Genomic DNA, 72089 nt, shown 5'->3' on the forward strand with positions numbered 1-72089 from the left:
ATGAACCAGGTCGCGATAATAGGGGTTTGGTGCGATGGTGTTAGACTAGTTCCCCACAACACTAGTTGTGGTAGTGGCAAAGGCTGAGAAAGCGCGACAGTGAGTGAGTGATGAGTATGGTTCGGTCGCGATGGTATAAAGGGTGACGACAACAAATGAAGGGAGAGGAGATGAGAGAAGAGAAGGGATGATGAGGGGCGACAATAGGAGTGGGGCTAGGTGGTGGTGGTGGTGGTGGTAGTAGTGTTGGTGGCAGTTAGGGATGGTAGAGTGAAGGAGAGACAGAGGGAAAGTAGGGTTACCGGTAGGGGTGGAGGTTACCGGAATGAAGGTCGCCACGGTGAAGGGTTGTCGGCAGTGGAAAAGGTTTCCAAAAGAAGAACAATTGGGGGTCCAAAGAATAAAGGTATAGTTGGTATTAGGTGGGGGTCCAAAGAGAAGTAAGGCTGCAAATGAGTTGAGCTGGGCCGAGCTCGAGCTCGACTCATTTGCTTGTTGAGTTCGTTTATTGAGCTCGAGCTCGACTTGATAACTAACTAGGCTCGAGCTCGACTCAACTCAACTTGGCTTGTTAATATTAATGAAACTCGAACTGAACTTGGCTCGGCTCGGCTCGATAAGATTTTTTTTTAATATTATTTAAATAAAAAATATTATTTATATATTATTTAATATGTAAATAATATATTTATTATATAATTTAAATAAAGATAAACGGGTCGAATTTGACAAGCCGAACTTATTCAAACTCGAGCTCAGTTCATTTACTAAACGAACCGAGATGAGCCCTTAACGAGCCAAGCCTAGTCTATTCGTGAACAGTTCGATTCATTTGCAACCCTAAATGAGAGGGTTTCAATTATGTAAGTGGGGGTTCAAAGTAAATAGGTAGAGGCATTTAGTTGCACTCATTAACAAAATTAAGATTTAATTATTTAATTAATAAATTTTAATTTGAGATGAAAATTTATTAATTAAATATTTAAATTTAATTTTTGCTAATATATTGGGGGTCTAATTGAATTTTGAGGTACGGTTTGAAAGGTAGCTAAGAGCATCAATATTAAACTAGTTAAAATTTTGTTATATTTTAACTTAAAAGTTACTTTTTTTTATTTTGGTTTTTCATCTTTTTAAATATATTCTGCAACAAACTATATATTATTTAAGTATTATTTTATTCATTTTAATTTGAAATTATGTTTTATAAACTCAACACGATTAGTTCCAAAATATAAAAAGTAATATTATTTTAATGTTTGGCTATGGTAAACTACTAGTTACATTTGTTGAGTCAAAACTATCAAAACTAAAATGGTTAACTTGATAACTAATTTGATAGATGCGAAATTTAGTGATGAGTTGCGTTACATCCCCTAATATATCACCCTATTTTGACCTCTAATGAAATGGAAGAGAGAGAGAATAGAAAGAGATAAAGAGAAGAAGGATGAAAAATGAGTCAGATCCATTCCACATCATTAGGGATGGATTAAGAGTGCTAAAAAATAAAATAAACATAGTGGTGTTTGATAAAAAATAAAAATAAAAATAACTAGTTTGATATTGATACTGTTTATAAATTTCAAAAGACCAATAGTATACATAGTGGTGTTTTGAAAAGTTGGTAAAAAATTGACTTTTTGACTTTTTTAGTCTATTTTGTCTTTTAGTGAGTAAAAAATGTGAGAAGTAATGTGACTTAAAATAGGTAAAAAGTCAAAAGCTGGCTTCTTACCTTCTTGCCAAAGCACATCTCATTTTTTACCTTATTTTCTCATTCCTAGTAGGGGTGTTCGCGGATCGGTTTTGTGCGGTTTGCGGTTCGGTTTTGACCCGCCCGCATCTATGCGGTTTGGGAAAAAGTCAACCCGCAACCGCCCACAGTGCGGTTTGCGGTTTGTGCGGATAGGGTTTGCAAATGTGCGGGCGGTTGCGGGCGGTTTGCGGTTTACACTTTTTTTCTTTAAAAATTAATTTTCGAGTTTTTTTTTCCCAGCGAATTTAGGCATCAAATTCATTTTATATATTTGTGATAACAATTTTTTGATGAGTTTACAAATAAAAGTTGAATATCAATGCATTAAATGAAAGTACCCAAAACAAAGAGACCCTACACTAGCATTTTTGCCATGAAAAAAATGTATATCAATGCATTAAAGGTTGTACTCAATTAGAATTGCCAGTTCAGTACTCAATAATCAAACTATAAGTTCCATCGACCATTAGAAGGAAAATTTTATTAGGAAAAAGTGGATGAATCACCAATGAAAATCATATAAGAAACCAAGTTTAGGACTTGATAATTCTACGGCATTAAGAAAGTTGAGAAATACTTAAAAATAAGGATCCTATAGTGTCATAGATAATATAATGGTACTCCTGTAAAAGTTACAAAGTTGGTATATAAAAAGTAAAAATAATAATAATAATAATAATAATAATAATAATTAAAGTGCGGGCGGTTTTTGCGGGTTACGGGTTTAAACCGCGACCCGCCCGCAACCCGCAAATTTGTCATATTTCAAACCGCATCCGCCCGCATCATGTTTGCGAAACCGCCCATTTATATGCGGGTTGGGCGGATTGGGCGGTTTGAGCGGTTCGGATAAACCGTTGCCCACCCCTAATTCCTAGATACAAAGTAATGTATTCATAAATGTATATGAGACTCACTCACTTATAGTTTGGAATGAGAAAATGAGATAAAAATAGATATATATGTAACATTTTTCATTCCAAAATAAAAACTACCTTGTTTTTTTTTTTTTTTTTTTTTTTAAATTTTATAATTTCACCTTAATTTTTCTACTTAGCTTTAACCAGTACTCGCCTAATAATTAAGATTTAATTTTATCTAAATCTAATAGTTGGTATTTTTTTAAAGTATCATACATGAAATCCCACTCGTCTACCATAGATAGATATTTCCTAGTCATTGTAACAAGAAAAGAACAAGAAGCAAGACGAAAGAAAGATAGAGAAAAGTGGACGGAAAAAAAATGAATTAATATTTTTTAAAATAATAATAACTTTATATGAAAGCAATAGATTGATTATATATATAGATCTTAAAGTAATCGACTTATGTTTGCTTTTCCTCGAATTAAGATGGTGCGTGCGTAGACCCTAATACCCGGTGGTTAGGTTTGTAATGTGACATATCAACTTCAACAAAATACTAATCAATCATCAAAGACTGGTCAGTCATCCATTAAGGGGACAAAAAATAATAAAAAAATAAAAATAAAAAAAATAAAAAAGAAAGAAGAAAACATCAACAGACTAGACAAGCATATAGTGGTTAGTGATAATGAAGAGGAATGTTTGGATTGGGATGTTTTGAAAATTTGATTATTTTAATTAATTTTAAATTTTTTTTAATGAAAATATATACAAAAAATATAAGAGAAAGTCTGTTAACTCAGACTTACCCACCTAGAATTTTTTGGGTGGGTGATTGTATAGTGAAGATTAATTTGTATAGTGTACGGTTCATGTGGAGTCCATATGAGGTGTGGTGAAAATTAATTTTTAGCTAATTTCTAGATTGATAAGGATGGATTTTTAGTATTACTCAAAAAATAAATAGAAGAGTTGGCTTTTTTATATTGATTTTTTGATTTTTTTTTACTAAAATAGCTAATTGTCAAAACAAGTTTGTGTATGAATAAAAAGAACCAGGAAGAAAAGAATTAAATTACATTAAGAGTTTATTTGGAAATAAACTTTTAATAATTTTTTTTTAGCTTTTTAGTTAAAATATAACATCGGAAAAATTATAGTGTTTGGAAATAATTTTGACTATTTATGAAAAAAATATACAAAAAATAGAGAGAATGAAGATATATTTGAATTCTTTTTCATAACTTTTTTGGCCTTTTCAATAATTTTTTTGACTATTTTAATTACTTGCCAAATGGATCCTAACTTTCTTTAAATTTAGTAGAATACATTAAGCTCCATAAATTTATTATAATTATATTAACTCCTCTTAAAGTTTTAATTTACATAATATTTAGTCTTTTTTATTAGTAATTATTAATTAACGCTTAGATTTATTTTCATTAGTAATTCATTATATGCATATGTTTGGATAAAAAAAATTATTGCTTTAATTAGTTTAACACTATATTTTACTTTATTTATCCTTATATTTGCATACCATCTATATCAATTTCAATCGTTTCAATCTTAATAAAAAAAAAGTCGATACAATTATGTCAAACTTATAAAAGTTATTATATTTTTCTATACCTCAATGAAGGTCAATATGACCTACCCAAAATGATGGTGCTAAGCGGATCTATAACCACAATATATTCACAAATTTTTTAAGTTAATATGATAATTATAATATTTTCATTTTATCGAGTTTATTTCAAAAGAAATAGATAGTTTATTTTCAAAAATTTACTTGTTGTTCATTTTTTTCAAAGATAAATGTAAAAATGTTATAATTATCAAATCAATCTAATTTTTTCTATGAATTATATATGTTGTCAGTCCTACAAAATAAATAATTTAAATCATTAGGGACAAACTCGCGGTGAACCTTACGAAACCCTCAATTAAGCCCAACCCAAATGATATTAGTATAGTTTTACACTAAACTATATAATTTATCTTGTTTGTTTCTTTTGTCTTCTCACCATCTGCCCTAATTTCAATTGTTTTACCCTCATTGAAAAAGGGTTTGATGTAATTATAGTTTGCTTATGGAGGTTCACTGTATTTATTCTAAAGAAAATGCTGAACACCGACCCTTAGCTGCATTTGGTTGGATGATTTGGTGTGAGAAATGAAAAGAAAAAAAAGAAGTATAATCCTATTTTTATTTGGTTATAACAGAAAATTAAGGGAAAAGAAAGTGAGAAAAAAAATGCAATCTCACTTTTTGTCTTTTAAGTTTATTTATGCTCATTTTTTTCTTCTCCATTTTCCAATTCAACCAAATATAGCTTGGAACTCGAATCCGATCAATTATTTCTCATTTTGTCTCTATTTCCCTTTTCTTTTCTATTTTTTTCATCAAATTTTTCAACCAAACATAACCTTAGAATTAAATAATAATAACAATAATGATTATTTTTTTTAAACTAATTTAATCACAAGTCTTATTCTATGAATCCATTAAGTCATAACGAAGATTTTTTGGACTTTCAAGTCTCATTAAATTTTTAATAGTTGAAAGTGTTATTCAAACAATAATTGTTCATCATTTATGATTATTTATAAAGGAACATGATGATTTGACATTTATTTTGATTTTCAAGACTTTAAAATATCAACTTTCAAATTAAAAAACCTAAAAAAAAAAAATATGTGAAAAAAAAACTATGTATTTTTTTTAAAATTGAATTATATTTTTTTGTACAAAATTGAAAATTGTGTCTATAAAAGAACATGATGATGGAACATTGATATACAAAACCAAAAAAAAAAAAAAAAAAAATTTAAAAATGAAAAAACTGATAATGTTCTTAGTTTTAAAACTGAAAAAAATTGATAATATTCTCAGTTTTATTAGATAGTTGAATCAAGGGGTATTTTTTTTCAGGTCCCTGGTATTATGATTTTATAGCATAAAGGACACCAAATATTTTCATAATGTCTAAGGTCCATCAACAATATTTTCATAATGTCTAAGGTCCCTCAACCTTGATCCAGAGAAATTTCAGTCTAGAGAAATTTCAGTCCAGAGAAATTTCAGTCCAGAGAAAATTGGTTAGAGAAATTCTGGCCCAAAGAAATTTCTCTGGATGAATTTCTCTACTTTTCTTCTCATTTCCCCGATACTGTAGTGATGATCAAAGGTAGGCCAAGCAAGCATACAATAATAATTTAATGATAGCAAAACTAATAACATCTTAATAACAAAACTCAGAAGCACATTTAATCAAAACTAACTAGGAAAGTTTGGATAACTTCAGTTGCAAGTGAATGGATTCATGCCTGTGTTTTACAAGATGACGACGGACACTAGAGAATTTCTCTGGATTTAAAATCAGAGAAATTTTCTGCATCACCAAAAAAAAAAAAAAAAAAAAAAAAAAAAACAGCAACAATAACCCAGAGAAATTGTTGCATCTTCAGGCATACTTTGGCAGCAGAGTGACTGTATCACCGTATTTCAACTCAGCTATTGCATCTGGTCATGCCCAGAGAAATTTTGTGGGTTGAGAGAATTTCTCTGGTTAGGAATTTTCTCTGGATTGTGGAGTCCAGAGAAATTCTTTGGGTGGGAGAATCTCTGAAAATGTTTGTCTGAGAATTTCTTTGGGTTTGGGGAGTCCAGAGAAATTTCGACAGTGGTCAGAGATCGTCGCCTCGAAGCCGTGAGAGAAACCACTTCAGAAGCAATCAATTCCCAAGGTAAAGGTAGACAACCAGTGACATTCTTGGTTCGAACTAACCATACCAGAGAAAAACCAAACCCACCATCATATATATATATTGATTTGATTTGATTTGTAAGAAGTATTATCTGAGACCGAACTATCCACCAAAAAAAAAAGAGACCGAACTGCAGAGCAAAAACACAGAAAGTTGGATTCATCAAATTAGAAGTAGAAGTAAGACAAACGATCAATATCAATATTCAATATATAGGTTAATATAATGCACTTACCTCAAAAAAAAGTATGAAGTGCTGTTTGTATATAGATGTATAAATGTCTATATGTATGTATGTATAGATTGAAGGAAACACTTGGGTCTTCTTTCCTGGAAACAATAATAGTCTCCTCCAAAGAAAACAAGAGTAGATTGAGAGAGAGTAAAGATAGAGTGTTGATTCCAAGGCAGTGTGATTTTCTTGGACCCTAAACAGACAGAGAAAAAAGAACAATGCTATCCAGAGAAATTTACTCCCTGGCCTTTCATGCAAACTCCCACCTCTTCACAACAACCTACACAATGAACCCCAAACCAGCGGCACGCGCAAGAATAGGACCCCGGAAAAATGCCATTGGCGCCGCATTTTGAGAAGCGACGCCATAGCCAAGCTTCCATGCACCACCGAAGCACTAAGCATTGCGTAATACCTTCACAGGTAGTGCACTACCAACACACCACCAGTGAAATAGCTCCATCCACCGAATACATCATCGGCTGGACCAATAATCGCTGACAAAAAGATCGCTCTGATTTTTGAAACAGATAATTAAAAAATAAAAAGAAGAAATAATAATATAGAATAGAGCAGACTAAAACAGACCCGATTCAACAAACACAGGACCAGGCAAGATCTCCGATGGTGGGTTTGGTGATTAGAAGATGAGATGAGAGGGAGAGAGAGAGAGAGAGAAATCATGAACAGTGAAGAGAGAGAAAGAAAGAGAGAGAGACTCTCATATTTGTTAAGGGACCTTAGACATCAAAAATTAATTTTGTGGATGTCTTCCATTACGAAAAGTGGGAGAGGGACCCTAGACCGATTTTCTCTTGAATCAAACCAAAAAGTAAAAAGGCAAAAAACGTTTAATCTCATATTTTGTTTTTTTATCAGTTAATGAAACAATTATCTGGAACATTACTATGTAAAATTAATAATATTCTTAATTTTAAAAATTAAGAAAAACTGATAATATTATCAATTTTACTAAATAAATGCCTATTTTGGGACTTCCTCTCTCACAAAAAAGCTGCTTATGGGTTATTTTGAGAAGTTGGTAAAAAGTTGGCTTTTGGCTTTTTACCAAGTTTTTTGGCTTTTTTGGAAGTGATTTGGGAAGTTCATAAAAAGCTGGCTTTTTGCTTTTTAGTTTAATATTTATTTATGGTGTCAAATCAAATTAAAATGACCAAAATACCCTTACCCAACATAAGAGATTTATTTTTTTATTTTTTTTTCATAGGCTCTAATTTGTAATTTTAGGGTTGCGTTTTTGGCACTTCCCAAAGAGATTTTGTTGCGTTTTTGGCAGCTAACGTGGCTTTTTACTATGTTCTCAAAATGGCACTATAAGCTCCTTATATGGAGCTTTTCACAAAAAAAACTGATTATAACCATCTTTCCAAAATAGCTTAATTTAAATTTTTTTGAATAAAATCTAACCTATCATAATATTTATATAAATTTTTTAAGTAATTAACTTTGCAATCCAAAACAAAGCCTGACCAAACATCTATTTAAAAGCTTTTTTTCCTACATCAGCCAAATACCAATCTGCTCTGCATTATTACACGTGTCCAAGTACATCACGCCAAATGTGCGAGTACACAAACAAGAACCTACAGTTATTTTTCATGGACGAAATTAAAATGACAGTTTCAAAAGATGGAAAATAGTTTTTCTACTTTCGAATCTGTTGAATATCCTCCTGTGGTCGTGGCCTCGGCGGCGCTACTGGTTCCGGTGCGGCGGCGCTAGTGGCTTCGACGGCGGTTCGACGGCGGCATTGAAGCTGACCACCACTACCACCACTGTTTCGGAATCAACAAAACAGACAATTTTCTAGTTTTTGCCTTTCTCTCTGATCTAGAAACCCTTTTTGTTTTCTCCGAGACATTGGAAGTGGCTAAAAAAATTAAGAATTGTTTAATTCCGATTCGGATTTCAAATTTTTCGTAGTTTTTTCTTCGGCTACTTCGCCATTCAACAATTGGTGCTTCAATCTTCTCGCATTTTGATTTTTGATTGCTTTGTTTTGTTCTGTTCTGTTCTGTTCTTCGGAGACAGTGGAACGTGCGAGGTTTCGTTTCACTGTCACGCATTGGATCTGAAAATCCTTGAAGATTTCTGGCAAATTTCTTGACATTTTCTTCTGATCTCCGACGAATCGTCTGACCACCGGTATACCAATTTCTCTGTGTTTTTTTAGCATTATTCGTGTTTTTATTTTTTTGAGATATACTCGAAAAATATATGAACTTTTGTTTTAGATTCAAAGATTCTCACTAAAATTCAAAATTTATGATGATTCATTTTCTTTTTTTGAATGATGAAATAGACGAAAAGGCAATCATGAGTTCTATATGGATGTTGATTGTTATTTATTTTTATGCATTTTTTATCGCATCCATAATCGATTCAAAGTTAATTTCTATTATAACATCTTCACAAGATGTTCTTCGCATTTTGTGCATTTTGGTAACATGTTTGTTCTTTTTTCTAAATGATAAATGGTAGTATTAGTCAAAATATTCCATAATTGATAGAACTGCTTTAAATTTTCAGCAATAATTGAGGAAGTCAACATATCGATTGAGCGGTCCTTTTTCTTTTGTAGACATAAAGCCTTAATCTATAAGGTAAGAGCAGGCAAAGAATTAGCCACTGTTACGTTGCGAATTCATTCAATAATTTAAATGTGTGTTCAAATTTCTCTGCAATTAGATCTGTCATATTATGTGTTGATTCAATTCAAATTACGATGTGTTTAGCTGAAATACATTGAGGGGAAAAACGATTTTTCAATGATAATGCCATTTAAACGCATGTTTCGGGAGCTAAGGGAGATGCGAGAGGGTTCTAAGAATAAGTTGAGAAGGACATCTGAGAAGAAGTGTTTGCATGGTCATGGAAGATCACATGTAGCCCCTGAAATTTCATCATCTCCACTTGAATTGGTTGAAAGGAACAGTTGGGAGAATTTTCCTTCTGAGTTGCTCCTTGATATAATTCAGCGGCTAGAAGCTACCCAGACCTTGTGGCCCGCCAGGAGAGATGTGGTTGCTTGTGCTTCAGTTTGCAGGTCTTGGAGGGAGACAACAAAAGAGGTTGTAAGAACTCTGGAGCAATGTGGGTTGATTACTTTCCCCGTCTCACTGAAGCAGGTTGAAAAAAAAAAAAACTCTCACCTTTCTTTTTCAGTTCTACTTCGTGTCTGCTCTGTATATACTGAATTTGTGTCCTTTGTTGCTTTGTTGCTTCAATCCTTGGTAATCTATCAGCCAGGACCAAGAGATTCTCTAATCCAATGCTTTATAAAAAGGGATAGGGTCACATCAACGTATAGTTTGTACCTCGGCTTGAGTCCAGGTAAATAATGCTATGCTCCTTGTTTGGTTGTCAACTACTTAAATGTGCACAAAGAATTTTATGAGAGTGATGATTAAATATTGGGAATATGTTTGAAAACTTTGAAGTTAACATCTTGAATAAGTGTGACTTCCCTACTTTGTTTCATGTTGTTCTTCTTTTTTACTGATCACTGATTTTTAGATCTCTATTATTGTTAGAGACGCTTGTTTAGTTGTCAAACTTTCTGAACTCATGCTCAAATTAGCAGCTGGATAGAAAGTTTTGAGATATTTTACTTGTATGATCATATCTGTCTTCTATCTAATTTTTTCTCTTACAACTTTAGATAATAATTAAATACATATATAATACATATTGATGACTTTTACTTAATTACAGCACTATCAGAGGATGTCAGCAAACTGTTGTTGGCAGCAAAAAAGATCAGAAAGGCAACAAGTACAGATTTTCGGATATCCCTGGCAACAAATGATTTCTCTCAATCTAATCATGCATATATTGGGAAATTGAGGTTGCTTCCCAAATCTATTTTTCTGATCTTCGCATCATTTGAATCATTTTTCATTTAATTAATGGGAAAATTCTTTTTATTTTTATATTTATTTTTTAATAGGTCGAACTTTCTTGGTTCCAAGTTCTCTATTTATGATAGCCAGCGTCCGTGTGACCATGCAATCCGATCCAATGGTCAGTCACATCGAAAACGCAATTACAACGTGGCTACCATATCTTATGAGCTCAATGTTCTTCGAACCAAAGGACCAAGGAAAATGTTGTGCACCATGAACTCAATCCCCACCTCTGCAGTTCAGGGAGGGGGCATTGCCCCAACTGTAGCAACATTTGGGAATTTCCTTAATGAGCAATGCTCTCCTTTATCAGTTTCTAAAGGGAAAAACCTTGTTAAATTTGGCTCAAATAGTCTTACTGAACCACTTGAGCCAGTTCATGACACAAGAGATCCGCTGATTTTGAAAAATAAAGCTCCTAGATGGCATGAGCAGTTGCAGTGTTGGTGCCTTAATTTCAAAGGACGTGTCACAGTCGCCTCTGTTAAGAACTTTCAACTGGTGGCAGCTATTGAGCCATGCCAAAATGTTCCAGCCGCTGAACAAGAGAAAGTAATGCTACAGTTTGGAAAGATAGGAAAAGACATTTTTACCATGGATTATCGTTACCCTCTCTCTGCCTTCCAAGCCTTTGCAATCTGTTTAAGCAGCTTTGACACCAAACCGGTTTGTGAATAGCCTTATTATCAAATTCCGATTGTGTGCCATGCTCATGCTTTACTTTTGTATAAGATGGTTCTATATATTTTCTTCAAAGGTGCTCGTTTTAGTTTGTATCCTTTTCTATCAGTGCCTTTTAAGTGCAGGCATCAGTTTATGTCATGGCAGTGAGCCATATAATGTATTTTAATTTGCAAATCTGTTTAATTTGCAGAATGACAATTATGCAACATTTCTCTAGAGTTTGTAACTGCGACACTTTTTTCACGTGCAATTTTGAAGGAATTCAATTTTTTAGTCACAAAGGGATTTTGCGCTAGTATATTTGATATTGACTAAAATGGAAGTTCTATAGAACCGGTATTAGACTGGCGATGTTGTATGGGTCGGAGGGCAACTGAGAAACAACATGTAGATAAGATAAGTGTTGCTGAGATGAGAATGCTAAATAGATGTGTGGTAAGACTAGAAAAGATACAATTAAGAATGAGTATATTTGAGAATGGGTAGAAGTAGTACTGATAGAAGATAAGTTGAGAGAGAATAGATTGAGATGATTTGGTCATATACAACGAAGTCCAACAGAGGCAGTAGTGAAGATATGTGATATAGTGACGGTAGATGGAAGTGTTAGGAGAAGGAGCAGACCTAAATTGATGTGAGCTAGTTTAGTAAATAGAGATATGAATCTCCTTAATTTGACTAATGAAATAGTTTTGGATAGAGTCGAGTAGAGAAGAAGGATTCATGTAGCCGACTCTATTTGATGAGACTTAAGGTTTGGTTTGGTTTGATTTGGTTTATATTTGATATTGACTGTTGTGGATGCACTATTCCACATCGCTCTATAAGAGATCACAGCTCCACTACATAAGTGGACTAACACCCTTACACCAGTATGAGGCTTTTTAAAGCCGTGAGGGGTGAGCTGCTGGTTTTCGCCTAACTCCAAAGAGGACAATATCGTGCTAGTCTGGGAGGGTTAGCCGCTTCATTTGGCGCCGTCTGTGAGAACTCCCTGTTCAGGCAGCTAGTCCACTTGGAAGTTATGTGGGTGAACTATCCCACATCGCTCTTTGAGAGATCACATCTCTACTACATAAGTGGACTAACTCTCTTAGACTATTATGAGGTCTTTTAAAGCCGTGAGGGGTTAACTGTTGGTTTTCGCCTAACTTCAAAGCGGACAATATCGTGCTAGTCGGGGAGGGTTGGCTGCTTCAAATGCAAATTGTATTACAGTGTATGTCTTTATTCACAAATGTCAAATGATTTGCAGCAGTAGGATACCGTAAAATCATAATTTTTTGATGAGATATATGTAGCATCCGTACTATGAATTAATTGTACAATTGTTCTTGTTATTTACACAAATATTTAATAGCTGTTGGCATACTAGTGTCATGTATTACAATACTCATCTTACTAACTTTACTTTTCTCCTTGCAGACGTAGTGGCAACAATGACATTGAGTCTTTGCAGGGTTATCTGGGCTCGAGTCTCATGGTTCTATAAAAGGCCTCTCAAGCATCTTCTTCTGAACGTGGGCTTGTAAGTAAGCTTCTGTGCAGGTGTAACACTGAATTCAGCCTTGTGGGTATTCTTTTAGTTGCCTAGACAGGTTTTGTCAGGTTGCGAGAGAAAACATGATGTACATAAGGATTCCTTTCAGTAATGGTTCTGTTTAACAGAATACAGTTACGGATACCTTGTATATTTCCATTTGTATATGCATTTAACCTTCTTCCCAAGCTTCCCCATCCATCAGTGCTGACTTCAGTGTTCCTGACTGGATTGACCAGGATTCTTTTCGGTAATGGAACTGTGTAACAGGATAGAGTTATTGATACCCTGTACATTTCCATTTATATATGCTTTTTCTGCCTGATCTTCTTCAGTGCTTGAATCTTCTGAACCTTCTTCTCCATCAGAGGTAACTTCAGTGTTCTCATATGGTTTGATCATATATCCCACGTGGATGTGGATTGCCCCTTCTTTTTCTGTGGACTCAGCACCTAGTTGCATGGATGCTCCTCTATTTTCACCAGCTAGGGTTATGACAGTAACTGGTTTCTTTTCCATTGGAAACTTTGGGTGTTGAGTAGCTATCTTATGAACAAACTTTGAAATGTCACCCCTAATCTCTTTGAGCAGGGGGCCTCGTTTTCCATTGGATATGGTGGGTTCATTGCAAGATTCACCAATCTCTTCTGATTTTGCATCTGATTCTTGGAGGGTTTTAGGTTCAGGACTAACAGGAGAAGAATCTGATTTCTGGGTTGGGCCCATTGTCTCCAGAGTTGCTGTAGAAGTTGGTGCTGCTACTGCTGGAGTGAATGATGCTTCTGAAGACTGTTTTGGCATCTCATTAGGCTGAATGATCATTTGACTTGATGCATGGTTCTGGGAGTTCAGAACATTCTCAGATGTCCTTTCTTCCTTTGGTTGTGATTCTTGTGACTCTGGTTGATACTTTGTGGGCTTTTGTTCTTCTTCTCCATCTCTCAAAGCTGCAGGGATTGATGCTTCTGAAGGCTGTTTTGGCATCCCATTGGGATGAATGATTGTTTGACCTGGTGCATGGTTCTGAGAGTTCAAAACATTACCAGAAGTCCTTTCTTCCTTTGGATGCAACTCTTGTAACTCTGGTTGAGACTTTGCAGGCTTTTGTTCTTCTTCTGCATCTCTCGCAGCAGTGGGGACTGATGCTTCCGAAGGCACTTTTGGCATGGGATAAATGGTTGTTTGAACATTATCAGATTTCCTTTCTTCCTTTGGATGCAACTCTCGTGACTCTGGCTGAGACTTTGCGGCCTTTTGTTCTTCTTCTCCATCTCTCGCAACTAAGGGAACTGATGCTGCTGAAGGTTTTGGCATCCCATTAGGTTGAATGGTTGTTGGACTTGGTTCTTGGTTCTGTGAGTTTAGAACATTATCAGATGTCCTTTCTTCCTTTGGATGCAACTCTTGTGACTCTGGCTGAGACCTTGCTGAATTTTGTTCTTCTTTTCCATCTCTCACAACTGTAGGGGCTGATGCTTCTGAAGGCTGTTTTGGCATCCCATTGGGATCAGTGTTTGTTTGATTTGGTGCGTAGTTTTGGGAGTTGAAAACATTATCAGGTGTCCTTTCTTCATTTGCCCGTGACTCTGGTTCAGACCTTGCTAGATTTTGTTCTTCTTCTCCATCTCTCACAGCTACAAGGGGTGATGCATCTGAAGGCTGTTTTGGCATTTGTGTTTGACCTGGTGCGTGGTTTTGGGAGTTCAGAACATTATCAGATGTCTGTCCTTCCTTTGTATGCAACTCTTGTGACTCTGGCTGAGACCTTGCTGGCTTTTGTTCTTCTTCATCATCTATCACAGCTGCAGGGACTAATGCTTTGGGATGAAAGGTTGTTTGATTTGGTGTGTGGTTGTGGGAGATCAGAACATTCTCAGATGTCATTTCTTCCTTTGGATGCAACTCTTGTGACTCTATTTGAGACCTTGCCGGCTTTTGTTCTTCCTCTTGATAGAGAGGCAGCAGAGGCTCAGTGGAACTGGAAGGAGGTTGAGAGTCCTTTTGAATTGTGTGTTGTAATTTTTCTGGTGAAAGTGGTGGTTGTGTCACTGCTCCTTCTATTAATTGTGCTTGAGTGGATGTGAGAGATGGCAAAGAAGGCAGTGAGGATGTCTGAACTGCAGGCTGAGGCAGCAATGTGGGTAGGGATTTAGGCTGTGCTGCTTGTAATGATGGTTGAGTCTCAGAAGCCATATGAGACAGTGATGAGGGCTGAGGGGTAGCCCGAGGTTGAGGGGTTACACGAGATGGTGACAGGGGTTGAGTGGAAGCTCGGAATTCTGTTGCTGCATGTGCTGGTGATGGGGGTTGAGAGGCATGCTCAGATTGTGTTGCTGCATGAGATGGTGATTCTGGTTGAGAAGTGACTTGGGATTGAGTTGTTGCACTTGATGGTAAAGGCGATTGAGACTCGGTTCTTGATGATGCTTGAGCTTGTCTGGCCTGTGTTGGGCTTAACCCTGGAACCATAGAAGGTGGACTATGAGTAGGTTTTGTGGTAGCGGTCTGGATTTGGATTTCAGTTTCAGCAGTAGGGAGTTGTGGTGGGCGAGGGCCTGGTGTTGCTGGTAGCCAAGGGATTGGAATGCCAAAGATCTTCTTCTTTTTGGCCATAGAGAATACAGAAAATGATGACTGGATGTGCTTTGATAATGATATCCAACATTTGACAAGAAGTGCATATAAATAGGTTTTGTTTGATACCTTGGAATGTTTTCAGGACACTTATATTGTTTGTCTTCTTATATTCACTGGTTGATTCTTTGCCTCCCTGGGACTTCTGCCAGTTTTGAGACGTGGGATTCTATATTACTCCAACTTTCCCTCACTGACAGGTCTAGCATCTTGTTTCAATCCGCTTTGCATTTCTACTTTCTGCTTTTGCATTCCAATTCTTGAACGTTGATGTCTAGCTGTGTATTGAACTTGGTAACAATGAGGAATCTGTATGTACTTTTCTACTCCAATAGGCATTCCAAGCATATGTTAATGTGAATTTAGCTTTGTTTAAGAACAGGTTCCCCTCCCTTTGCCCATTGCTTTCCAAATTATACATGAAACTCTTGAAGCAACTTGTGGGTGATTAAAGCTATTTTACACATCATGTCCACCTAAAGAAGCAACATACCGGGAATGAAAAGAACACCCTAAAATGCATTTTGACAAGCAAGCAATGGAGGCAAGAATCAAGATATTCTTTTCAGCTGTGTTTGGTTGAGAGATTTAGGGAGGGATCTAGAAATGGAAAGAGAAAAAGGTGTGTGAAACTTATGTTACCTAGAATGTGGATCGTTCAAATATGAGAAACGGGAACAGGAATATGGTGCGCCATACGCTCTAAAATGTGATACGATAGGGGTGGACTTGTATATATAATATACTTGCGAATTTAAGGCACTTTTAGAGTAATTTTCTTTTAACTATTAGGCATCTAATAAAATTTAGTTTTTCTTCTTCATGTAGCAAAACATTTCTATGGGTATTATGACCCATTTTTTATGTTTTGTCTTGTCAAAACTTAACTTAGTTTAGATTTTAATTCATTATATTTGATTTTTTTCCTCCTAAGGAAACATTTAAGGAAATTTATTGGAAAAACTTTTGGGATCATTTCAGATCGCTAAATTTACTATTTTGGAACGGAAGTGTACCATATTTTGGATCCTGCGTACCAACACGTAATTCGTTAGGGTATTAGCGTTTTTTGGTAACATAGTGTGAAATTAGGTAAAATGTAAGTATATTTGATTCACATTTCACTTTTTTTTTTTTTCCTTTTCCCTTTCTAAATTCCTTGCCGAATCTCCCAACGAAACACATCATTAGTCTCCTTTGGATTGCCACCAGTGGAAGCAGGACATATCTTCAGCTTCAAGAGAGCTTCCATTCAGCTCCAAGCTCAACCTCTAATCTAATTACAAGGTATGTTTGTTGTAGTACTATTTTTGTTGCATTATATATATTTTTTCTTTTCTTTTCTTGATTTGCTAACTAGTGCCCTTAAGGCACAAAACATAAAAAATAAAAACAGTAGACTTTTTTCACAAATTTAGACATTCTTTTTATTGATTTCAAACTGATTATAATATTTTTCATCTATTCCAATAAACTTTTCACAAATTTCAACACTTTTTTCACCCCAATTACCCTTTCATTAACCCTTTCTTTTTTTTTGCCCTTTTAAATTGTCATCTTTGTTTTTAACTTTACCCTCGTATCTTTATGCACATATTGCTTTCTTCCTATGGAGTTGGCAGACTCAGAAAATCTGTGCTTTTGTACACTAGTGTTCTAATATAAAGATTCTGAAGTCATTTCCCAAAAACCAAAACAAGAGATCAATTCATATTCATTGCTTAAATCTAATAGAAAACTCTTATGAATGGTGAGAGTTGTTTATAGCATTCTTTTGTTTCAGTTGACAGGGTAAAAATGCAAGGATTTGTCCGGGCAGTACGGTCTTGCCAAGAAACACTCAAGCTTGCAACTCTAAAACATTCACTTGTAAGGGATACAACTGAGATGAAGAAAATATTCTCATGATGTAGGCATGTCACCTCCTCTCCTGTTATGCATCAGAAGGGTTTGCAGAACACGACAGTGGCAGATGTGTTGATTAATTTTGATCAAAATTCATAGGGATTCATTGAACGAATTTGTCATACTCCAATACATAAAAATCGTTAAAATGTGGAAATTTTAATTCAAATGACCTCAAAATATATACTACAATTAAACTTCGCATGTTCACCTTCATTTCATCAATACAGGGAAAACCGGAATAAGTAATGCAAATGTACACTACGAGCAACTCTCATATACCAGCTAACACAAGTGAAGTGCTTTCGTAGTACTCACTACATATAAACCTTGAAGGTCAGCCTTTGATTGTTTGTTTGTCTGTTCTTTTTATTTATTTATTTATATTTATTTTTGGCCCGTATAAAACGAGTATAAATGATTGAGACAAAAAGCTTAGTTTGGTTTATAAAACGAGTATATGATAAGAAATTTGAAATATGCTTACGTAAAAGTAGGAAAATTTTATGATACACATTCTCAAAAGGTATATCACATGCATCTTATTATGTATTTTTATGATTCATATTACGCATTTTTGTGGTAATCCTTACATAGTTTTTGAGAAAATTATGATATTTTATGGTTGAAAATTAAAGTCAAGTATTTTTATGGTAATGTTACATACATATTTTTGTGCCAATATTAAACATTTTGTGCTTAGAAAATGTTTGAATAAAAAATATATGTAACATTACCATAAAACTATAAATTCTCGTAATTCTACTAAAATATTCCATAATATATACTATAAAAATACAAAATAAGAGTGTATATGCGTATTAGGTTGAGGGATGTGTAGGGCATACCCCTAAAAACAATACCTGGTGGACGGCATGGCTCGAGAAGTTTTGCAATTTCTTCAGCAATCCAGTGAGAAGCCTCAGCCATTGGACTTATGTGTCCATAAGATACTAAAACATAAACTAAAACGAAATGAAAATTTAGTTACGTAGATAATCCCATCAATTAAAAATATAGGGTAAATTACATCGATAATTCTTAAATTTTGTTTCTCTTTTAATTAATTTAATTTTAATTTTAAATTTTAAATTTTATATTAATTTGGTCTAAATTAATAATGCATTTTGAAAGAAAATGATCACTTAACACGCCATTTATGTATGCATTTTCTATCAAAAAACATGAATAATTGTCATCAATTGAATCAAATTGAGACAAAATTATAAATTCATTGTCAAAGTTGAACCAATTAAAATTATAGATATCAAAATGACTCAAGAATCAAAATATAAAGATTATTGGCATAATTTGTCTAAAAATATAATATTCGAACTACAATACCTAAAAAGGATTTAAAGGACCTTTCCAACAATATGGAAGGTTTTTTAAAACAACCAAAAATAAACACTTTTATTTTGAAAATTTCCAAAAATATGTGTAACCCTTGTTTGTCAGTAGGCATGCAATTTGGGTGGGTTCAATCCGAACCCAATTTGAATATTTTAGGATTTGGGCAAAATATTTTTGAAGTTGATGTGGTTTGGACAAAAATTCAAAAGTTCGAATTAAATTTAGACAAGTTTGAGGAAAGACGTCAAACAACTCAAAACTCAAGTTATATATATAAATAAAAAAAAAATAAATAAAATGCATGTAAATTAGAGAAAATTGATGAAAATTCTGATTTAAAGAGGGTATTAGGCATTAGATCCAAAGTATGGTGATAAGGATATGCTGAAGGAAAATGCTATGGATCTCAAATAATTGTGAGGATCTCATACCAATGTGAGAGGTTTGGTAAAAAATTTAATAGATTATTTGGGATCCCATAACTCTATGCCGAAAAAGGCACCGATACAAAAGATAAGTAGTTTGGTGAATTTCAACAAATAAGAAATAGGTAGTTTGGAGAAATGTGTGATATTCAATAGATAAATTATTGAATGAGTGACATATGTCACATTTTAACAGATAGGTAGTTTGGTGAATTTCAACAAATAGAAAATAGGCTTGGCGAATTTTGACAGATAGACAAGTTGGGTGATTTTAAGAGATAGACAGACAGAATAATTTCAACAAATAGTTGTCATTTAGACAAATTGTTTCCTTTGGCTCAAAGATATTAGAGCTTGGGCCTAATAACTCCAAAGATTAAGAAATGAACTTATGGCCTCAGTGCCTATAAATTATTAGTTATTGAATGATATTAAAATAATTTAGATAGTTAGATCCTATTAAATATGTTATATACATAAGGAATACAACATAAAAGTCTTATCTATTTCTTTTCACTCAAAAATTGTAAAGACCGTGGTACATTGATTTTTTCAATTCTTATCTCTCATATTATATAAATTATTTATTTTGATATTAATAATGATTATATATATAGAGACAGAGTTTAATTTTAACAAATTAATTAACTTAGTTGCACTAAAAAAATAAAAATAAAATAAAATGACCTCAAATTTATGTTCAATTCGGGTAATTTGAGCCTAACTCGGGTCATATTTGGATAGATAATCTCAAGCTACAATTTGAATTTGGGTGAGCCTGGACAGCTTTTAACATAACTCGGGTTAGATTTAGACAATCTCTCAACTAGTCTGATCCTGCCTGAATTCAAATCTATCATTAACCCTAGTTAATGATTTGCACTAAGGAGCATATACAAATAATTTAGCAACACTTGGTTTACAGAGAACACAATTATAAATAAATTGGCAATTTCTGTGAAACCACAAGAAACTAGAAGAGAGGAGGAAACATGTCAAGAAAATGTATTATTCTCACATGTTTGGGTCATCAGGAAACACAATGGTAATTGCATTCCAAACAATGAAATTCAATGATATAGATAAGGAAAGCTATAGGCTTGTAATTGTCGATGTTGAAATCATCCTAAAAATTATATTACAAATTTACAATACAAACAAATTGAAAAACAACCAATGAGTTTGCTTCTGAAACTAACCTATTTCAAAATGTTGTAAAATAGATAGAATGCAAGTCGTTAGCATATGAATATAATCATTACGATATTTTGAGGTTTTAAAAATAAAAATTTAGGAACAAATCACTTTTTATGGGTCGAATATTTTTGTTGTTAAAAGTGTTATTATTATATTTTTAACTACAAGTTTGACATTTAATGATAAATTACTATTTTTTTTGGATCAAATTTTTTGTCTCAATAAATAGACCTTGGGATCAAATTATTTTATCCCGTGCATTTATTAGTGACATTTTAAAATTTTATCTCTAAAAGTCTTTATTTTATTTTTCAAGACGATTTTTTAGGAACTCCTCGCGATGGTAGGAATTCATCCTTAAATATTTGTTCAACAAAATTTTTACTTTTGGGGATAAAAAAAATTAGTTCTTAAAACTCTTATTTGTTGTAATGAATTATTGATATTGACTAATTTACCATTCGAACCAAAAGCAAAAAGGCATAATCAAAAACATATTGGCATTTTTTAGTTGGCCACCAATGAAATATGGGAATTTCGACAACTATGTCATATTTGTATAGAATAATTACCCAGTATTAGCATTTTGCATAGTACTTTTACCTCCGTATCAAGTACATAACACGTACCTATATTTTTTTTCTTGATTTTTGTCATACCTTTAAGGTACCTATATTACAGATTCAAATCGTACCTCAGTTACAATAGTATTTATTTATTTATTTATACAGAGGTGACTTTAATTTTATTGGACTTTTTTATGCTTTGCATTATTTTAAAACTAAGTTTTGGATTATAAGTTATTTTAATATAATGACATTTATTATTGGTTTATACCTTACTTTTAGCATTATATTTAAATTGTAGGTTGGATATTAACTAAGTAAACCATTTAACTATATTTGCATAGTCTAAATTAAATAAATAAATAAATAAATAAATAAATAAGTATTTTTTTACAAACATACTCTACGATACATTTTTTTTTTTTAAACTTTTTTAAAGATTTTACTATATCAACATACTCATATCATATTAGTACCAATAATTGTAGCAGTATGGGTGGCTCATAGCTAGCCACCTATCCTGTGATTTTGCTGTCACTAGAAAGGCTCATCATCCAACGACAAATGTAATGGTTTTTTTTAATTTAAAATAATTATAAATTTACATTTCTATTTTATAATCATTAGATATGTAATGGAAACGCTGCATTACAAACATGTAATAGAGAGGACCAAAGTCACTTTTTTCGCGTAATTCAAATTTTAGGGTAAATTATACTTTACTCCCTTTATATTCGGATACTTTCTCACTTTGGTCCTTGAGGTTTATTTTTTCCCACTTTGACCTTTTATATTTCAAGTTTTTCTCACTTGACCCTAAAGTTATTTTTGTTAAAAACTAGACAGAAAATGACACATTAATGGTGACGTGATATAAAAATATTTTATCATATATAACTCACATCTCTTACATAAACTTAAATCCCAATATAATAATATATTTTTTATGTTATGTGACAGTTATTATGGCATTTTCTATCTAATTTCAAACATAAATTAGCTTTAGAAGTAAACTAAGAAATACTTGAAACAAAAAGGGCTAAAGTGGAAAAAAATAAAATTTAAGGGCTAAAGTAGAAAAGTAGCCAAATATAAAGGGGGTAAAGGGTAATTTACCCTAAAGTTTATTCTAGGCAAAGAACAAAGGGGCATACACCCTAACACCCTCAAGACTATCTAAACCAGAAACCTAAAAAAAAGTTCTAAGATGGGGTAACTCCACAATCCATACAACTCTACCAGTTAAGAAAAGTTCTTTTAATATTCTCGAAAGAGCAAATTCTAGCTCTGATCTCAAATGGAAGTAACAAGGGTGACCTCTGGATGATTAGCTGCTTGCCTAAAAATTCTGTTATTTCTTTCAATCCAAATGTGTTAAACTAAAAGACAGATTATGAGCCATACTTAAAAAGATTTGCCTGAACAATGCACCTTACACCATTAAATTTCCTCACTCCAATTCAAAACACCTCTGTTAGTTTGATTATTCTTAACATATTATCCCATATATACTGGCTAAAACTACATTCAAAGAACAGATGCGTATGGCTTTCTTGAACTTTATTGCATAGCAACATGCGTATGGCTTTCTTGAACTACATTCAACCTGCATTCTCCATTCCAACATAAATTTCTATCCTTAGTAGTTAGCCTCTGCTAACAAAGCAACCATAGAATAAAGGACCATTTAGGAACTAGTCCTCTAAACCAAACAACATCATGCCAGATAACTTCAGATCTCCTTGGTCTAATGGCCTCCTAGGATGACTTAATAGTACAGGAACCATTAGGAGTAGGAACACAAATAACTGCATCTTCCTTGGTAATATCAGGCACTAAAGATGCAGAGGTGAGAGCTATAACCTGCTGAACTGTCCTATTCCTTTGTTTATGCCAATGCCATCCATGCTCTGTCACAAGGGGTGTCAATTATCGAACCACAGAAAAGTGTTCAATCCATTGCTAATTTGATATTGAATTAAAGGCTGCCCATCTGTGTTAGCTTAAATATCTTCTTCACAGACCAAGAAGAATCTTTAGGAAGCTTCGTAGCCCCAAAACACTGGTCCCTTATTATATAAAAATGAATCTATCTTACCCATAAAAAATCAGCTTTTTAAACTAAGAGACCACAAAAGTCTTAAAATGCTTGCTTTATTCCAATTGCTCACATCTCTAATACCCAAACCCCCATCTTCCTTAAGAACACAGACACCAGCCCATTTGACCTTAGCCCGTCCTTTTCACAGTCCCTGTCCAAACGAAGGATCGTAACATACTTTCAATTAGTGGTGATCACGGATCAGGTTGGGTCAGGTGACATCCCATCCACCATTCATCCAAGGGGTGATCATGGATTTGCGCAACCCACCTCACCCGCCCAACCGGACCCAATTAGACTAATTTTTGGCGTACACCGATGAAATATTTCAAAATCAGTGGCTATAGTTTAAATGGCAAATCAACTATCCCGCACCCACATGAACCTAATCTGCCTGTAGATGAAGTTAAAAAAAAGATAAAAAGTACTGCTAACAAGTAACAATATAGAGTAGGAATAATAAAATATATCTTTTTGTAAAAATAGAAAACAATACCTTAAAAATATGCATACGTGGTGCCATGGTCTATTATAGACAAATAATACATATTTTTTCAGATTTCTAGTTATTGGAGATTGTAAAAGTAATGAATTGTAATTCGAAAAAATGTCCAAAATTTGTACAGTCTCCAAATAGCCAAACCGATTGCATTCATCCCCCAACTTGCACAACCCGCTCAATTCACATATGCCAAACGGGTGGATAGATGTGAATTGATTTTTTCCAATCATGACCAATTGTGATATTAGTTATAATTTGATTATAATTTATTGTGACGTTAGTTATAATTCATTGTAATGTTGATTATGACATTATTTTGATTATGATTCAAAAGGTCAACGGTTATACCTTATGTGGTATTTGATTATGATTCAATTATTTTATTTTATTTTAATTATGGCTGAAAATGATCTAATATGTTTATCGGTATCCGCAGATTTTTTTTTTAAGAAGTTATTCATAACCATACATACAATAAATATAGTAAACGATTAAACATGAAACTCCTCTGCCCATTGCTTTCCAAATTATACATGAAACTCCTGATACAACTTTTGGGTGAATATAGCTACTTTGCACATCATGCCCACCTAGAGAAGCTACTTACATAGAAAGAAAAGAACACCACAAAACACATTTTGACAAGGAAGCAATGGAGGCAAATCAAGACATTCTTATAGTGTCCTTTGGATTGCCAACAATGGAAGCAGGGCATACCTTCAGTTTCAGGAGAGCTTCCATTCAGCTCCAAGCTCAACCTCTAATCTAATTAATTACAAGGTACGTGTGCTGTAATACTATTTTTGTCACTTTTTTATATATTTCTTTGGGTTTTGCCAACTAGTGCCTCTAAGGCACAAAAAAAGAAAAAAAATAATAGACATGTTTCACAAATTTAGATCCACTTTTTATTGATTTCAAACTGATTATAACATTTTTACTTATTCCAATACACTTTTCACAAATTCCAATACAGTTTTCATAATCTTTGAATTTTTTTTTTTTTTTAGTATATTTGTCTTTAACTTTACCCTCCCATCTTTATGCACATATTGATTTCTTCCTATGGAGTTGGCAGTCTCTAAAAATCTGTGCTTTTGTACACAAGTAGCGCTCTAATATAAAGATTCTGAACTCATTTCCCTAAAACCAAAACAAGGGATCAATTCATATTCATTGCTTAAATCTGATAGAAATCTTGTATAAATGTTGAGAGCTGTTTATAGCATTCTTTTGTTTCAATTAACAGGGCAAAAATGCAAGGTTTTGTCCGAGCAGTACGGTCTTGCCATGAAACACTTAAGCTTGCAATTATACAGCATTCACTTGTGAGGGATACAACTGAGATGAACAAAGTATTCTCGCGATGTGGGCGTGTCACCTCCTCTCCTCCTGCTGCTATGCATCAGAAGGGTTTAGAGAACACGACAGTGGCAGATGTGTTGATGACAAAGGGAGGCGAAAAAGTTGAGTCTTGGCTATGGTGCAGCACTGATGACACCGTCCATGATGCAGTGAAGCAAGTATGTTTTTTACAACACTTGAACATAAATTAATAAATTTTCTTGTTGATCTCAATTTGATGAGTTTTGATTTGCTAAAGTTAAAATATCTCAACTTCACCATGAAGTTGATCCATTATCTAACTACTTTGAACTCACTTCTGTAATCTAACTCATTCATCTTATACAACTAATTGAGAAAATTATTCATGTTAAAAATTAAGTTAATTCGATATCGATTGTCATATTATTAAATAATTTTTATCTATATAACCTACATATTTTTAAGAATAGAATCATCCATGTATTATAATATATATATATATATATATATGTATGTATGTATATGTGATTTGATCATGTGATTATTTATGTTTGATCAATCCAATGTTTTGCTTGCATGTTCTCATATTGTCATATGAGATGAACAATTAGTCCCAAAATGCACAAACTTCACCCATGAAATTAAAATCTTCAATTTTAGCAAATTTGAACTCCAATTTAATCATGTTATCTTTTATCACAATGGTGCAAAATTGTAGATGGCACAAAATAATGTTGGATCTTTAGTGGTTCTAAAACCAGGAGAACAACAAATGATTGCAGGAATCATCACAGAAAGAGGTAGTTTCATCAGCAAAACTAAAATAAAATTGGAGTATGTTTGGTAATGTTTGTGTTTATAGTTCTTTTGTTTATAATAATAATAATAATAATAATAATAATTGAAAATTGCAAATAAAAATTCATTTGATATTTATTTTTATTTGGACAAATTATACCGGTAATTCCTATACTTTTGCATTTGTGTCATTCAAGTCCCTATCATTTCAATTGACTCGATTTTGATCTTGAATTTATAATTTTGCCTTAATTTGGTTTAATTAATTACAATTATTAATGTTTTTTTTTTTTTTTTATTTCTGAAAAATGTGTACATCAACGACATTTGTCATACTTTTATAAGCAAAATTATAAATGTGTTCAACTTAATAAGTTAATTTCAATCAATTTAGTGACAATTTTTTTGCAAAATCCTTAATCAGTAGTATCAATTGGACCAAATTACCACAATTTCAAATTAAGGGTTAATTACACTTTTTGTCCTTATAGTTTGACCCAAATTTCACTTTATTCTTCATGATTTCAATTTATACAATTTGGTCCTACAATTCAAGTCTAGTTTCAATTGGTTTATTTTGTCTAACTTGAAATTGAAATCAACAATTTATGAACACTTGTCAATCTTTTAAGGTTTCAATTTGGTCCTTTCGGTTAAATTGAAGGTTAAAATTAATAATTTTGAGATACTTGTCAATTTTCTAAAATAAACATGTAGACAAAATTAACAAAAATTTAGACGGAATGACTAAATTAAAACTTGACTTAAAGTTTAGGGACCAAATTGTTCAAATTGAAATTATAGAGACTAAAATAAAATTCGAATCAAATTATAAGGGTGACAAGTGTAATTAATCCTAAAATTAATGATCAAAATCGGGCTAATTGAAATGATAAAAACCAAAATGACACAGAGAGAATGCAGGGACTATCAATATAATTTTCTTTTTTTCAAAAACCTGTGAACAGTTTACAAAATTTACTAAATTTTTGTAATCACAAAAAAATTGATTTCACTTGTGGCCACCACCTACCACCGCTCATCACAACCACCGGCCATCATCGCCTGTGACCTCCACCAATCACCTTTAGCCACCAACTCTTACCGGAAACCCACTTTGTTCGTCACCTCACTACCTCTGGTGGCTAACCACCACTTTTAGTTGTTGGTAACCACCTTCAATCACTGCCAACCACCTCCAACAACCACTTTTGACCACCATCTACAACTATCGACAAACAACCCATTATGCTTGTTTTGAAAATTAGTTTTTGAAATACATGTGTACTAAACCTGTTTTTTGTTTTTGTTTTTGTTTTTACCAAAAATAAACAATAAATTGTAAGCTTGCCAAATGGACCCTTCGGTGGAGGTTTCTCTTGTCAACAAGACCATTTTCAAACAGTAGTAGAGAATTATAAATGCAGCTAACATGTTAATTGTCGATGGTGGAATCAAATGACAAAACACAGACTATCTGCGGAAGGTAATAGCGAAGGACAGGCCTTCTAAATACACAAAAGTCAGGGAAATCATGACTGATCAGGTTTTCCCAGTTACCGAATACTATCTATTTTCTCAGGAAAAAGAAAAAATTACTCTCTCGTCTTACCCAGCTTTTCATTCTTGTATATATTCATCAATCAGCATAAGTTGATAACAGTGACATCCAATACCAACATTCTTCATGCAATGCAGCTTATGACAGGTAACATAAACATCTTGCTGATTTTTTGAGTCTGACAATTGACATAATTTAAATTGTGGCAAGCAAAATTAATTTTGACATGATTTGATGTTGACAGAGAATCACATTCGGCATGTTCCTGTAATAGATGAAAACATTGTTGGGATGATTTCAGTTGTTGATGTTGTGCGAGCGGTGGTAGAGCAGCAGAGCGGGGAAGTGAAGAGGCTGAATGAGTTCATTAAGGGAGGATATTCTAAAAATCTTTGACAACATTCTGTTTCGACAATCACTTCACGCCATCAGCCTTTCAATTCTAATTTATAGCACAAAACATATGTATTATGCACACATGAAAACATTAATGACAATCAAGAAAAGTTGAAGTACTTATTTGATGTCATGGTGCCTCAGTCTTGATAGTTGAACGTAACTGTGAAAAATTACAAGCAGGAAACCAAAAATACTATGTTCATGGTGTTCTATCTCCTCATATGAAGTAACAACATTTGATGCTTAATTTAACCACCAGGTCCTTGTAGATATGAATAATAGAAACTGCAGAAACAATGCAGAATTAACAAACATGTTTGGATTTAAACAAAACAGAACAAAAGCAAAAAACCAAACACATGGAATCTATTTTCTTAGAAAATCAAACTGCCAGTGAAATATATAGCTCTTGGAATCCCAAATCACCGCACTATTGATAATTGTACACATCAAATCTTGATTTAATTACTCAATTCTTATTAAAAAAAACAGATAAAACGAATAGGACTGTAAAACTAGTTTAAGACTGCAATTTACACAACTACCACAGCTGAAAGTATAAGATATAATCAAGCGATACAAAAAATGACCTTCTGCAAACTAAGACAAAGCTCTGTTTGAAAGTAGATAACTTTATTAAACTCTGTTCAGAAGTAGACAACTTTAAACTCAGTTCATACAGGCAACCAATGCATGGTGATTTTCAAAATGGAAGCGATGTATAATAATTTTACGGGCACAAGAAGCCTTGACAACATTCTGTTTCCACAATCTCTTCACCCATCAAGCCTTTCGATTCAATTTATAGCACAAAACATACGTGATGCACAAAAGAGAAAACATGGATAACAATCAATGAAAGTCAAAAGTACTTATTTATTGTCATGGTGCCTCAGTCTAACACTGGCACATATAAGCAACAATATGGGCTCATGGTGTTCAATCTCCTCACAGGAAGAAACAATGCAAAATTAACAAAGATATTTGCACTCATGGACTTCAAACAAAGCAGAACAAAGCAAATCCAAACACCCAGGATCTCCCTTTTTAAGAAAATCAGACTGCCAGTGAGCTATAGCTATTGGTATCAGATCTGTAAAATGAGAACCCTGAATTTCAACATCCAAGGGCAGTGGTTTCTCATATCGCTGCACTAGTGATTATGATATCAAAAGCTTGATATTAATAATTCTTATTAACAAAAAGATCAAACAATTTGGACAGTAATCTCAATTGGAAATTATGACAAAGCTCTGTTCCAAAGTAGACAACTTACTAATCTCAGTTCATACAGGCAACCAATGCATGGTGATTTTCAAAATGGACAAGATGTATAACAATTTTATAAGCACAAGAACTGTGCCAACAGCCACTAAGAGAGGTTTGGATAATAATGTTCTGAGGAGCTCAATTCACTCCCAGTCAGTTGCATCCCGCTACCATGCAGTGTTTTGAAGTGTATTCCTCAATGATTAAAAAGACTACCTACCTCATTGTTGGTCTGTTGTGCCGCAAGGCTTGGGATGCCATCAAGGCCACCCTTAGATTCTCTGAAGCAGAAAAGCCCCGAGCCTCCATCCACCCAAGCATCCTTCGAGCATCCTGGACAAACCTTCCGTCTAAAAGCCCGCGAATAATCCTCTCATACTCCTCCGGCCCCAACTGATCCTTTTTAGCCTCCACAAGCCCTAGGGCTTGAAGAGCTTTTTTCTCTACCCCAGCCTTCGAGTACATTTCACAAAGGCTTATATGAACCTTAAATGGAGGATTCTCACCCTGCTCAGCAATCTTGCCCAACAGTTGCTCAGCTTCATCAAGCAGCTGCAATTTAGCCAACCAATCCACAAGCACACTGTAAGTGGCAACACCCAGTTCAAAACCATCCTTCTCAAGCTCCAATAGAAGATTCAATGCCTTATCCAATAAATTACATTTCTCATAAGCCGCAATCATACTAGCGGTGCACCTATCATCGGGCCTGTGTCCAAGTTTAATCATGTAGTCGAAATTCTCCCTCGCCTGATCCGGGTCTTTCGCTTGCCCAAATGCCTCAACAAGCAATGTACAAGACTCCAAACTGGGTTGGAACCCAGCAAACTGCATCGTGGTAGCGATTCTTTGAGCTCCACCAACATCGCCACGCTGGGCAAATGAACCGAGCAATGCCATGTAAATCTCTTTTGTGGGTTTCATGTCCCTTGCTTCCATCTCTCTCATCAGTGACTCGCCCAACTTCGGTTGTGCGGCCTTCACATATGCCATGATCATTGAGTTGTAAATCCTCATGTCCGGTTGAAAGCCTTGGCTTCTCAAGTTTTCAAACGCCTCTTTCGCACGGCCAAGATTACCTGCCTTGCTGTACATGTGAACCAATACTGTAAATGTGAGAATGTCGGGCAGGATGCCTTTTTCATTCATGTTCTTAAGAATCCTCTCTGCATCTTCTAAACGGTTCTCTTTAGCATGGGCCTCAATGAGCTTTGAATAGTCATGACTGTTAGTTTGAAATGATTCTTCTCTGAGAACAAGTTCTGCAACCTAGACATAGATCAATTAACAGGAAATTTAAGATCGAAACTCAAAAGCAATAATTACAGGAAATTTTAAAAGAACACAGGTTTATTGTCCATACTATGCCTACATTTGCAAATCTGCAGCATGTAAGCTTATCTAAATGTTTATGACAACTTTATGATAAAGAAAAAAATTAACAAAAAATTTAACAAAAAGAAAAAGGGAAGCACATGCAAAACAAAAAGTATGCCAAAAGATAATCTCTTAAGTTCAGTCAAAGAATACCTAGTAAATGGTTTGCACTAAAGAGCAGATACAAATCTCATAGCAAACCACGGTTTAGACATAAGACAATTATACAAATAAATTGGCAATTTCTGTGAAACCATAAGAAAACTATAAGAGAGGCGGCACATGTCAAGAAAATGAAATAAATGTATTATTCTCACATGTAGGGGCCAAACTCCATTTCTGGGTCATCAGGAAACATAATAGTGAATGCATGCTGACCAATCAAATTCAATGATATATATAAGAAAAGCTATGGGCTTGCAACGGCATATGTTAAAAACAAGCTTAAAATTATACAAATTTACAATACAAATAAAAAGAAAAACCACCAATGAGTTAGCTTCTGAAACTAACCTACAGAAAAATGTTTTAAAATAGGTATAGAATGCAATTTGTTGAGCACCCAACTAAAAGTATGTGAATATAGATACCAATATAGACAGTTTGTTTTAGATAAATTAACCTTCACACCAGAACCAAAAAGCCATAATTGGAAACATATTTATAATTTTTTTACTGGCCACGTATCCTGTGATTATGCCATCTAATTTAAACTTTGACAGAATATTCCAAGATGGTGGAAATTTAAGAAGTCACTCCACCCTCTACAATGTTTTAGTCGTTCTAAAAGTGCAGTGGTGGCACTATAATATTATACATGGCAGCAAAATTAAGCAACACAAACTTCTCTTCCTAATCAAGCATGAGCCATGTAAGGAACAAAATTGGAGTCAATGGACCAAGATTACGATTTTTACTACACAGTAAAATATGGTTGGGACCATGATTGAAAAATAAAATTTAAAAAAAAAATGAATGAACACCTAAATTTTATGATCATATATCCATATTATAGACAACAATTCATGTAAGTTCAAAACCAAATCACAAACAGTTCTTATTATAACTGCATAGTACTATGTGTTTGCTTTTGCAGGAAAGAGGAACCGATGGGGGTTGAAGGAAGGAGAGAAGGAGGAACCGATGGTGAAGGCTGGAAACCAGTGATCTATAGGTGAAGAAAAGGAGCTAAGAGAATATCAGAGAACCTGGTGACTATCTTCGTGGATAATCTTCCTCAGGAGATGAAGTCTAAAGAGCTATTTGATATGTTTACAAGTTTTGGAGTTGTTCATAATGTATTCATTTTGTATAAGAGGAGTAAAGCATGGACAAGATTTGGTTTTGTTAAGTATGATTGCAAGGTTGCGGCAGGAGTCACGATTCAGAAAACGGATGGTATCTGGTGCAATGACAAGGTACTAAAGGTGAAGATCGCTGATTATGACAAAGAAAAAGGAAGGGTGCACCATGGACAAGAGAAGATGGTTAACTGGTGGCAAGCCAAGCAGGAGAGAGAGCTTATTACTGAAGCAAATGGGAGTTCAAGGAGGTGGAAAATGGCCAGGTTCTTTAAACAAGTCTTATGCTGAAGTTCTGAAAAGTGGTGGATGCAAATAAAATAGTGTTTTAGCCATTGACGCATTGGATGAAGGGAGTGAATGGCTGCACAGAAGCATTACAGTCCGATTGAAGGACATGAGTTTGCTAAGGGATTTACAGAAGATATTATTACAGGCCAATGTTCAAGGAATACAAGTGAGGATAGGAGGGGGCAATCTAATTGTACTCACTTTACAATCAATAGAAGGTGTGATTCAGAATTTCAGTAAGATAGCAGTGATGATTCAAGAGATGTGTGATGAGATTAGAACTTGGAATGAAGATGTGAACCCAGAACCATCACGTCTTGTTTGGCTGAACTTCTATGGAATTCCTCTCAATGTTTGGAATGAATCAACATTTACCAGAATTGGATCCACATGGGGAGAGATCATTCAGTTGGACGATGATACGGAAGAACTATGTCCTTTGATTGTGGAAAAGTGTTGATAAGCACAAAGGTGATGGAAAGTACAAATGAAGTAGTGGAAGTTGTTTGTAAAGGGAAATAAACCTATGTAAGGGTGACAGAAAATCATATTCAGTGTTCAATGAATAATATATTAAGAGAACAGTGGGGCTGAGGATGCTATGGCTATGGAGTCGGAGAGATCAGTTGCAGAGATAGCAAGAACGTCAGAGAAGAACAGAGTACAGGTGGCAGTTGAGGTGGATCATGAGGAGGAGGTGGACCAATGCATTGTTGGGAATCGACAAAGAGCACAGAGAGATGGACAAATCAGCTTGCTGGGAATCGACATCAATAGTGGAGGAATCATCATTAGATGATCTTGGAAATGCAAAGAGGGACCAGGCACGTCTGGAGGAAGGTGAAGAGGTGGAGAGGGGAAGGTGAATGGTCACATAAAAATATTACAAATGCATTAAATTCAATGGGAAATGGGTTTATGAAAAGTATAAGTGGGTCATTGGGCTCTTTTCCAGGTATAAATCTGGAAGTAGACTTGGGCCCAGCTAATTTCAAATTTGGGCCTTTACCTATTAATCCGTGTGTTATAGAGGAATTGGAGGATAATGGGCTGGGCCATTTCAATGAGATATGTGACCGTGGGTGTACTACTGAGAAGGGGGAGTTAAATGAGACGGGTCAAATAGTCCAAGAAAGGGCGAATGGACCGGATGATGTAAGTCAAGAGGATGAGATATCTAACAGCTCAAATGAGGAGAGAGCTAATAAACTCAGATCTAGTGGAGGGATACAAAGAAAAATGGGATTTCTGGACGAAGGGTCAAGAAGGAAGAAAGCTTTGCCAATGGAGGAAGTTTCAGGGGTTGTAAAAAATTTAGGGGAAAGAGGAAGGGTTCAAAGGAAAAAGAAGCAGAAAGGACCTACTTTAAGAGCAGCAGCAGCAGCTATGTCTCTGGTGGCTTCAATTGAATCAGGGTCAAGTAGTGGTCAAATACTTTCGAATGAAGCTCAAGCAACAATTCAGATGGGGAAATTATTAGGGGTGGATTTTGAGGACCAAGAGAATGAGGTTTTTAGCAAGATTATGGAGCTCAAGAACAAAGATATTGAACTGCTTCATTAAAGGAAGCAAGCTGGAGGTAAGTAATCTAGCTCTGGTTATTTACTTATTGAAGAGTTGTGTGGAATTAATTGTTGTTATTATGAAGATAATTTTGTCGAATATTAGAGGGTTGGGGAGAGAATTTAAAAGAAGAAAAATTAAGAAAGTGCTAAAAGAGAAAAAGGTGGATGTGCTGTTATTGCAAGAAACAAAGAGAGCAATGGTAACAAAGGATTTGGTACAATCTACATGGGTGGGGAATAATTTTGATTATGTAGAAGTTGGAGCTGATGGTAGTGCACAAGGTGTACTATGTGTTTGGAACACTGAAATGTTTAGCATGGAGGAGTGCTGCTGTGGTAGGAATTTCATTGTCATGGTAGGAAAAGTAAACAAGCAGTTTGATTGTGTATTAACAAATGTGTATGCACCAACTGAGGTAGCTAGGAGGAATTCATTGTAGGAAAAACTTCCAAGAATTAAAGCATGTTTCAGTAAACCATGGTGCATGGAAGGGGATTTTAATGAAATCAGACATTTAGGGGAAAGAAAGGGATGTTCTAGAAGGGCAGTAGGAACTTGTGACTTCAATAACTTTATTGATCGATTTGAAGGTTCTGAATTACCAATGAAAGGGAGGAAGTTCACATAGAGTGATTCAAGAGAGGAGCAAAGATGGAGCAGACTTGTTAGGTTCATTCTGGAGGATGAATGGTTGATCAAGTTCAACTTTAAATGTTGGGGCCTGCCTAGTTTAATCTCAGATCATTGTACTATTCTTATGATGGAGGATGATAGAGATTGGGGTCCAAGATCTTTCAGATTTTTAACTCTTGGACCCTGCACCCAGGTTTCAAATCTTTTGCAGAAAAAGTATGGAAAGAGGCACACTTTACTGGAAGGGCTGGGTTGGAATGTTTGAAAAGGGCCTTGAAAGAATGGAATGTGCGCACATTTGGGAACATTAACAGCCAGCTGACAGTAAAAGAGGAAGAGCTGCATGGACTGGGCTTGATAGCAGACTAGGTCATTGTTGGAAGATGAAAGAGATAGGAGAGTCAAGCTTAAAGGTGAGGTCTGCTGAGTGGCTATGGCTCAGAAATCAAGACAGGATTGGACCTTGAGAGTAGATAGAACTACAAAGTTTTCCATTTGATGGCAAAAAATAGGCAAAACGTGAATCTCATTAACTCAATAACAGTTGATGGGGTGGTGAAGGAGGAACCATCTGAAATAAGAAATGGGGTGTGGTCTTGTTTTAAGAAACCTTTTTCAGAAACATGGAAGAGGAGGCAAAGATTAGGGGGGGATTTTCTGTTAATTTCTAGTTCACAGTGTGAAGCTGAATTGGAGAAGGTATTCACTGAGAATGGAATTATAAGAAGCATTGAAGAATTGTGAAGGAAATAAGGCCCTTGGGCCTGATGGTTTTAATATGTTGGGAACAAAAAAGTGCTTGAAATTTATGAAAGAAGATTTTATGGAGTTTTTCAAAGAGTTTTATCAACATGGCAGATTGGGAGGGGGTATCAACTCAACCTTAATAGCTCTGATTCCAAAGAATGAGAATCCTACATGTTTAGCAGATTATAGACCTATGGGCCCATTTCTTTCAAAGGTAGGTTGGGTGGGATTGTTAGTGAAGGGATTATTAGTGAGGAGACTATTAGTGAGAGAATTAAGAAAAATTGTGTTTGTTTGATAACCAATGGACCAACAATAATTCCTGTTTCTTTTGAGAGATATGAGTGAGATCAACCATATAAAATTCCACAAATACCCTTGTTGCATTACTATCAAATTTGGGTTTTATACCAACTAATAAATGCATTATATATTTTAATATTAAAAAGATATTTTATAAATATTAAAATTATATTTCATAAATACATATTTTTTTGGTACTATTTTATTTTTTTAACATAATTTTTTTGGTATAAATATTATTATAATATTATATTTTTACATTAAAAATTATTTTTATATTAAATTATTTTGATATAGAGAATGGTGGAGTAAAAAATGATGGAATAGTAAAAAAAATGATAGAGAAAAGACCGTATTAATCAAGTAGAGTAAATAAATTAAGTAGGATAATAGAGGGCAAAATAGTAAATCCCCCTGTAATTCCAAGGAATTGTTTTTCTAATACCATATCCCATGGGAGACCACTAATCTCATCCATGGAGACCTATCATAGTCCTAAGGTATTGTGAATCGCCTACCCCATTTTGCAAACAAACACAACATTAGTGGACCCTACATCCATTCGAATCCAATCACATCCCCTATAACCCAAAACAAACGGACCCTATAAATCTTATTGGTTCTATATACAAGCTTCTAGCTAAGGAACTCTCCTTTAGACTCAAAAAAGTACTTCCTTCAATTATTAGTGAGACACAATTTGCTTTTTTGGGAGGGCGAAATATCATGGATGGCAGTCTAATTGCCAACGAGGTTGTGGATTGGTGGAAAGCCAACAACAAAAAAGGTGTTGCAATTAAATTGGATTTTGAAAAGGGGTACTTACGTATATGTTCTAATAAGTGGACTTATTGTCTAATAGGTCCTATAGAAAAATTTGTCATAAAAAAATGTCACTAATTGTAAGTTTTAGCGACAATTTATAAAAATTATGACAAAAAAAAAAAGACACTAATTATAAATTTTTAGCGACGTATGTAAAAAATTGTCACAAAAATTATTTTTAGCGACAATTTTACCAAGATTTATTTTCAATAGGACTTTATGGGAATTAAGTCCAACTAGACCTATTGGTAGTTTACCCTTTTGAAAAAGCATAAGATAGTGTTAATTGGGGCTTTTTGTACAATCTGCTGGAAAGTTTTGGGTGTGGCCACAGATGGCAAGTGTGGATGAAAGCATGTGTTTCTACTGTTAAAACCTCTATTTTAGTTAATGGGAGTCCATCTGATCAATTTAAAGCTGAGAGGGTATTAAGACAAGGGGACCCATTATCCCCTTTTCTGTTTAATATGGTGGTCGAAGGACTAAACATCCTTATCATGAGAGCTAGAGATATGGGACTGTTAAAAGGAGCTGTGGTAGGCAAAGGAAATGTTTGTGCACCCCATCTACAATTTGCAGATGACACAGTACTATTCTGCGAAGCAGATTGGGAAGATGTGTTGTGTTTTAAAAGAATACTTAGGTGCTTTGAAATAGTTTCTGGGATGAAGATAAATTATTTCAAAAGCATGGTGATAGGAGTGGCGGTGGAGGATGATTTGTTATTGAAGATGGCTGATGCACTACACTGTAATAGTCAGAAATTGCCATGCAAGTTTCTTGGGAAACCACTTGGAGCAAGTCCTAGGATGAAGTCTACATGGCAGCCTGTAGTGAAGAAGTTCAAACTGAAGTTAGCTAGTTGAAAAGGAAATTTTTGTCATTTGGGGGTAGGTTGACCTTCATAAAGTCAGTGCTCTCAAACTTACCTGTGTGCTACTTATCAATATTTAGAATGGAGTAGCAAAAGAGTTGAATAAGATTCAAGCTTCTGTTTCATGGGGCAGTACAGACTTAAAGAGAAAAGTACACATGGTCAAATGGGAGAAAATAACAAAGAGTATGGAGTTGGGGGGGCATTGGTATTAGAAGGTTAAGAGAGGTAAATTTGTGCCTTCTTGCTAAGTGGTTGTAGAGATTTGGGGAAGTGAAAAAGGCTTTATGGAAAGACATCTTGTGCAGCAAATACCAGATTAATAGCAGTCAATGGAGCCGAAGTCTGGATTGCCAAACAAGGAGATCAAGAATTTGGATGGATATTTTAGCAGTGGTTAATGAACAATTCAAGGGTGTTTCATTATATCCAATCTAATATAAGCATAAAGGTAGGCAATGGTAAAAGATGTCTTTTTTGGTTTGACAAATGGTATGGGGACTATTGTTTAAAAGACATTTTCCCTAGGCTGTTTCTGCTTTCAGTATCCAAAACGGCTTTTGTGTTAGATGTATGCATCACAGGGGAAAGGTCTAGAGTGTGAAATTTACAGTTTAGAAGAGGTTTGTTCAACTGGGAAGAAGATGAGCTCAAAAGATTGATGGAAATGCTTGATAATGCACCACCATTGATCATGGACAATGAAGATAGGTTGGTATGGGAAGCAGACCCTTCAGGTACATTTAATGTGAATTCTGTTTACAAATGGACTGAATCAAATTTACTAAATTTGAGATTGCAAATTTGGTTTGGAAGAACATTGCACCTCTAAAAGTTCAATTTTTTGGTTGGCTGGCTTGGAAAGGAAGAATTAAAACAGCAGGGATGCTAAGAAAGATGGGGGTGTTGGGTGCTAATACCAATGTGTTGTGTGTGTTCTGTAATGAGGCTGAAGAAACAGGGGAGCATATACTTATACATTGTTCTTAGATATGGTCTGAATTAATTAATTGGTGGCATGTAAAGTGGGTATCACCAGAATCTATCAATGGACTCTTACAGTGGTGGAGAGGTTCCAGTTTTAGTTTCAGATTCAATAAGTTGGAAAGAAAAATGTGGGAAGTACTTCCTTTTGCTACTATGTGGTCAATTTGGAAAATTAGGAATGATTGCAAGTTTAATGGGGCCCACGTAAAGTGGGATTCTATTAATGAGCTAATCAAAGTTAGGGTGGCTTTATGGGTGAAATACAATATGAAGTGAGTTATTCTGTTCATGAACTGATTTTCAAGCTGGATTCCATTAGAAGTAGAAGTCATCAGTAAGAGATCAGGAGCAGTTTGGCAGCACAGAGCAATGAACAGTTGAGCATTCTTTAACTGCTGGTTGTAATGTATGCATGGTTCAAATGGGTGACTGTTATTAATTAGTCTTTTGTTGTTTTAGTGCTGGTTGATTAGTGGCTTGTGTATGTCATAATGGTTGACTTCTCTTCAACCATGGATTGAGATTGATGCTGCAAATGATTGATCAGGTTCTATTGTATTTGTACCAACTTAGTTGGGATGATAGGACTATGCTTTGATGCTTATAGCACTATCTTCTTGTTTGGAGAACTGTACATTATTGATGTATGATGTAAGGTTATCCTTGATTTTTATCAATAAAGTTTATTTTGCTAATCAAAAAATAAAAATAAACAACAATTCATGTGCATCAGTCAGTTACTGACACTATACGCAGTTGAAAAAACGTGTTCCCTTCAAATAACATGCACCCCACGTCATTCTTGGCCTTCTTCATTTTCTATGAAAAACAAATCAAATCTTGATCTCCGTAAGCATTTTCCCGTGTATTTCAACATAATTACTGACAACCATGTCTTAGTATTAATAGACATATTAGACAAGGTTTCATCCCTATGATGTTGCTCAATGTAACTGAAACCAAGTTCAAATGATTTCTGCTCTCAACTAGGAAAGATAACTTCAAAACCTACCTTTTCTGAAACAGGTAAATTGAACTGTGTTGCTGTAGTGGAAGCACGTAGGACAATTCTCTCTTCTAGATTTCAAAGGTCTAATGTTAATAATTTTCTTCGAAAAGAATTGATGGATTTGCCATATGTTAGCAGATATGTATGTATTCTATAGATTTAACTTGCAATCATCATGTATCAGACCCATATGTGTACTTCAGAAGTGGATCAACAATGAAAAAGCACAGCTGAGTTCAAGAAGAATTAAAACTACTTAATAGTACTAAAAAGCAAGTATATAGATATAGACCAAGATCCCAAATTTTGCCTTTTGAAATCAGAGAGTTCATCAAAAAAGCTTTCAGATCTAAGCAGAACCAAGACCACGGTAGAAGCACTGACATGATTTACAGATTTAGGGTTGGTTTGGGATGTTCTAAAAAAGTGTACTTTTTGACTTATTGGCTTATATGGGTTGGGTTTGGATTGGGTTTGATATGATGTGTTAGAGAGATGATGTGATTTAAATAAGATGATGTGACTTAAATAGGATAGTGACTTTTTGACTTTTTGTATTATTTAGAACATGCCAAACCAAGCCTTAGTCCATTTGAGAGTGTCAAGCATAATAAAATTGTAGAATCTCATCAGACATGGTTATGCTTCTCTCAAACTATGATAAACAAAATAAACGGACACTTCTTTTCTGATAGGTTTTAAGCAGATTTCATAGAAGACCAATGTTAATTGTTAATTGAATAAATTTCCATAATTATAATTTGAAAGAGTAAATATGTATGGGCAATTATTCCCCAGATGTTATAAAATCTCAATTCAATGAAACTCAATCCCAGTCAAACTTTTTATATTCTCAATTGAAATGCAAATCACCAGTTTTAGCCATGTTCTACGAACTCATTTCTACTTCCCACCCACAACTCCTAAATCATAGCAACACCTTCAAAATCAAAATGCAGTTTTCACAAAGCCAAACACATGAGCCCCTTAATCTGGTGAGAACTTCACACCAAATTATATGAATACCAGGCCCATGCTTGAAGGGTTTGATGTCCATTCCACCAAACAGATCCAAAAGCACCATCCAAAAGATTATCCAAGGTACCCACCTCTCCATAATGTTATATACCAAACTCATGAAGCTCTCGTCTTCTCTGAATCGTAAATTTGGTGTACCAATCTTTTAATTTTCCAAGTATACCCTACAACTACAGATTTGACAGAACTGGCTTCATAAAATCCAGACCAAGAATTGCCTTTGTCTTAATTGACAACAAAATTCATCAATCACTCATTTAGGATATCCTAGCTTCCATTTTCTGAAAAATTCTTAAAGTTATATGATACAGAGATCCTACAGACAGACAGCCAGCCAAACCCAGTAACCCAAAAATCCAATCCAGAAAGTGTTGGAATACAAATAGGAAGCCTTATGTACAACTAAATTAAACAATTAAGAGCAAGATAACATTCCATTGATGGTTGCATTGCACCTAAAATAAAAATAAAAACTGCATATTTCCTTGTCCAGGTATCCAACATAAGATATTATTACTTACCAGAATGTAGAATAACATACCATAAAGCCATAGAAAGACGGACACAAAATTTTCAAAAGCATCCATCCACATAAAATAATCCATTATTTAATAAACATAGATCCTAATCATGAGTATAACCATAATCAACATGACAATATGCCAATGTCATTGCATGATAGCAGTCAACAAATTGGGGGAAATGGGATAAAAGAGCTGAAGTCAAGTGCATAGTGCATACGAAGAAAATGTCAATGAATAAATCAAAAGCAGATACGCTTAACTACCCGATATCATGTGACTTTACTAATTAACGAACGAAAAAGAATGAGCAGTGTATGTACCTTGAAGTATAAAAGACTATTCTTTTCTTTCAATCTATCAAGCAAAGTAATCCAGTCAATCCTGTTAGGCTGAAGAAGCTCTACCCATTCAGCCAACAATGGAGAAGGGTCCTCCTCCTCTTTCAATGAAAGGATTCTTTCATCAACCAATTTGCATTTCCCAGAAATTGATTTAGGCTCCTGTGGCCAAATTACCTCCCCCGTCTCATGTATTTTATCGGCCACTTCAGCCCACTTGGGATCAGATAAATCAAGACCATAAATCTTGTATCTTATCTTCCCATGTCTCTTTGGAAGAGAAATAACCTTAGGTCTCTCTTCATCCATAGCAAACTCATTCCCAACAGCCTCTTCAGCCATGATTTCAAATTTATTATCAACGGTTTCGCCCTCTTTGGCTTCTTCCTTGCGGAGGCTCTCCAAATTGGCATAAAACTCACTCTCCTCCATTTTCTCACGAGCCCATTTGTACCTAAGCTCTCTAAGCATTTCCCCACGAATACCCACTTCACCTGCAAATCTACTCATTTCCTTAACTTCCTCAGATTGAAGAAACCCTTTCATTTTCTCCTTCTTCCTAGCCTTGTTCATGTCATCCAATACCTCATTGCTAATCTCCCAAACTGTTTTCCAAAGATCCTCACTGAAATCATCATGTGATGGGGTTGCCACAGCTGATCCAAGCATTTGTTCAAGCAAACCCTTTTCCATTTCTGATACAACCTTCCCAACAATGATTAAAAGCATTCCATCAATTGTCTTCTTGTCACAGTCAGTGTAGACTTCAGAGAGTTTACCACGCATTATCCACACGAATCGGGACAAGAACTCATTCATGGTTCCATCTTCCTCTGATTCTTCTTCTGCGTCACTGATTGGGTGATTAGAATGGGCGTATCTGTTGCAGGACAATTGAATTGGGTTTGGGAAATTAGGGTTTTTGATGAGATTAGAGTCATGATTGGTTGGTGACTGAGTGAAGGAAGAGATTGAGGTGGTAATGGTGGAGATGGTTTTGTAAATATAGGCGTGTGGAGATGAAATTCTTGCATTGAGCCTTGAAATGCTGTTGATTGTCTGTCTTGAAAAGAAGTGCTTCAGATTCATGTCTTGGAGAGAACAGAGAGAGTCCACAGAGAAGAGAGGACTTTCAGAAGAAGTGAAGAGCAGTCTAAGAAGGAGAGAGTGCCGACTCACCAGTGGTGGTGGTGGTGGTGGCAGCGGCGGCGCAGTGCCGGTGCAAACTGGAGAGAGAGAGAGAGAGAGGAGGAAAAGACGCTAGGGCGTAAAAATTCATCGGGGAAGAAGGAAATGGAACTCATCGATGAAAACGACGTCGGCTTGATAAAAATAAGTAGGGTAAATTTCCAATGCACCCCTGAGATTTGGAGTTTTCTTAAGTGTGCAAGTGCACACCATGTGCCACTTACACAAAAAGTGTAAGTGTAAGGTGTAAGTATAAGTATAAGGTGTAAGTGTAAGGTGTAAGTGTAATATGTAAGGTGGAAGTGGGTTGCACATGGTGTGCAACCTCAAAAAAGGTGTAAGTGTAAGGTTTAATTTTTTACAAAAGGTGTAAGTGTAAGGTGTAAGTGTAAGGTATAAGGTGTAAGGTGTAAGTTGCACACCATAACCAAACCCCTGAGATTTTGATTAAAACACACATTACTTTATCTAGTTTGAAAAATTAAAAATATTATATTGTTAGAATTTTTTATTTAATATAATTAATTGAAAAAAATAAAATTTATAACTGTTTTTTCATACAATAATAAAATTATCTAAATTATTAATTGAAATGAATTTCTAACATCATTAAAAATTATTACTTGACTTGATGATTTATCAATAAAATATATTAATTATTATAAAATTAAAAATTTTAAAAATGGGATGTAATTTTTAAAATTATAAATAATAATTCATATTTTAAATATATTTTAAATAATATATTTTAAAACAACCATAAATGACCATATGGCCAAAACGACTAAAATTGCCAAATTTGATAAAAGTAATTTTCTTCTTAATTTTGGACATCGTAAACATTATTTTGTAATTTTAATACGGAAGTGGGGATGCTACTGCGTGGACTGCGTAGTAGTAGCTGTTGTGCGGTGAAATGAGCCTATTTCGGAGTCCATTTTGATTATTCAAACCGTTCACATTTTAAAATATATCAAATAGAATATGCCTACAAATCGTTTACCAATTCATCCACTTGCATTTGTATTCATTTTAATACTTTAAATTACAATTATTATTTATTTTTGTAAATACAAATGTGAGTGGATGAATGGGTAATCGATATCCGATTAATTTGATTTTTTGTAAGCATGTTCTACTTGATGTATTTTAAAATATGAACGGGTCAGATTATTAAAATGAACTCCGAAATGTGCCAATTTCACCGTATAGCGATCGTTGATGCGCAGTCTGCGCAGTAGCGTCTCGTTACAAATAAATACAAATACTGAATTATTATTATTATTAAAGAAAATGGGATTTTTAATCCCGAAGCATTGTGCGAGTTCCAATCTCTCAATCTTAATTTTCTAAATTTTTTATTTAAAAAAAAATCTCAGCATTTATTGATTTGGTCAAAATTCTTTGATCAGTATTTATTAACTTTTTCCAATCCACGTGTCTTTTCACATGCCTGCATTTATTGATTTGGTCAAAATCTCTTATCAGCATTTAAAATCTCCTCATACAAATAATTATAGATACAGCCTGTGCATAGTTACTGCAGTAACCTTTTTAATTTCTCCTATATACTATGGTTAGTGATAAAATTGTTAAATTATTTTTATAAAAAATCTTAAAAAACATAATTTATATATTAAAAAAAATTTAAAACAAATATAAATATCTATAATTATCCTGTGCATAGCAGAGGTGATAGGTTAGTATATAAAATGATGATGAATATTAGAGAATATAAAACTTCAATTTTGCAAAAATAAAATAAAATATTTATTCAAATTCATAATACAAAACTCACAAATTAATGGTAATCATAATTCACAAATCAACATGCAAAAATGATCAAACTAGAAAAATATATATATGACAAAATAGAGGGATCTGTGTGGAAATTGATAGTTACTATGCGAGGGCACATCAACTATTATTGTGCGGCCACATAGGCCAATTTCAGATTCATTTTAATAGTTTAAACCGTTTATTTTTTAAAATATATTAAATAGAATATACTTGCAAAAAAATCAAATTAATTGTGCATCATTAATCATTTTATCAAATTACATTTATGTCAACAAAAATAAATAACAATGTGATTTGAAATATAAACTGAATAGAAATTAGGCCCAATAACCACACACAAGTGGCTACTTTGCGAGGGCACAATAGCCACTCCATCTCCAGTGAGCGTGGTCGAATTAATTGATACCGGATTTAGGAAGATATTATTTGTAACAAGATTAATGTAATTTTCTTATTTTATTTATTTATTTATTTGATTTATATATATACACATATGGGTCGGTTAGTTAATTTACAAGTAATTTGACAAATTATAAACTACAAACTAATCAAGTTACTATTTTTGATCATCTACCCCGTCCAATCCAATCTTCTCACTTTCTTCAATTGGTGCATAAATTATATTTTATCCCCTTCAACTATGGCTTTATCAGGCTTTATCAGTTTATTCACATCAACTAAAAATTGTAACAACTAATCTCATCAGGGTCTGTTTGGTAATCATTTCGTTTTCAGTTTTCAGTTTATATTTACAAAAATTTTAAAACTGTCATAAAAACTTGTTTGATAATTTTTTTGATTTATAAATAGTTGTCTCAGTTTATAAATTTAAGAAAAAAACATAAATGCAAAAAGTGAGTTTACGCTGATTTTTAAATAGAAACTTAAAAATTTGACCAACAAATTTATTTCTTTTCAATTAATTTTTTTTTTTATTTTTTTCAATTAATTTTTTTTCCAATTAATTTTTTTTTTTAATTATAATGTGTATGATCCCATTGTCATAAATAATAAAAAATAAATATAAATATTTTAGGCCTGAACAAACATATTTTGTAATTTATGTTTTTAAAATTTTTCAAATATTTTGTTCGAACCAAACGCATTTGTAGTAACCAGTTAATAAAATTTTAGTAAACACAAACAAAAAATGTAAATGTTACCAAACGCTATCTAATTATTTTCAATTTGGACCTTTATAACTAAAATATCCTTTCATCAATTGGACAAATTACATCACTACAAGAAAAAGCAATTTTAGCGACTAAAAATATAAATTTCGTCGCTGAATGTAGGACAATTGGCGACTAAAATTGAATTAGTCGCCAAATGTGTAGTTATTGGCGACTAAAATTCAGTTTAGCCGCCGATTATATGGGTTTTAGCGACTAAAACAATTTTAGTAGCCAAAAGTGAAGGTTTTTGGCGACTAAAAAAATTTAGTAGCCAAAAGTATAGGTTTTGGCGACTAAAAAATAGTTTGGTCGCCGATTATAGGTGTTTTACCGACAAAAAATTTAGTCGCCAAAAGTGGCTTTCTTTTTTTTTTAATAAATAATTTATTTTTTACATAAATTATATTGAATAAAAATAATTATGTTTATATAAATAATTTTATATTAATACGGGTTAATATACTATATAAATAATATATTTTACATATATATTCATGTGGTATTATTGTGGCATAGTGGAGAGAGTGTGTTGCTAAAGGTTTAGAGTATGAGAGGTTGGTGATTCAAAACTTGGGAAGAGTAGAGGGTAAATTTATTTATTTATTTATTTCTGAAACAAGCTTTTGGCGACTAAAATGGGTAGTCGCCAAAAACTTCAGTATTGGCGACGAAAAAAATAATCGGCAAATGTATAAATAAAAAAAAAATAATTCACTATTGGCAACTAAATGTATAATTTAAAAAATATAAATGAGTTTTGGCGACGAAAATTTTAATCGCTACAGACTTGGTTTTTGGCGACTTAAAGTTTTTTAGTCGCCAATACCTTCCGTGACCATGTATTCGCGACAAAACCGGCGACTAAAATATTTAGTCGGGGAAAGGGAAAAGTCAACTTTTGGCGACTAAAAAAGGACTTTTGGCGACTAAAAATTTAGTCGCCAAAGATGCTTTTTCTTGTAGTGCATTTTACCCCCCTCGAACTATCACACCATATCACTTTATCCCTCGAACTATCACCTACCTAATATCACTTTCAATTTGGACTTTCTTTTTTTTTTTTTCTTTTTTTTTTTCATTTCATCAGTGCATTAATGTTTAGTTGGTTAAAAAAAAATTAAAATAAAAAAAGAATTCACAACCAAACAACAAAAACAATTATGAAAAAATCTAAAAAAAATTGTTCACTAAGTACATGAAATATAAAATGTACTAGTTATATAATATAAACAAAAATGTTTTTGATTCACAGAGTCTCAAAATTTTTACTCTATTTTTATAAATTTTTGAATTAAAAAAATTATAAAAATACACATGACACATTGGTTCTTCTATTTTAATATTTTACTTTAATCCTTTATTAATATGATTTTTTTTTAAAATTTATTAATTTATGAACTATTTATGGTATTTATTATCATTACTATCTATATCTATATTCTATATCTATAATTTTAAATTTCAAAATTACTTATATGGAAAGTAAAAAAATGAATTTTAGCCGTATCTTGTATCAAAATCTGAGTCAAATCTAATTTGAAATTAAAAATTTTTAAGATAATATAAGTAAAAACATTGTTGGTTCATTGAGTCTCAAAGTTCTAACTCTATTTTCATAAATTTTTGAATTAAAACATTATAAAAAGACACATGAAACAATACCATTAGTTCTTCTATTTTAATATTTTAATTAAATACTTGATTAATACGGAAAATCTTTTAAATTTATTAATTTATAAACTATTATGGTATCTATTATCATTACTATCTATATCTATATTCTATATCTATAATTTTAAATTACAAAATTACTTATATAGAAACTCAAAAAATAAATTTTAGGCATATTTTTTTTTAATCAAAATTTGAAGTCATATCTAATTTAAAATTAAAAAAAAATTAAATAATATTTCAAATGTAATTTTATCCTTATAAAATTTGAACATATTGCATTTTTTTGAAAAATAAAATATAAATATGGCATGAAATACGTGTGGCATAAAATTATGAAAAGTCTAGGGACCCATATTTAGGGTCCCTAATTTTGAACCAAAATGAGTTGTGTGGTAGAGATTAAACGTGTGTATTATGAGGTCCATATGTAAAACCCAATCTGAATCACATGTTGATGGGGCCTACACGGAAGCAATTAAAATAACAGAATGTCCATTAAGCAGTGCATATATGCTAAGATTTTAAACATCATGTCATACATTGAAAGTTTACATACACAATTCATACATGCAAGTCTAAGTCATGTAAGTATATACAAAGAGTTAACAACCCAAAATGTACATATTAACCAAGTGTTCAATAACAGTCACCAAAGACTTAACAAAAATGTAGCATCAAAGGAACTCCTCCATAAAGACAAAAAGGCTCCAACTTTGGAGGCTTAACAAAATAGGTCTATCAAAAGTTTCCTGAAACTAACCTAGGGTTGGCCTTCGAGCTAATCACCTATATAAATATACATAAATATGGAGTGAGCAAGGCTCAATGAGTAATAATAATGTAAGGAGGTTCATAAGGCATATGTTTTGAAGAATAAATATACAACATATACATGTCTTATCTACAATCATATTCTAGAACGGCCTCAGGCCCGCATAAGACGGAATGGCCTTGGGCCCAACATAATACAGAATGGCCTTTGGCCCAACGTCATACAAAATGGCCTTAGGCCCAACATATCAATAACTATTCTGAACATTATAGGGTAGATAGAACATCAGCATGTCTCCATCTCCCTCGGCCTTAGGGCCATTAGTCATAAACAATCCATATCAGACATAATGGCCTCAGGCCCATCATACATAACAGAAACAGAATGACGTCGGATCCATTTCATATGCCATTGCTGTCAAATGCTCCGTCATTCTAAGCAAAGCACAATTTATATAACGTATGCCATTCACGATAAAAAATACATAAATTATAACATATCGTTATACTACTATTACTCACAGTGATTTGGTCGTGTAATGGTTCCTTTCGGCGAGTGACCTACATATGGCGCACACACACAACTTCCTAAGCAATTCATCTTTTCCTAGTTTCTTCTCTTCATTCTTTCATTTCATTCAATTTTTATTTATCTTTAAGCATTTTGGAGGGCTTAACCATACACATTAATAGATTCAGAGGGTCAGAAAGATGAACAGAAAGCAACAATTTTCTTCCCTATTTCCCGCACGTGAGGAAGACCCCCACCGCATGTGTGGAAAGGTGCATCGCACGTGCTTTTATTTCAGATTGTTCAACTTACTTTCCCTATTATCCACACGTGCGGCTCTAGGCTCTGTTGTGCAGTCCGAAAATCCAACAATTTCATGCTTTCCAAAGGCATTTCTAAGGCTCAATTCAAGCACTTTCATTTCAAAAACATGACATATGAACATAGTAAACATGAAACTCAAGCTCAAATAGATCATAACTTATTTTAATTTGACATATAACTTTCTAACTTCCAAAAACAACATATACAAACATATATACATACATGAGTTCAAAGCATGCAAAAACTAAAGATAAAAAGGCAATGGCTCACAATCTAACTCAAGACAAACTCAAAATAAAGGAATCAACTCTTAAACCAAACAAATGTAAGGAATCTATGTTAATTTCATGAATTTTTATTTTATTTTTTATTTTTTTTTTGTTCAAGCAAGATCACCACTCCAAAACCCTAACTTTTATGAGTGTTGAAGCTTCATTTTAAGACTTGATTCTAACCAATTGAAGAAAGATTTAAGGTATTTGAGTGGATTACCACTTACCATGAGCCAATCTTTGAGTTACTTTTTCAATTTCCTCCAATTTCCAAGCTTAGGTTGAAGTTCTTCTTTGTTCTCTCTTTCTTCTCTTCTTTCATTCTCTATAAGTTCCTTCAAGAGATATTTTTATGTTTTGAGTCTAAGTGTTAACTCTAAGGCTCATGTATATATCTATACTAACCAAGGTCAAGTTTATTTGAGCCAAAGTTAAGCTTAATTAAGAATTTAGCCAAATAAATCCATTTAATTCATTACGAATCAAATTTTTACAGAACTTCATATTATGTCCTAAAAATCATGCTAATCATAACTATAAAGTTGATTTCGTTTTATCGCACCTTTAAGGCTTTCAATTTTCAGTCCAAATGTCACAATTTCAATAGATTTTCTTATAACCGACAAATACAAGTTTATAAACATGTAATTCACACATTTAAACATGGAATTTCACATCAAACACATAAGCATACATATAATGAGGGAATTAAAGCATATGAAAGGGTCGGGTTATTACACTCTTCTCCCTTTAAGAAGTTTGGTCCCTCAAACTTGTTTTACCTCAAGTTAAAAATAATTCCAGATACCGCTGTTTTTGTTTTTCCCAAGTGACTTATTTTCCGTAGTGTTCTTGCCATTCAAGTTTCACCATTGGAATTACCTTGTTTTGTAGTTGCTTTACTTGCCGCTCCAAAATCTAAATCGGTTTCTCTTCGTAGATCAAGTTGTTATCCAGAGTAATCTGATGGTAGCCTATAATATGGGACGGATCTTGGAGGTAATCTCATAACATTGATACACGAAACACGTTATGTATTTGTTCCATACTCGGTGGAAGAGCAACACGATAAGCCATTAGACCCACTTTTTCCAAAATTTGAAATTGACCTATATATCGTGGTGCTAATTTCCCTTTAAGCGGTTTTCAACCTTTGTTGAATGATTTAATTTTCTCTATCGTCAATTGTACAATTTCAGGCACAAACAATGATCTATCGCTGACTTCAGTCTAACACACTGGAGAGCGACATTTCCTTTCCGTACAAAGCTTCATATGGTGCCATTCTTATGCTTGAGTAGAAACTATTGTTGTATACAAACTCTGCTAACAATAGATAAGATTCCCAACTCCCCTAGAAGTCCAAGACACACATCTAAAGCATATCCTCCAATGTTTGTATTGTTCTCTCTTATTGGCCATCCGTTTGGGAGTGGAATGCCATACTAAATTTCAACTCTGTTCCCATAGCATCCTATAAACTCTGTCAAAATCTTGATACGAATTTCGGATCTCTATCAGATACAATTGAAACTGGAACACCATGTAATCGGATAATTTCATTCATATAGACAGTAGCAAGTTTATCCGCATTATATTGAGTTTTCATAGGCAGGAAATGAGCAGATTTAGTTAGTCTATCAACAATAACCCACATAGAATTCATACGTCGGGGTGTTCGGGGTAAGCCAACAATAAAATCTATCATTAGATGTTCCCATTTCCACTCCGGGATTGGGAGAGGCTGAAGTAAACCCATCGGTCTTTGATGTTCTGCTTTCACTTGTTGACATTGTAAACATTTTAAAACAAACTCTGTAATTTCCCTCTTCATACTTGGCCACCAAAAGTTTTTCTTCAGATCTTGGTACATTTTAGTATTACCGGGGTGCAATGCAAATTTAGACGTATGCACTTCTTCCGTAATCCTCCGTTTAATTTCTAGAACATTGGAAACACACAATCTGTCTTTAAATTTCAATACTGAAGTTTCAAATGTAAACCTAGGCCCTGGCCTTGTTTCCATTACATCACAAATTTGCTTTAGGAAGTCATCTTCCATTTGTCTTTGTTTGATTTCTTCAATTATTGCCAGTTGTGCTGACATTGTCATTAACACTACGTCTTGATCATGTAATACAATTTCCATATCCATTCTTTCCAATCAAGTAGCAACTCTTTTCGCCCCGTGAGCAAACTTGATAAATTCCTCATACTTTTCCTACTAAGAGCATCTGCAACGGTATTAGCCTTGCTGGGATGGTAGTGGATTTGTAGGTCATAATCCGTGATAAGCTCTAACCACTGTCTTTGTCGCATGTTTAACTCCTTTTGGGTGAAGAAGTACTTCAGGCTTTTATGGTCAGTGTAGAACTCACATGTTGTACCATACATATAATGTTGCCATATCTTCAAAGCAAAGACCACTACAGCCAGCTCCAAGTGGGATAATTCTTTTTATGAGGCTTAAGTTGGCGAGAAGCATATGCAATGACCCTTCCATTTTGCATAAGTACACAACCCAATCCTTTGTAAGAGGCATCATTGTAAATCACAAATCCCTCGGTACCATATAGTAAAGCAAGAACTGGTGCTGTAGTTAACCTTGTCTTCAACTCCTGAAAGGCAGATTCCCTTTGTTCTGTCCACTTAAACGAGACACCCTTTTGGGTCAATTGGGTAAGCGGCACTGCAATTTTAGAAAAGTCTTTAACAAATCTCCAGTAGTGTGGGAGCCAAAAAATTATAGGTATTAGCTTATTGGTCCTAACCCAAACAAAGCCTACAAAGGTCCAGCCCAAATAAAGATCACATCCCCCGTCTATATAAATGGGGGGCATCCCAAGTGAAAGGTATGTCTGTTCTCCCTCCACCACACACGCACCCCTTCTAATATAGATATATACTATTTCTTAATTTAGGGATTGACTTCATCATCGGAGTACTCCCGGCCGGCAACCCCGGTTGGGTGGCACCGACTATGTTCCTCATTGCAGATCTACAGGGGTGCAGCTCTTCTCTTCGTTGGATCTCCACAACATCCATGTGAGAGGATATTTCATGGTCTCACAATTGGCGCCGTCTGTGGGAACGACTGAATGAGATCAACGAAGAACACAACAAATATACTGCTGTAAGTAAACATATACGGGTTGCTTTGAGGTTAGTGCATTTTTGACAAAAGCAAAATCAATCCCAAGTAATACGGCCCACGGCTGGGTCTCATTTTTATTTTGATTCAACTTGATTCGCAATATGCATATCTCCGTACATATAATATTATATCTATCTGTGATGTAAGTAAGCATATATTGGTGGGTTGTTTTTTGAATATCAATTTTTGCCTACTAAAACCAACAAGAACAAAATGAAAACAGAGCATTTTCACTTTCTCTCTCTAAAACTAGGTTTTAGACTTTTGTTTATGGGAGTTTCATTTCGGCATTGTACAAAGGGTGGCTTTGCCAAATCCACACCTGTAATTGTTTCTTTATTTAGGAATTGTTTCTTTATTAGCTTTATATATTTTTATGTTGCTTCGGTAATCATCCCGGCTGTTAGCCAAATCTTTGAACTCACAGGTAATTTAACATTTTTAATTCCATAGACTGCGAGAATACAAGCCAATCTATACGGCTCAGGTTAATGCCAATAAAAATATAAATATATATATACATACTTATATATATATATATATATATAATATAAGAGTAAAATTTGGTCAGACTGAGGCCATCTATATGCCTCATATTATTCGGCAATATTCTGTATTTGGCATCGTCTTTGGCCCATCAACTTGCCAGTTCATGCCGAATAGATACCAACTTCTTGAACTTGCACAAATGTTGTTCAGAACCTGTTGATCATGTGCATGAAAATAATATTTGTTGTAAAATAATAACTGTTTGCATAAATATTAACATTGACTTGCATTGATATGTGTATGTAAAAGATATTATCATTAAATCTTGGCTGGGTCTTTACTCTCTCTCTCTCTCTAGAAAAATTTCATGAGTTATTATGGTAATTTATAGTCATCTTTTGACCGGCTATATAGGAAGCTAATTAGGAACTCCACTTGTAAAATGTGTTCTTGGTTAAGGTTACAGCTATTAATATACATTCAGACTATTTGGTTAGTGTGTTGGCCTAGTAATTGCCTTCCTTCTCCTTGGTCCCATTTACTTTAAGTAATTTACTTCTTGAGATTATGAGAACATGTTGCATTTGACTGATTCACTCTCTTTGGCATTCCTTTTTGCCCAACTAATTTTTGGAGCTTGTATTTAGAGGTTTGAAAGCTCTATTATTGGCCTCATAAACAACACGTTCGGCACATTATTTTGGCGCTCGGCACGGACATGTTACTCGACAATACTGAGAACTCATAGGCAATTGCTCGGCAAAGCTCCAAAGCTACTTTGGTCATTTATTCGGCTTATATATTCGGCATATCAACAACTGCAAACTCACAATCTATTCGGCATTTCAATTTGGCATATCATATTAATATCAACGCCGCATCGTCTAGTAATGACAACTTATTCGGCTTTAACATCTCGGCTTGGTCATTGCTTATCAACTCAATTATACAATACTCGGCAAAACATCATACCATGTTGCTTATCCTCTGCGATTTGGTATATCACTTGACCTATTATCAACTGCATATTAACATTATTCTACAGATCTTGGCTTCGGCAACTTACCGGGCAACTAACACTACTCGGCTGCAAGACTACTCGGCCGCCCATACGTCATGCACAACATCGGATAATCCCATCCTGTTATCTACGATATTCGGCTAACAATATTTTGTCAACTTTATATGGCAACATTTTCGACTAAACAATAGTCAACTTATTCGGCAACAGAGTTCATCGACATTATGAACGCTGCATGCATATGATCAACTCGGCTTCGGCATCTTATTCGGCACATTCTATGACCAGCGTAATATTCCGCATCAAATAATCGGCAACGTTATACTTATTCGGCACTAATATCTCGGCATGAAATTAGCACCTCAGCTTGCCGAAATCCACATCTGAACATACCACAGGATTCGCATTGGCTTAAAGATTCAAAACCCACCAACCCGAGGAGCCAAGAAGCAACCCAAGTCTGCCGAAAGTTATGAAACGGATCACCCATGCCGAAAATTGAAATTTCAGAGGCTATCAAACTCAAGCTTTGACCATACCAATGTGAAGTACTCATTAAGACGAGTCCAACGCAACAAACCGCGTCAAAATCGGAGCTAAAATGACGCCGTACGGGCCGATCAATGTTTGCCCAGAATTAACAAACTTTCTGAGGACGACGAACTAGCAAACCATGCAAGAGAAGTTATCCCGTGCTTCGTGGCACACAATTCTCAACCGATCTGAGCCATCTACTCTATTTTGGCTACAATTACGCCATCAGGAGTCTGATCACAGCGATCCAATAGTCTTTTCCAGCTATTTGGCGTATTTTGGTCCATCCGTACAGTCAGAATATGCTATTCCAGCTCGCAAAAAAAATAAAATAAAATAAAATAAAATATAAATAAAAATAATAAATAAATAAATAAATAAAACTACAAATAAAATGCAGATTTGATTCCGATCTCACCAAAGCACCCTACTGTCTCGGTTTCATTCCGATTTCGCCACGGCACCGAACAGGGGCACGAAATCCATTTCAAATAAGTATCGGCCTACTTGGCAATTTTAGCCCAAGTCAATCTTATTCCTTCCGAATAACAAATCTTATTCAAAAGCAATGGGGCAAATATACGTTGGACAAGAAGCTCAACTTCACCGAATTGGCAACCATTGCCAACCAAGTTCTTAGCAAATCCAACTCCGAAGGAATGCCGACACACCGAGAAAACTAAGAAAAATTGCCGACCAAACGATCGGCACAATCACCGACCCAAGTGAAAACGGACACCGATGTTTTGACACTAGTTACTCGACAGTGCATCAACTTTACCCGGCAAGATTATGCCTCAACTTTATTCAGCTAAGCAACATTATTTATCAACTTTATGCATTGTCAAACTTTATGCAGCAACATTGGCCACAGTATTCTGCAACTTTATTTGCCTAACAACATTATTTGGCAAAACAATTGCCCACTGGGACATCAGTCAAATTTTCGCTTTCCAATTGGGGCACATCAGCCGATCATCATCTCGGCACCTTTGATATGCATGCATACTCGGCGAACTTAGTGAAAACATTACAACAACGTTTACTTGAGTTACAAACTCCAGCTCCTTTTCACACAGCTTGAAGCAAGCACCCGTTTTAGGGCAATACATTACACGCTTGGCAGTCGGCAGTTTGCATATTTTTGCGCACCGTCATTTTACCAAAGCCGAATCTTCCCTACAACATAGGGCAATGGGAATCTACATTCCTTCCGACTAACACTTGTCATTCGAAAGCAATGGGGCAAGTCTACCTCGGAATAAACGCAAACCGAGCAACTCGGCAATTAAATAGTCGACCCAATATCTACTTGGCAATTCCATACAAGCGGGGCAATATTATTGGTGATTAACACGTCCACCTTATTCGGTACAGGATACATTATTCAAAGTCCTTGCCATATTGGCACTCGGTCGCCACTTAAAATCAGTAAAAGTCTCCGAGTATAGTGTAATCTTCACAGTCGGCATGGAGCACCATCAGCAAAGGCCTACACCCATACCTGGGGGTTAGAATACCGCGACCTATACCTACACCCTCACCCGAGGATTATAACACCACAGGTCTACACCCTCACCCGGGGGTAATAATACCGTGGTCCATTTTTTGATTGATATATCTACTTTATTTAAATCTGTCTTACTTGATTCAGGCAATCATTTCTGTGCTCGGCATATAGAAATATTTCTAGCTCGGCATGAAAGTCCATATTTGGAAGCAATCTTTACAGTCGACAAAATACTGCACCCATGCCCGGGGGTTATAATACCGTGGCCTACACCCATGCCCGGGGGTTAGAGTACTGCGGTCTACACCCATGCCCGGGGGTTAGAATACCGCGGCCTACACCCATGCCCGGGGGTTAGAATACCGCGGCCTATTGTTATGATTTATTTGTATTCATTTCTGAGTTTTAACTCAACCCCCCTCATCTTATGATCAACATATGTACATTTATACATACATTCAAGCATACATGCAGTCATTCATTCACATATTTTATTCATTTATCCAAAGTGTTCTTTATCAAAAAATCTAACAGCTATTTGAACAGCGTAACTTGGCAAGAAAAAACTCTCATTCCTTCTACCGCAGACAGTGAAAGTTTTGGGGCAATTGTGGGAGCCAGAAAATTATAGGTATTAGCTTATTGGGCCTAACCCAAACAAAGCCTACAAAGGTCCAGCCCAAATAAAGATCACACCCCCCGTCTATATAAAGGGGGGGGGGCATCCCAAGTGAAAGGTATGTCTGTTCTCCCTCCACCACACACACACCCCTTCTAATATAAATATATACTATTTCTTGATTTAGGGATTGACTTCATCATCGGAGTACTCCCGGCCGGCAACCCCGGTTGGGTGGCACCGACTATGTTCCTCATTGTAGATCTACAGGGGTGCAGCTCTTCTCTTTGTTGGATCTCCACAACATCCATGTGAGAGGATATTTCATGGTCTCACAAGTAGCATTCAGCTAAACCCAAGAAGCTACACACGTCTGTCACATTCGTAGAAGTTGGCCAATTCACAATGGCTTATATATTGTGTGGGTTAACAGAAACACATTCCTTATTAATTACATGTCCCAAGAACACTACTTCATGTAACCAAAACTCACATTTCTTCAATTTCGCATATAATTTCTTACCTCGAAGTGTCTGAAGAATTAATCGTAAATGGTTCTCATGAACTTCAATACTATTCGAATAAATGAGTATGTCATCAATGAACACAACTACAAATTCATCCAAGTACGGTTTAAAAACATGGTTCATCAAATCCATGAAGGCCGCCAGTGCATTAGTAACTCTAAATGGCATAACCAAAAATTCATAATGCCCGTATCAAGCTCGGAAAGCAGTCTTCTTAATGTCTTCGGCTTTTACCTTTAATTGATGATACTTGGATCTCAAATCTATTTTCGAAAAGACTTGCGCACCTTTATTGAGCTCTCCGTAGTCAACACATAACCGAAGTCTTTTCAAACCAGTGTGCCTCAAGGAGAGGTACTTGGCTGAATAAACCCTTTATGAAGCAGGTCTTGTAACTGTACCTTCAATTCTTTCACTTCAGCCAGTGACATTCTATAAGGAGTTTTTGAAATGGGTTGAGTTGCCGACACTGTATCAATTGCAAATTCAATTTCACGGTTCACTAGCTCTCCTGGCAACTTTTCCGGAAAAACATCCAAGAATTCACGGGCAACTAGAATATTGTCAACACACATATCCTTTGGTTGTCCATTCAAAATACTACACAAATACCCCTAACAACCCTTTTGCAATAACTTACACGCTTTCATAGCTGAGATCAAATAAGGCGGATGGATTACCTCATGTCCCGCAAAAGTAAATTCAAATTGTCCCAGAGATTGAAAAATAACTTGCTTGGACGTACAATCAATAGTCGCATGGTATTTACTTAGCCAATCCATCCCCAATATTACATCAAAATAATCCATATCATGAGACAACAAATTAGCATATAATTGAACATCCCTAATCAAGATCTCACATGTAGGATAAATAGATGTAGATAATAAGGAGCCCCCTGATGGTGAAGACACACATAACACATAATGATTCCGTATGTCTATTCAAATTGCAAGAAAATGTTTTCGACACAAAAGAATGGGTGGAACTCGAGTCAAATAACACATGAGCAGGGTGACCATAAATAGAGACTGTACCTAATACCACGGCCTTAGTATTCTGCACAATGTACCTAATACCACGGCCTCAGTATTTTGCACATCACTAGGAATAAGGGCAAGCACTTTTCCCTGTCTCACATCATTTCTAGTACCAGTAGATTTAGCAGCATTCTTTGTGGTTGGAGTTGGAGGTGAGCCAGCTGAACTTGTAGTGGTTCTATTCCCATTTTGTCGGTCTCTCTAAGGACAATCTCTCACTAAGTGACCCGTCTTTCCATACTTGAAGCATGCCCTAGTTACCCCGATAACAAGTTTCACGGTGTCTCTTCCCACATTCCGGACAAATTGGCGTCGAGTCATGAGTACAGGCGAAAGTACTCGAGGTCCCCAAATTCGGTTTCTTCCTCTGTGATGCAACCGGTCCCTTTTGTACTTGCGTATTCTATCTCTTTCCCTTTCACTCGGAGATTCAATTTTGAGCAGCTATATTACCTTCAACCATTATTGTTCTTTCCAACACATCAACATATGTAGGCAATTTCAGCACATTGATCCGATCTAGAATGACGTTCCAGAGTCCTCCTTTAAATTTTCTTGCTTTATTGTAATTCGTATGTACCATGTGTGGTGCGAAACAGGCTAGTTCTGCAAATTATGCTTTATATTCTGTTACTGTCTTTGTTTCCTTGCCTCAAAGTCTTAAACTCTGCCACTTTCTTATATCGCATACACTGTGGGAAATACTTGTCATAGAAAAGCTCCAAAAATCGGGCCCAATTCAACCCTTGATGTTCATTTCTCGTGAGCATCCACCATCTACGTGCTTTATCTTCAAGAGTAAAAGTGGCAAGTTGTACTTTCTCTGCCTCAGTGCATGGAAAGAGCTCGAACAACTTGATATGGGCCGAAAGGTACTACATTAAGGTTGCTTAAGTTATATTTATAGTCTTTCAATTTTGTTTATTTGGTGGAGATGATATGTTTTGTGTACTTGTATAGATTTGGCAGGAAATATGCAAATTCAATCAAAAAGGGCGCAAAAGCAGATTATCCATGCGAGAAGCGAAAAATCTTAGCTAGACACCTCACCGCATGTGTGGCCAAGCCCCACTGCATGTGCGGCCCATCACCGTTTGTGCGACCCACATGGGCGCTCGAGTGGCCCACCTAGGGTTGTGGGTGTGAAATTTTCAATCTATTTTGCTAGGAATAAAAAGAAGAGAAAAAGGCTGTAAGAGGGTACTAAAAATTGAAGGAGAAAGAGAAGGCTAGGGTTTGGAAAAAGTGATTCTCAATCTTCAAAGCAAATTCCCATGGCGGGTTCCCTCTCTTCCACCTTTTCCCACTCCTCCATGAGTGGCTAGGCTATTCTTTTCTAAGGTTTTGATGAAACCCTAGCTATGTAATTAGGTTTTCTTTTTTGGTTTTTGATTATGTAAAGGTTTGAACAATTGTATGGTGTTTTGGAAGTTTCAAATTTATATTTTCCACTATTTTTTTTGAGTATTTGGCTTTCTGTGATTGTTGAATGCTTTCCATACAATGGTTTTCTTTTTTTTTTTTTCATATTCAAGGTATGAGACAAGCCATACTACGAGGGACGAGTCGTTTTGCTACCCTAGTTTAGAGCGAATGACTTGTACTACTTGAGATGGTTCGTGCCTATACATTGAACGTGATAACTCTCTTGATAAATGCTTCGAACTTGTAGTTGCGAAGTATTATTTATTTTGAACCGTAGTATAATTGATTTCAAATTGAAACCTTATTTATGTAACTAGTGGTGAACTCATTGCCCTAGGTCTTTCCCCGAATCAGTAAATTCATCCATATTTACAATTGCTAGTTTATTCGCTTTGTCTAATTTAATTATTATTAGGTTATGAACAATCAATCTTTTTATCAAAATTAAATAGAAATTTAACAATTAAATTAGTTTAATTTCCCGTTTGTCCCTATGGATCGATACCTGGACTTGCTATTATTCTAAAATAATTTGGTATAGTTTAGTATTTATTTTTGGTGTATGAAACGACTCATCAAATTTTAGCACCGTTGTCGGGGACTTTTGGTGAAATTAGTTAATTTAAAGTTACATTCTTATTTTAATTTTTAGTTTAGGATTTTATGCTTTCGTGTTGTTAAGTGTGCAGAGTTTTTGTAAGTGGAGCTATCATTAGAGTGCAAGCAGAGCGCAACCGAGCTTTAAAAACAAATTGCAACATTAAAGTGTTAAAAAAATAAAAATAGAAAATACTGGCAAGCAAAACACCAAAGTGCTAAACATAGAGAGCTCAAGTGGAGATTGGAGACAACAGTTTACACGTCAAGCACCCGTATGATGAGTAAAGCGTTTTCGTTAAATCACTATGAGTATTTTCTCCTTTGACATTTTGCTTTCATAACTTAGCGCACAAGAGCAAGAACCTAGTGTGTGTGTGTGTGAGAGTGGTGTATGCACGGGCGCCGCTCTTGCCTCCATGAATTGGGTAAATATGTTGGCTTACTTTAAATGGAAAGAATCACAACCTCCATCTGACCTCACTCTTCTCAAAAGAAAAATATTAAATTTTACTCAAGAAGCAGATGAGTTATTTTGTCATTGTAAGGAACGATACAAGAGCTATGTAGATGCTTGTCCACAGCATGGCTACAAAGTGACTCAACTCATTGCTTTCTTTTACAATAGGTTATACTCTCAAACAAGTCAATTTGTAGACACAATATGGTCAACTGAAAATTTTGAGATGCTCCCAGCTGAGGTGTGGATTTCTTTTGACCAACTCATTCAAGACTTTCATAAGAGTGGATGTTGTGAGATTTTTGAAAAAGGGTTGCAAATTGAACCTAGTGAAGCCATAACACATCTCTCCAGTGATCCAACAACTGATATGGAGTTAGTATTTTGTCACTTGAGCCTACCGTTGCACCATAGATATGACAGAAACTTTACCCATAGTTTTGGCCTCTCATGTGGACGAAATTGATAGGGATTTAACTATAGAAAATTATAGTGATAAAGTAAATCAGCATAGGTGGAATTTTATTTTTGGTTTTGATTTTATTGTTTCCACCCATGAGATTTCTTTGCACACTTTACTTTTCACACACATATTTCTCCACTCCATTAATCATCCTCCCACAAGTCATTTACAACCTAGTCCCGCACTCTTGAACGAGTTGATTTATTTTCGTTACAGGGACCCATATCTCATAAATTGGAAGAAAAAGCAAAAATAAGTTTGTGTTGATATTTGGCTGAAGACAATATATTTAGCTCTTCTCGGGAGAAAACCTAAGCATTTTAGCTTTAGTTTATTATTTATTATTTTGTATTTTTCAATGTGGTATGTCAGGGCCAAATAGATAAGTACACCTTTGAATGGAACTGTTGAGTACGACTTAACAAATTTGGTTTGAGGTAGATTACTTAAAGGAAGATCAACATGAAGTCTTGAAAAAAAAAATAGTAATAATAATAACAATAATAATAATAATAATTTGTTGTGTTTATTTTCTAACCCTTTTGCAGGTATAGTTTCCTTCCAGTTGGGGGGGTATCTTTCTTTGCCTTTTAGGAATATATATTTTATTGTGTTTTAATTCCCTTTCTTTTTACTGTTCTTGTCGGTCTTTTTTGGTATTTGCCATTGAGGCCATTGTCATTTAAGTTGGGGGGAAATGCTTTTGTTTTTTGTTTAACAAATATTTAGATATATTGTGTGATATTTTTTTTGTCTTAAAAAAAAGAACAAAAACAAAAACAAAAAAAAAAAGAGAGACAAAAATAGTGTTTTGTGTAGTGTGCATGATTACGTTTCGTGTCTAGGAGACTTTAAATCCTCTAGAGGTGTAATTCCTTTGGTGTTAGCCATGCCCGAATGGCATCTGACAGTCTGGTATAGCCACCTAACTGCGTTTGTAGTGAGTTCCTAGGAGACTAACTGAGGCGGTGAAAACTATAGTTCAAATGGCAAAGCCTAGAACGCAAAGGTTTGGAATTTTCGAGACTAAAGTCTGGTTTAAATACCCAGGGGTGTAGAGATTGCTTCAAAACTACTCCGGCTTGAACTCTGTATGGCAGCCCCATAGGTTGAGTTAGCTTTATGCGCCTCGATTCTGGATACCTTTGTTGAGCATTTAGATGTTTTTGAAGTGCTATTTTTATTTCTAGATGTACAATGAAGGTAAAAATGGTTTGAATTTTTTTTGGGTTGTAATTGGGTTTGTAAAAAAAAAAAAAAATAGTGTGTGTGTTCGGTTTGTCCCTGCCTCGCTAGATGTGCGCCTACGCCATATGGTAAGATCCTCTCTCTCTCATTTTACTTTCTACTTTATCGTTGCATACATTAAGGACAATATTGTATTCCAGTTGGGGAGTGAGGGTATTTATAAAAGCAATTCATATTTGTACTTGCTGCACTTGATTGCACCACTTCACTTGATGTTCACTTTGTGCCAGTATGGTAGTGATATAAGCATACGTTAATTGGGAAACATAGTGGACTTATATGAAAAAGGTTTATTGGGTAAATACTAGCATGTAATGTTTGCACTAGGATAGTTGTTTGTGTTTGTGGTATTGGTACACTTGTTATGAGCATGCCTTGATTCACATAGACACACTCTCATAGCAGTGACCTCTCTATCCTAATCCCTAGTGTACATCATTGATAATTGCTAGTGTTGCAGAAAAAAATAAATGACTAGTCTTGATTCTCAAAATAAAATAAAATTAAAAAAAAAAAACACTTGACTTGTTTGGGTTTGTAGCCTCTTTAACTTGAGTTATTAAGCCCGTAGGGGTGTCTCTACACCTAGTGCCCTAAAACCATCTGGTTTGGGAGTCATTGGCCCAATATTTTCTACATGGGTTAATTAGAAAGCTTGAGGGACCTAGACGCTGTACAGTTAAGGAAAATGACTTGTTCAGATTTTTAGTCTTTTCAGCTCGAGTTATTAAGCCCGTAGGGGTGTCTTCACACCTAGTGCCCTAAAGCCTCCTAGTTTGGGAGCCATTGGCCCAATGCTTGTTACATGGGTTGATTAGAAAGCTTAATGGATCAGGACATTGCACAGTCTTTTCATAAAAATAAAAATAAAACATTTTGAGAATCCTGGTTACAAAAGTTTAATCTTGTCTGTATATGTTGGGGGTTATTATGAGTTACACTGGGCTATTATGGTGGATAGTTAACTAGTATGGAGATTGCACTTTACACCAAGGGTACTGATGATGTGTCTACTAGCATTCACAAATACATGGGACTTTACTTTTGTATTAACTGAATTGTAGTTTTGGCTCAATAGATTCCTTCATGCTTCTCTACTGTGCCTTCAATGACTCATCATGTCTTAATATCACACTGTAGTGGCACATAAGTTGATTGTTAGGTGGAATAATGTGGTTAATTGTTGTTGAGCAGATATGAATATGTTGATGTTTATGGATATCATTTCGGGAAACCCTCACGAGACTTTACTCGTCCATTTGAGGTAGCCTTGTGGTTGAAAGGCTTGTTGCATATGCTAAATGCAATCATGATTCTTAAGAAAGTGGCTTAGAGTTATTTTACTTCTCTTATTTCTTTTGTTTTGCTCAAGGACTAGCAAAATGTAAGTTGGGGGATGTGATGTGGGCCGAAAAGTATCACATTGAGAGAACTTAAGCTATAGTTCTAGTCTTTCAATTTTGTTTATTTGGTGGAGATAATGTGTTTTGTGTACTTGTATAGATTTGGCAGGAAATATGCAAATTCAATCAAAAAGGGTGCGAAAGCAGATTATCCGTGCTAGAAGCAAAAAATCTGAGCCAGTCACCTCATCGCACGTGCAGCCAAGCCCCATCGCACGTACGGCCCATCACTACTCGAGCGACCAACCTAGGGTTGAGTGCGTGAAATTTTCAGTCTATTTTGTTGGGAATAAAAGGAAGAGAAAGGGGTTGTAAGAGGGTGTTGAAAAATTGAAGAAGAAAGAGGAGGCTAGGGTTTGAAAAATTGAAAAATTGAAAAAGGTGATTCTCAATCTTCAAAGCAAATTCCCATGAAGGGTTCCATCTCTTCCACCTCTTCCCATTCCTCCATGAGAGGCTAGGCTCTTCTTTTCTAGGGTTTTGACGAAACCCTAGCTACCTAATTAGGTTTTCCTTTTTGGTTTTTGATTGTGTAAAGGTTTGAACAATTGTATGGTGTTTTAGAAGTTTCAAATTTATATTTTCTACTATTTCTTTGAGTATTCGGCTTTCTGTGATTGTTGAATGCTTTCCATACAATAGTTTTCTTTTCTTTTATATTCAAGGTATGAGACGAGCCATACTACGAGGGACGAGTCGTTTTGCTACTCTAGTTTAGAGCGAACGACTTGTACTACTTGAGATGGTTCGTGCCTATACATTGAACGTGATAACTCTCTTGATAAATGCTTCAAACTTGTAGTTGCGAAGTATTATTTAGTTTGAGCCGTAGCATAATTGATTTCAAATTGAAACCTTATTTACGGAACTAGTGGTGAACTCATTGCCCTAGGTTTTTTCCCAAATCAGTAAATTCATCTTTATTTATAATTGCTAGTTTATTCGCTTTGTCTAATTTAATTATTATTAGGTTATGAACAATCAATCTTTTTATCAAAATTAATTTAGGAATTTAACAATTAAATTAGTTTAATTTTCCGTTTGTTCCTATGGATCGATACCTGGACTTGCCATTATTCTAAAAGAATTTGGTATAGTTTAGTGTTTATTTTTGATGTGTGAAACGACCCATCACAACTTCTCTATGCCCAGCACCCATGCCTCAGCTTTCATTGGATCAATTCTCCCCTTAAACAAAGGCGGTTTCATCGTCTTAAACTCTTTTGTAAGTGCAATTGTTTAGTCCTCGGCTTGGTGGTTTTGCACTACTGGTAGTGGTATAGGCACTGGTGGCGGTAGTGGTTGTTGTTGTTGTTGTTGTTGATGTCTCATCTCTTTTGCCACGTCCATTATCGTCCATTCCAATCTATCAAGCTGTGTAGAGGTAGGCTCATCCAGTTCCTCTGCTCTCGTCCTTACCATGGTCTATATAACAAAGGATTATAATACACACAGAAAAGATACACAAATACAAATGTTTATTGAATAACATATACAAATCATTATATCATCTTTCATATTATATGCACATCATAGAGAAACAACATGCATGCAGCCTAAGTCTTTTCTAGACTCCTTAGAGCTCACATGGACCTGTGTGTGAGGGAGTAACTTGTGCTCTGATACCAACTCTCACGACCCAAACTTGTCCCTAAAAGTTTGGATGAGGACTAGCTAGTAACCTCTTAATTACCTACAGCCTCCGATAGATTACATAGAGTTTACAATAATGGGGCCTAAATGGAAGCAAATAAAATAACAGAATGTCCATTGAGTAATGCTTATATGCCAGGATTTTAAAACTCATGTCATATATCAAAAGTTGACATACATAATTCATACATGCAAGTCCAAGCCATGTAAGTATATATAATGAGTTAACAACCCAAAATGTACATATTTAACCAAATGTTCAATAACAGCCACCAAAGACTTAACAAAAATGTAGCATCAAAGGAACTCCTCTAAAAAGACAAAAAGGCTTAAACTTTGGAGGCTTAACAAAACAGGTCCATCAAAAGTTTCCTGAAGCTGACCTAGGGTTGGCCTCTGAGCTGATCACTTACATAAATATACATAAATACAGAGTGAGCAAGGCTCAGTGAGTAATAATAATGTAAGGAGGTTCATAAGGCATATGTTTTGAAGAATAAATATACAACATATACATGTCTTATCCACAATCATATTCTAGAATAGCCTCGGGTCCACAGAAGATGGAACGACCTTGGGCCCAACATAATACGGAACGAACTTAGGCCCAACGTTATACAGAACGGCCTTAGGTCCAACATAACACGGAACGACCTTAGGCCCAACATATCAACAGTTGTTTTGAACATTATAGGGTAGATGGAACATCGACATGTCTCCATCTCCCTTAGCCTTAGGGCCATTAGTCATAAACAATCCATATCAGACATAACGGCCTCAGACCCATCATACATAACAGAAGTAGAACAACCTCGGGTCCATTTCATATGCCATTATTGTCAAATGCACCATCATTCTAAGCAAAACACAATTTATATAACATATGCCATTCACGGTCAAAAATACATAAATTATAACATATCGTTACACTACTATTACTCACAGTGATTTGGCCGTACAATGATCCCTTCTGGCGAGTGACCTACATATGGCATACACACACAACTTGATATGCAATTAATCTTTTCTTAGCTTCTTCTCTTTAATCATTCTTCCATTTCTTTCAATTTTTATTTGTAGCGACCCTAATTTTCGTAAGTCATTATTTTATTATTATTATTATGGTTATTATTATCTTATTTTATTGTTGGCTTTATTAATTAGGGGGTTACATGAGATTTAATGTGATATTTAATGGATTTAATGTTGTAATTATTGATTGGGTGGTTACATGAGATTTAATGTGATATTTAATGAATGTAATGTTGTACTTATTAATTGGGTGGTTACATAAGATTTAATGTGATATCTAATGCAACAAAGAAGCATTCAACTAGGTTATTATATATATAATAAGGTTTAGGAGATCAAAAGAAAAGGGAGAGACCAAGTTGTGAGAGAGAGAGTGAAAAATCAAAGAAGACAAAGAGAGGGACGGTGGCAAGGAAGAAAGAGGAGAGGGAAGAAAAGGAAAGATTAGAGTTTTGCTTTGGTGGTTTTATTAGTTTTTCAAATATTTCTTGGATCTTCAAAAAAAATATTGTGAGTACAAAACCCACTTCCCTTGATTTATGTTTAATTCGTTGTTTTTATTTATTTATTTATATTTACTTGAGGTTGAATTGATTTTATATTTGCATGTAGATGATTGATTGATTTTAATTATTTTGATTAAGTTGTGTATGCCAGGTTAAGGGTGTTTATATGGATTTATTTTATGGTTGTAATCACACTCATGGTTATATGAAATTAAAATAAATTAGAAACCCATAGATAAATTCCTTATACTCCACCATGACTCCATGGATTGTTGTTTTATTTGAGTGATGGTGAGAAAAAGTGTATAAAAAAGTGAGGATTATGAGAGTTGTTTAATGCCTTATGCCCGACATTGTTATATTTTTCTCATGATGTTGATGAGATGTTATTTATATTGTTGCCTTGTTCTCATAAGTAGACGAGTGCTTTGATTTACGCGCGTACGTATATGCTAACCATCCGGGGAGTGTGAGTCAAACTCGGGACGATATCCCCGTGCAAGTTTGGCTTCGGAGCGGTGTTAGATATACGGGAGGCACATGGGATATATGTGTAGGCTAGAAGTGGAGGGCTGAAGTGGTGGAGTTAAGAAATAAAGAATTTAATTATGAGTTTATTGATATAGTGTGAATTGTATTGATTTGTACATGTTGATAAATAGTAAACGATTTCGATAAATTATGAGATTTGAGCAGAGGCATGCATACGTGATTTTGGACAACTTTTGTGTTGTAGCTTTTTATTAAAAAGATCGATTAGAACTTATAATCGGATGACCTTGGTTATTGTCGGTTTGATTCATTTTGATAATGCAGATTTTATAGGCTGTTTTAACCCACGAAACGAGCTCATTTTTATTGGTTTCGCGTAAATTGAAGTAAAACATTATTCTGCGCACTTTACATGTTTTGAACGTTTCCGAAAGAAAAATCACCTTAGGGAAGTTTTTGTTCATCTTCAGTTTCAGATTTTTCGATTGAATTCCATCTAGGTTTTTCTATCAAGTTTGTCTCTCAACCTGTTCAGTTTCTGTTAAATTTGTTTGCGGTGTCTTTTTGGAAATTTAATTCTGTACAACTTTTGTTCTTTGAGTCTTGGTCAATTTGAATTATTTAAGCATGAAACGGTGCATTTTTATACTTCTTTAGCAAATTACTTATGATTAAATTATACTAACTTTGTTTTGCAGGATGGTGAGTCTTACTAACTTTTTATGCAGGACTGACCCACCATATTTTTAATTATATTTTGTTTATTTATAATCAATTTATATTTAGTTGTGTACGGGCAAGAAACTAAATGCCACCGTATCTCGGAAAACTAACCATTCGTCTCAGTGCGGTTGGAACTACTTGTCTTATCCCGTAACAAGAATTAAATATATTTTTGTTTGTGTCTGATGGACACGTGGGTGTCAATTCTTATACTCATACCAGTATACCTGTATACTGACCCGTTCTGTCTCTTGGCAACTCGGGTGCGTTCTGTTTGAGCGCAGCCGAGCTTCCTTTGCAGGATTAGTTGAGGCTACGGTGGTGACGTGGAATTACTTTAGTTGTTGGACTTGTCATTTGGATTTCTTTTGTTTTCTTGAGCTTAGGGTTGATATTAGTTTATGTATTTATTATTTTTTTTATGACTTTAGTATTGGAATAATTTGGCATAGTTTGTAACCGTACTTTATTTAAGATTGTTTTGACTATTTATTGTTACCTTGATGTTGAGGTATTGGTTAGTTATGAATTTATGGTGAATGGTTTGGTTTGCGTTTAGTTTTTGTGTTTCACCTCTAGGATTTGGATGATGGAATATTGATTGGGGTTAGTCCTAATATAATATTTAATTGTCCGAATTTTGGGGTGTGACATTATTTATCTTTAAGCATTTCGGAGGGCTTAACCATACATATTAACAGATTCAGAGGGTCGAAAAGATGAATAGAAAGCAACAATTTTCATCTATGTTTCCTACATGTGCGGAAGACTTCCACCGCACGTACGGAAAGGTGCACCGCACGTGCGGCCCATACGTGCTTTTATTTCAGATTGTTCGACTTACTTCCCCTGTTATTCGCACGTGCGGATGTGAGCCTCGCACGTGCGGTCATGGGCTCTGTTGTGCAGTCCGAAAATCCAACAATTTCATGCTTTCCAAAGGCATTTCTAAGGCTCAATTCAAGCACTTCCATTTCAAAAACATGACATATGAACATAGTAAACATGAAACTCAAGCTTAAATAGATCATGACTTACTTTAATTTGACATAACTTTCTAACTTCCAAAATTTCTCCTTTTTCTTCATCTTTTCATGGTATAAAAAAACATATACAAACATATATACATACATGAGTTCAAAGCATGCAAAAACTAAAGATAAAAAGGCAATGGCTCACAATCTAACGCAAGACAAACTCAAAAATAAAGGAATCAACTCTTAACTCAAACAAATGTAAGGAATCTATGCTAATTTCATGATTTTTTTTTTTGTTCCAACAAGATCACCACTCCAAAACCCTAACTTTTATGAGTGTTGAAGCTTTATTTTAAGGCTTAATTCTAACAAATTGAAGAAAGATTTAAGGTATTTGAGTTGATTACCACTCACCTTGAGCCAATCTTTGATTTGCTCTTTCAATTTCCTCCAATCTCCAAGCTTAGGTTGAAGTTCTTCTTTGCTCTCTCTTTCTTCTCTTCTTTCCTTCTCTATAAGTTCCTCCAGGAGATATTTTTATGTTTTGAGTCTAAGTGTTAACTCTAAGGCTCATGTATATATCTATACTAACCAAGGTCAAGTTTATTTGAGCCTAAGTTGGGCTTAATTAAGAATTTAGCGAAATAAATCCAATTAATTCATAACGAATCAAATTTTTACAAAACTTCGTATTATGTCCTAAAAATCATGCTAATCATAACTGTAATGTCGATTTCGGTTTATCGTGCCTCTAAGGTTTTCAATTTTCAGTCCAAAGGACACAATTTTAACAGATTTTCTTATAACCGACAGATACAAGTTTGTAAACATGTAATACACACATTTAAACATGGAATTTCACATCAAACACATAATCACACATATAATGAGGGAATTAAAGCATATGAAAGGGTCAGGTTATTATAGATCGGCACCTTATTGCATGAGTGTTTGGATTTTCACCAAGGATACACAGACCAACATAATAAAAACTACGACCACACCCCTTAACCAGATGCACCATGGTATTCACCCCTTTTTATCAAAAACCAATACATTTATAATGTTCAATGTGTAATTATGCTCAATGCACAATGGATGAGAAATTAGTTTCAATTCAACTTAATCTTCATGCAATGTCTACAACAATCAAGACTATTATCCACCAATAGCCAAAAACAGATATCTCTATACATTAGATAATTTCCAATTAAAAGATACAATTTTATCATTTACAATGGAAGTGATATTACATATTCAACTCCATCATCTTCATCAACGTAACCATTATTCCAATTTCACAATATCCAACATCATTTTCCATTTTCCTTTCACAATTTAAAATATCCAAAATTAGGGAAAAATTCCCTTTATTTATAAAATTAATTTTATGAAAAAATTTCCGTCATTTTAACACAACTAATCCATAACCATATTTCCATATCCATTTTCAAAAGTCAATTTGGAAAACCCCTATTTTGATTTCAAACCAAACCCTAGGTTTTACCAAAAATTTCCAAATAAACAACCCTTTTCAAAGAGCAAATAACTAAGCTAAAAATCATATAAAAGAGTCAACTAAATCCCTACCTCAAAGTAGAAGACACGAAAAAAAGATGGGTAGAACTTGATGATGTCAAAACACTAGATGCTTCGATTCAAATGAAGCTTTCGACGTGCTCTACGTTTTTCTCCAAAGGACCAGGGTGAGGGAACTCACAGATTGAGAGTATCTAGGGCTAGAAATGAGAACTAGAGAGAGTATGGATCTAGGATTTTGGAATGTTTAGAGAGATAAAGAGATGAAAAAGTGATCCAAAAAGCCTTCATCTCGGACTGATATACGCACAGATCGCTTGAGTGCAAGAATGGTGGTTTGAGTGATAGACAGAAAAGAAGCAACCGATTGAGCGACCAAAACCACCGCTTAAGTGCACAATGACCCATTCCCAGTAGTTCAGACCTACAAAAGTTTGCTCGAGCGCAAGAAAGGCTGCTCGAGCGAAGAATCCAAACTCTCAATAGTTTTGCAAACTATAAAAGACCATTCGAGCGCAGGAATGGTCATTCGAGCAAACAAGCCAAAATCTGAGCAACAACTTTTTGAAAAACTAACTTCCCAACCTGCTTCAAACACAACCAAAACTCCCAATAGTCAAACCTAACAAATAACAAGATAGAATGAATTGAACAGTTAAACACACGGGTCCTCAAATCCAAAAGTAATTAAAAGGGTCGGGTTAAAACCAGAATCATTATAATCTCCCCCCTTATGGAATTTTGTCTTCAAAATTTAAATTCAACATTTATCAAAAGAAAGTTAAATAAGTTCCATACAACCAAATTTGTAACAAGGATACACCAAATCTTTCAACACCAATTATCACAGTTCAACTTCACTAAAACATATACAATGTTCATATATTACAACATTTACAAATTTTTCCCACATAAGTTTTAAACATGAGCAAATAGGTTTGGATACTTCTCACGGACTTCTGCCTTACGCTCCCAAGTCGCCTCCTCAACCTTGTGGTGTCGCCACAACGCTTTAATCAATATGTGGGGGCCGAATAAATTCTATTACGCACGGAGGCTGAATAGATTGAAGAGAGAAACCAAGTTGTGAATTACACAGCTCCATCCCGGATGGATAAAGGCCAAATAACTAGATCAGCTGAATAATCAGCTGTAGACCTGGCCGAATGCGAATAGTTAGCCGAATGAGGGATTATTCATTGGAAGAAAAGTGGGCCCAACCGTCAACATCAAGGACGACTATAAATAAGGAGAGTGTCAGTTAACACTGGGTATATAAGAACAAGCAAGTATAACTTAAGATATAAGCAACCAAGAGAGTGGATACTGACTTATCCGTCGGAGTGCTAATTCTGGCACCCCCGACTGGAGTATTCATTCTTTTTCAGGTGACTAGCTGAGGATCACGAGCACCCTCCAGGATCCAAAGTGTATTTCCGAGCCACTCCTCCACAATTAGCGCTGTCTGTGGGAATACTCCAGCATATCCATGGCGGGCGTGACGAAAGATCCTCCGGTAGTCACTGACGACCTTACACCATGAGATGATACCACTCTAAGCAACATGCTTGGACCAGAGAATATTGCCGCACGAAGGGCCCTGAATTTTGACTCACCTTCGACTTCAGCGCATGAGACAATGTAAGCGATTATGGATCAAGCGAAGCAAAATGAACAGAGGTTGGAAAACATGATGGCTGAGAATGAGCGTCTTCGACAGGATTTGGCCCTGAAGGTGGCAAAATCCCAACACGCACGCCAAGACCAAGGCCAACCTCTGAGAAAGGACGGTCGACGACCTCGAGTTCGGAGGCACGATAGTGGCAATGATTCTGACTCATCATCCCCAGAACCTGCAAAGAAGGGACGAGTCGAAGTCTCCAGCTCTTTTGAAGGAAGTCTGCGCAGAAGAAATGATTCAGTCGAAGAGGAGCAACATGATCCCTTTGTGCGACGGATTGCAAGGGCAGTACTACCCAAAAAGTTCAAAGCCCATCATTCACCCTATACGATGGGAAATAGGATCCCACTGATCACATCCGTCATTATAAGCAAGCCATGATGCTGCATGCAGATGACGAGGCCCTCATGTGCTGAATATTTTCGAGCAGTTTGGGACCGCTGGCCGTCAGATGGTATTACAAATTGGAACCGGTATCGATTAAGAGCTTCCATCAACTTCAAAATCCTTCCGGGCAAGGTTCATCACCAATGAGGTCCAACCGAAGCAAGCTGATTCTCTCTGGGCAATGCAAATCTAGCCAGGGGAAACCTTACGTACGTATTCGGCGTGATATTGGGAATGCTTTAATCTCGTCGATGATGCCTGCAA

General features: G+C 35.0%; 4 protein-coding genes across 7 annotated transcripts; 2 read left to right on the forward strand and 2 right to left on the reverse strand.

Moving 5' to 3' along the window:
• Positions 1 to 8164: 8164 nt before the first annotated feature.
• On the forward strand, positions 8165 to 15791 carry LOC114266870 (tubby-like F-box protein 5). Of its 2 annotated transcripts, XM_082873705.1 has the most exons (7): positions 8165 to 8797; positions 9182 to 9255; positions 9388 to 9780; positions 9898 to 9985; positions 10367 to 10499; positions 10602 to 11223; positions 12667 to 15791. In XM_082873705.1, exons 3-7 carry the CDS (start codon positions 9421 to 9423, stop codon positions 12670 to 12672), a joined length of 1209 nt encoding a protein of 402 aa, XP_082729831.1. In that variant the 5' UTR covers positions 8165 to 8797; positions 9182 to 9255; positions 9388 to 9420; the 3' UTR covers positions 12673 to 15791. The 2 variants fall into 2 exon arrangements, with proteins under 2 accessions (XP_082729831.1, XP_082729830.1); XM_082873704.1 differs by having other exon boundaries at positions 10602 to 15791.
• On the reverse strand, positions 12505 to 15394 carry LOC114266761 (uncharacterized). The gene has a single exon (XM_028207685.2). The coding sequence runs from the start codon at positions 15392 to 15394 to the stop codon at positions 12995 to 12997; it is 2400 nt and encodes a 799-aa protein (XP_028063486.2). The 3' UTR covers positions 12505 to 12994.
• Positions 15792 to 24122: 8331 nt separating the features above from the next.
• Positions 24123 to 27673, forward strand: LOC114266889 (CBS domain-containing protein CBSX3, mitochondrial). 2 transcript variants are annotated; one of them, XM_028207840.2, is made up of 6 exons: positions 24123 to 24244; positions 24714 to 24987; positions 25509 to 25590; positions 27061 to 27134; positions 27236 to 27296; positions 27394 to 27673. In XM_028207840.2, exons 2-6 carry the CDS (start codon positions 24721 to 24723, stop codon positions 27543 to 27545), a joined length of 636 nt encoding a protein of 211 aa, XP_028063641.2. In that variant the 5' UTR covers positions 24123 to 24244; positions 24714 to 24720; the 3' UTR covers positions 27546 to 27673. The 2 variants fall into 2 exon arrangements, with proteins under 2 accessions (XP_028063641.2, XP_082729833.1); XM_082873707.1 differs by lacking the exon at positions 24123 to 24244 and having other exon boundaries at positions 24258 to 24987.
• LOC114266884 (uncharacterized) lies at positions 27291 to 41932 on the reverse strand. 2 transcript variants are annotated; one of them, XM_082873706.1, is made up of 3 exons: positions 40613 to 41932; positions 29038 to 30086; positions 27291 to 27591 (listed from the first exon to the last, which is right to left on the reverse strand). In XM_082873706.1, exons 1-3 carry the CDS (start codon positions 41717 to 41719, stop codon positions 27570 to 27572), a joined length of 2178 nt encoding a protein of 725 aa, XP_082729832.1. In that variant the 5' UTR covers positions 41720 to 41932; the 3' UTR covers positions 27291 to 27569. The 2 variants fall into 2 exon arrangements, with proteins under 2 accessions (XP_082729832.1, XP_028063629.2); XM_028207828.2 differs by having other exon boundaries at positions 27291 to 27833.
• Positions 41933 to 72089: the final 30157 nt, after the last annotated feature.

The sequence above is a fragment of the Camellia sinensis genome, chromosome 6, assembly GCF_055761805.1.
Source record: "Camellia sinensis isolate YWXY chromosome 6, ASM5576180v1, whole genome shotgun sequence".
NCBI lineage: Eukaryota > Viridiplantae > Streptophyta > Magnoliopsida > Ericales > Theaceae > Camellia > Camellia sinensis.

Excerpts from the sequence above, each read along its gene's own strand:
- LOC114266870 (XM_082873704.1), top strand. The coding sequence starts at position 9,421 with ATGATAATGCCATTTAAACGCATGTTTCGGGAGCTAAGGGAGATGCGA. Across the intron at positions 9,781-9,897 it reads TCCCCGTCTCACTGAAGCAG|CCAGGACCAAGAGATTCTCT; the intron begins GTTGAAAAAAAA and ends GTAATCTATCAG. Across the intron at positions 10,500-10,601 it reads GCATATATTGGGAAATTGAG|GTCGAACTTTCTTGGTTCCA; the intron begins GTTGCTTCCCAA and ends ATTTTTTAATAG.
- LOC114266761 (XM_028207685.2), bottom strand. The coding sequence starts at position 15,394 with ATGGCCAAAAAGAAGAAGATCTTTGGCATTCCAATCCCTTGGCTACCA.
- LOC114266889 (XM_028207840.2), top strand. The coding sequence starts at position 24,721 with ATGCAAGGTTTTGTCCGAGCAGTACGGTCTTGCCATGAAACACTTAAG. Across the intron at positions 27,135-27,235 it reads GGGAAATCATGACTGATCAG|CATAAGTTGATAACAGTGAC; the intron begins GTTTTCCCAGTT and ends TTCATCAATCAG. Across the intron at positions 27,297-27,393 it reads TGCAATGCAGCTTATGACAG|AGAATCACATTCGGCATGTT; the intron begins GTAACATAAACA and ends TGATGTTGACAG.
- LOC114266884 (XM_028207828.2), bottom strand. The coding sequence starts at position 41,719 with ATGAATCTGAAGCACTTCTTTTCAAGACAGACAATCAACAGCATTTCA. Across the intron at positions 30,087-40,612 it reads ATAGTCTTTTATACTTCAAG|GTTGCAGAACTTGTTCTCAG; the intron begins GTACATACACTG and ends ATCTATGTCTAG. Across the intron at positions 27,834-29,037 it reads CACAACAGACCAACAATGAG|TTTCTATTATTCATATCTAC; the intron begins GTAGGTAGTCTT and ends TTGTTTCTGCAG.